Raw genomic sequence first — 59,216 nt, forward strand, 5'->3', positions numbered from 1 at the left:
ACCGACTCCAAGAAGGCCAGATACTCCGAACTGCTGTTTGGTGCATAAGCACAAACCACAGTCAGAGCCTTGCTCCCCGCAACCCGTAGGTGCATGGAGGCGACCCTCTCGCTCTCCCGGGACAACTCCAACACAGCGGCGCTCAGCCGGGGGCTCGTCAGTATCCCCACTCCCGCCCGGCGCCTCTCACCCTGGGCAACTCCGGAAAAGGACAAAGTCCAACCCCTCTCCAGGAGCTTGGTTCCAGAGCCAACGCTGTGTGTGGAGGTGAGTCCAACTATATCTAGCTGGTATCGCTCCACCTCCTGCACCAGCTCCGGCTCTTTCCCCGCTAGCGAGGTGACGTTCCACGTCCCTAGAGCTAGTCTATGCTGCCGGCGATCGGCATGCCCAGGCCTCCCGCCCGACCTGCCGCCCGGTCTGCATAGCAACCGACCCCGATGCATGTCCCTGTGGGTGGTGGGTCCACAGGGTGGCTGCTCCATGGTGTTTATTCGGGCTGAGCCCGACCGGGCCACATGGGCAAAGGCCTGGCCACCAGACGCTCGCCTACGAGCTCCCCTCCTGGGTCTGGCTCCGGGAGGGTGCCCCGGTTTCCCTGGTCCGGGCGAGGTGGCTAAAGTCCGTGGGCTAACTATCATAGGGGTCGTTTTGAATCGCTCTTAGTCTGGGCTCTCCCCTGAAACCTGTTTGCCTTGGTAGACCCTACCAGGGGCTAATGCCCCGGACAACATAGCTCCCAGGATCACTGAGCCACTCAAACTCCTCCACCACGATAAGGTGGCGATTCGCGGAGGAGATTTTTTTTTTTTTTTTTTTTATTTTTTATTATTATTTTTTATTTTTTGTTTGTTTTTTTATTTGTTTGTTTTTTTAGTAGATTATTAGGACATCTGATAACTTCTACTATCACAGTAGAAGTTATCAGATGTGTGTATGTATGTGTGTATATGTATGTGTATATGTGTGTTCAGATTTGTTTGTTTTTTTAGTAGATTATTAGGACATCTGATAACATCTACTATCACAGTAGAAGTTATCAGATGTCCTAATAATAACAATAACATCAACTGTTTGCTTGTTGTTAATATACAAACAGTGTACAGTGTACAGAATATGTGTATATTCACATATATTCAGTGCTAAGAACCACTGTTTGTATATTAACTGTTCACCAAACTCACTTACAAGTAATTAGTGGATGAAAACTTATTCAGATCCTTCACTGCAGTCACTGCAGTAAAAGTACTAACACCATACTGAGAAACAATCCACGACGAGTAAAAGTCCTGCATTCAAAACCTTACTTGAGTATGTTATAATCAGCAAGATAAAGTAGAAGTACCCGTGCAGTAAACCTCAACGCACAACCTCGGATGTGTGTCAATTGTTCCACTTGGCTACTTTTCCAAAGCCTCCTTCTCCAATGAAGTCCAATTCTCTGTAGTGTACAGGATTGTTCCAGAGTATGTCATTCTTTTGTTTCGGAATTCGTTCTTGTGGAGTTGGAGGATAACCATTGTATGCTATGGAGTCTGTGCTCTCATAGCTGGAGCTGTCTGTGTCTGAGAATCCATATCTTGAGTCAGTTGATTCATCTGAATCAAATGGGGGCGAGACAGTCATCAAGTCATAGGCAACATTTGGATAGGAATAGGTCTCGATGTGATCTACCAAGTGAGCCATTGTAACAAAAGAATGGTCCAGGGCTTGATCGGGGGTGATTCGTGTTGCAGCATTTGGATCGAGCAACCGTTTTAGGAGATCTAAAAATGCCATTGTGTCTTCCTGTTCAACACAAGTATTTGCATTTGAGTTGTTAACCACTACTTCATCCAAAGTTCCGACAGTGTCGAAAATCCACTCTGAAATGGTTTGGATACCGGATGCCTCCATGTACTCTTTTGCTGTCTTCAGTCGCCATCTTGAATTGGGAGAGCAGCCATCCCTCTTGAAATACTGGGTGGTGTACGTTCCAGCATTCAGCAGGTGATCTTCTGGCTGGCCGAGTAGATGGCAAACCGTTTTCATGACGTTGTATGGTGATTCGTCAGTGAAGAGGCCCTGGCAAAAAAACAGTTCTGTCAGGAGACAGCCCAGTGCCCACATGTCAATGGCTTCAGATATGGGGAGGCCCAAGGCCACCTCTGGAGCTCTGTATGCATAAGGTTGCATCATCATTCCGTCTCTTGCTTCTGAGGCTGGAATAGCCAAACCAAAGTCAATTAATTTGACCTTGAAGGGCTCATCCTGGTGGTTGACGAGCATGACATTGTCAGGTTTCAGGTCTGTGTGAATGATGCCGATACCCTTCAGGGCTTTAAATGCTACAAGTAGCTGACGTGCAATGGGGCGGATTTCATTCAGGCTCAGTGGTCCCCGTCTCTCATTCAGCAAATCCAAAAGGCTCCTGTCCAGCATCTGGAAAGCGATGCAAGACATGCCTTTGAAGACAAAACTGTCTTCGAATCTTACCAAGTTGTTTTCCTCTGGGTCAAGGGTCTTGAGTTGTTTCAGCATTCTCACTTCTTCGACGTGATCGATCAACTCTTTGTTGATCTTGATGGCGACAACCTCGGATGTATCTAAATTGATACATTTGGCAACTTTGCCAAAACTTCCTTCTCCAATGAAGTCTAAAACACGGTATTGTACAGACTTGTTGGAGAGTATGTCATGCTTCTTTAGCTGGAAGTCGTTGTTCATTTTGTTTTGAGCCATTTTTCCGATCAAGTGTTTCCAAGTAGTATCCAAGTTGAAGTAGGTTCAGAAGAGCTTGTCTTGCTGTGGGAATGTGATGTCTACTAAGTAACAAGAGAAATAGCAGTTGATATAGTCTCTTTGAAAGTTCTAGAACATTCGATGACATCATTTTCACATGTCATGAAAGCCAGATTTAAGTTCTAGAACATCAAAGTCACATAGTGTACTGCAAAGGCAGTGATGTCAGAAAGAATTCTGTGACGTCATAAAGAATGGAGTGGTCTCACCGACGTCACGATCTCCTTAGTTACGAGGTCGGTCGGCCATGTTGGAGTACATACAGATCCTACATGGCGGCGCGTAAACAAGGAAGTGCGGCGAAAATACCATACTTTGAATCACTGGATAGTGCATCAAAAGTTCGCTACCTGGCCAAATTGAAGGTTATTGGTAACTTGGATCCCTATACGATGAGTGCAGATCGTTTCAGTGCCGATCCTACTTATCTTCCATCGGTAAACTACGCCAACATCTACACGTATCTCGTGAACACCCCCAGTCCTTACACAAAAGACGAGCTGGAGTGCTACAAAGGGCTCGACGCTTATAATCAGTTTGTCAGTGGATGGGTCCGAGACGTTAAAAGCAACGGTCGTCGAGAATTCTCATATCGTCATTGGAAGGGTAAATATATACAGATCTCGTCCGATATTTAGCAATATTCTATGTTTACTCAGCGCAAACAGACAAGTGTGTTTGTTTACATTGTACGTGCATGTCATTGTGTGCAGGAATTCACTTTAAACTAACTCCTAACGTCACCCCCCCCACACACACACACACATATATATATATATATATATATATATATATACATATATATATATATATATATGATCCGACGTTAAACTCATATCAAGCAATGCTGAGGCTGCATCTCTGTGTTTCGCCTGTTGTACACGCTCGACACGTCTCTGGCACCGACTGCTGTCACGGGCCGATGAAGCTTCGGTAACCTTCTCATGTAAAAGTTTAATTTATATTTCCTTTATTAAATACTGTTCACAAACGAATTTGCAAATAAAATCACTGACCACTTATAAAGTGATCCGCACATACTCGAGTGTACGCCAAATTCCATTCCGTTATATCTCGAGAGATGCGTGACAGCCATTTCTCGCGACTTCGCTTGGATAGCTCCTTCGTGTCATTTCCTTGATGTGTAATGACCGCTGGCAAACGAAAGAATGATTTCTTGTCTCTATCAGCTCTGCTGCCACAACCAAAGACAGCACAAAAGTTTACCACCGATAGGTTATGCGACTCAGCCGTGCATGCCAGTGGCTTTGTGTGTACTCCAACATGGCCGACAGCTAAACTGTGACGTCACACGAGACCACTCCATTCTGTGATGTCAGAAAGAATGGGATGTCACCAAGGCAACTCTGCATTCTAAAGTCTGGAGTGGAGCTTGAAAAATATTGTGTAATTTTTCAAAACAACTTGCCCGCATGCCCATAATTTGCAGTCTTTATCAACCATTTTAGGTCAAATTGTAGGAAATGCTGTGCTGGTCATAGACATGGGTCAGTGGACTTCAACTAACCCTAACCCAACCAACTGCTCCATTAGACTCAATGTCTTATTGGAATACCCCAGGGTGGTTAAATCAAACGGTCAGTGTATAGCTGGACATTTTATTCATTTCTATTTCAATAATTTCACTTAAAACTGTTATGTTCATTTTGCGCAAAAGATGTCTCCCAGTCCACTGAAAAATCCATTCTCAGTGTATGCGCACTGGAAGATTTCCACAAACATCTTTGAGAGGAAGGGATCTTTTACAACAGAAAATGTAATAGACACTGCGATACGCTCTAGACTGCCAGTGACTCTAGAGGGGAGGCCGTGGTCTGCAGGCTGGAGGCACAGTTCATATGTGCAGGTTAAATATTCTATCACAGTCACAGCACGTCTCATACCGAAGTCTCCCGGCTGCTTCGAGACGCAGAGAACAGGAAGTCAGGGTTCATCACATCATGCTCCCAATGAATCAAAACAATCAAACCATGGTGTAGTACTAGGTTCACTGACATTTTAAAAAGCTGTATTTTCACACATACCTCTCATGAAGATAGTGTTGTATTTTTTCCAGGTTTTAGGATTTCTATTGCAACCCAAATACTCTTATTTTGTAGGGACAGAATTTAAATGATACATGATTTTGAGAAATGATGTCCCCATTTATTGGGGATGTCCTACAGATGTTTTGATTTTCTACTGAAGTGTTTCGTAAAGACAATTAAGGTGTAGGCAGGAATAAAAAATTTAAAAAACCTGGGCCAACAAATCCCAAACTATCTGCACAGATTAATATCGCTCGTAGTGAGAAAATATGTCATTTGTCATTTGGCTGAAGTGAACCTTTCAATTGTAAAATGTCAACCGCCCCAGTGACTTCTCAATGACCAGCGACCCAAGCTTCACTTCAGACTGCATGATCACCTCAGAACCACAACGCACACTCAGACAGCACTACAGTCCCATCGTCACGTGTTGGGGGGGGGGGGGGGTTAAATAAAAGTCCACACTGAAATGTTTGTTGACTTTCAGCAAACTTTCACGTCTCCCAGTGAAAAGTGCTGCGTCTGAGATGCTGTCCAGTCCAACATCCCTTCACTGTGAAAAAAGATAAAATGAAAACACAAAGCTCAGAGAGGACCAGAAGCCTCCATGTTATCCATCTACCCGACTGGAAGAGACGCTCCAATCCTGCAGCGCTTTGACGAAACGGAGATGAAGCTACGACAATCACTGTAAACACTGCCAAGGCATGTGAACAAAAAATATTAATAAACACCTTTCAAATTCTGCAGGGTCTAAATGTTCCCATGTGTACTCAGCGTGTACTCGCTAGAGCAGAGCTAAGATTGATCCTCAACATGTTACCTACATGAGGTTGATGGTCTGCATCATGGTTCAGAACACACTTTATTGTTTCATCATCAATACATTCTACACACTGAACAATTTAAACCCCTAACATTGGCAAAGGGGGCTCTTTCAATTCTGCAAAACAACATTATAAAACAATCATTTGTTATTATTATTATAAAACTTTCTAATTACACATGCCCCGCATATTTAGTTTAAAATACAGTAAGTTTACAATAAGAGAGATATGTGGCTGTTAAACCCACCCACCAGACGCCTTGTCCTGTGTTTGTGTGTGCTAATGTGTGTGTGTGTAACTGCAAACATGCTCCGCTCTGTGTCCACAAGTCTTGTCCGTCTTCCCCTTACGAAAGCGCCGGGAGCTTAAAAACAACGTGTGGCGGGGGGGGGGGAATGTTTTGCCTTAATGTCACTCCAGACAGGGTGGGGTGTGGGGAGAAGCGGGTGGTAACGGGTGACACCGACCCAAAGTCTGATTCACCGGCACTGCAGCAGTTCATCTCCTCCCCCCCCCTCGACGGAGGCGTGTCGGTCGGTCCGGCCGTCCTCCCGTCAGGACCTCCTCAGGCCTCCTCCGGCTCGGGGAAGTCGAGGATCTTGCGGTGGGCTTGCCTCAGATACTGCTGCTGCTTGAAGTACACCTTGAACGCCCCCTTGATGGCTACGAAGGCAATACCTCCCTGTAGGGAAGAAACAGTGTTGAAAGAGGGATTAAAGGCAGATTCAAAGTATATGTGGAAAATCCCTTCAAATCTCAGAGCTGTGTGTGTGGGGGCTGCCATGAACAGGAGTCTAGCTCACCTGAAGCAAAGTCTGAATAATGTGAATGCAGGCAGGCTGCATGAGGACAGGGGACGGGTGAATGTCTCTCCCCAAACACATCAAACAGTCTCCCTCGACCCCACACAGCACACGAGGAAATCTGTCTCCTTGGTGATACTTTAAATTAGGACCAAACATGAACTCGATGAATATTTCCTTCCATTAAAACTGCAGAGGGAGAATTAGGTGCTTTGACTGGACCCGATATATTGTATTTGAAAAGCACTAAAACAGGAACAAAAGGAAGGACGGATATCGTTGGAGCGCTGAGGTCTGTGGGGACGAGGTTGGTAGGATGAGGGTTAAAGCTCAAAAACAACAACATCTATCCAAAAACACAAGTAGCTAATTCACATGTATTTTGATAAATCCATATGAAAACAGAGGTGTAACAACAGAATTTGTGTTTTCCACAGGGCCGTCGTGCCAGACTGTCACTGAGTCACGGTGACTCAGCAGAGACTCCATGAAGTCACCGCACCAACCACGCTGCTTTGTTAGTTTGTTTTAAGAATGATCAGTTGTGTCTTACTCCAAAATGTGCACTTTAATAGTAGTTATATTAAAATATTTGTGACTTCTTTTAAATTTATGATTTGCCGTTTGATATTTGCTGTTGTCGGGTAAAAACCATGCAAAATCAATACAGATGATTCTCATGTTTTATTTATGAACAAAGTAATACATGTTCCTCTATTAGTGTGAACTGTTGAAACTGGTTTGGATGACTTGCTTTAACCAGAACGTCTTCTTCCTCCTTCCTGTAAAAGGTGACGCTTCCTGTCTGTCTCTCAGAGCTCAGCAGAGGACAGAGTGTTCAGTGGGATCACATGACCCGCTCCGACCTCACCACTAGGTGAGTGAGGATGTGGGGTTTCTCTGCTCTTTACAGTTAACACTGGTTGAACAGGAATCATATATAAACTAGCAACGTTGCCGTGTGCACTTCAAATCAGAGGAGACAAAATAAGGGGAGCATGTAGAAAGTACCATTTACCTCACCTCAACACCGACAGAATGATTTATATTCATGAATCATAATCATCTATAAATAAACAGCAGCCGATACAGCTTGATTCAATCACGTGTACTTGTTAAACTTTGACTGGTATTGATGTATTTCCTGTGTTGGGCTGTACCCACCAGGATGGTCCTCTGCAGGTTGGAGTTGACGCTGCTGAACATGAGTTTCCCCACGATGGTGGCGATGGTGGGGAAGACCAGGGCGCCGCACAGGATCCGCGTCGCCGACACATGGTCCGCCAGGGGGCTGGCCTCCGCCGGGATGCGAGGAACTGGGCAGCCGATCCCTGCAGAGACGCACGGGGAGAGCAGCAGGGAGCCAGATGAAACTTGCACCAAAAGTGGGTTTCGTACCCATAGAGCACGGCCCGTCTATGAAGCAGAGGGCCGTCGGTTCAACGAGCCGGAGATCTGGTGCGAGTGTGTATTTGGGTGTCCTGACCTGGGAAGATGCTGTTGAGGATCTGCAGCTTGTTGCAGTACTTCCTCCACAGACGCAGCACGTAGTCCTCCCAGCGGATCATCTTGCCGAGGATCAGCATGACGGGGATGGTGGGCAGGCCGATGAGCAGGAACAGAGGGTCGGCCCGCTCCATGACGTCCAGGCCCTCCTTGTGGCCCACCACCTGGAGAGCAGAGGGGCCAGTCAGAACGGAAACACCACAGCAGAGGAGTCAAACTGGTCGACTTTCAAATAAGGATCAAAGAAGAGCGCAACAGAGGAGCACGGGGGACTGATCAGACCCAACATAAACCCAAAAGCTCTCATTGGTCCCACCTGCATGACAGTGACGGCTCCGTAGGTGACCGCGGTCCAGTAGATGGAGCCCACCATGATGCCGGCAGCAGCGAAGGGGCCGGCCTTAGAGATGAGCCGGTCGGCCAGGTCCAGCACGTAGACAGCACGTATGTCAGATCAGAGCCGGTCCTCAGTGGGTCCAGAGCGCCACGAGCCTGTCCCACATTTTCTCAGCGGGGATGACGAGCTTGCTGATATCAGGAGGGTTTTTAATGAGCAGGTAGGAGCCTCCCAAAACAGCTCCTGTGGCACTGAACAGCAAGCCACGGTTTATCACCTGTGAAAATACTTTGAGCTCATCATTTAGGCTGCCGCTGTGTTAAATGCACCCGGGGAGTCATTCGACAAACATTAGGTCGTGTTTCAACAGTAAACTACAAGCAAACAATTCTCAAAGCTCAGATTTGTTTGCCGTTTATGGTTTTAATATCTACTCATGCCAACGTGTGAGGGTTAGGATATCTGACTTTATTATTTAATAGGAAGCAGATAACCTAAACAGATTCAGATCAGACACCTTCATCACCCCGTGTGGCTACGGAGAGGAACATGAATGATGTTTCAGACCCTAAAGGTCAAAGTTGTATTTAATTGGCATTTAATGACGAAACAGAAACGCAGCACTTTGTCCCAATGAGTCTAAATGAGTCTTCTAATACGAGACTTCCTCAGAAAGAGAAGAGCCTGATTCACTCTAATCTCAGTCTTCATGTGATTGGCTAGACCTCGATGAGATGTGGATGTTAAAAACTGGGCAGCCAGTGTTAAGCTCTATAACGCTAATATGAATCAACATTTCATTTGTGTAGCTCAATATCACAAAGAGGGCAAAGAACAACTCCCCAAAAAAACCTTTAACGAAATAAAGAGGGACGAAAGCTCACAGAGGAGAGAAGTGCAATAGATGTCGTGTACAGGACGACAAAAAACAGTAAAAATACGATAGTCAAACTAGTGACAGCAATGATGAACAGAAATAAAATGATGACTACTGATTCCTGTACTCGACTATCGTCTTGCTTGGCAGAATAATTAATTTATGAATAAATGATTACTTGTTTTGTTTATGTTATGAAACCTTGCCAAGTAGTAACCGTTTTATGAACGCAATAAGCCATAAGAGGCCGTGATTTACCGATATTATACAATACCTAAGGGACGCTCCTCAGCACGATGCAGAGCCTAAACACAGACCTCACGTGCATACACTTTTTTTTTTACACACACACACACACACACACACACACACACACACACACACACACACGCGTATGTGTACATATATATACGTATATGTATGTGTACATACATACATACATACACATACGTACCTGGATATATAGGTACCTGGACCAACAACACAGTATTGGTGAGGCTCTGGTTAAATGTAATACACAGGTTTTCAATGTGAAATGACAATAATGATTTGAACAGACTCCCACTGCTCGCTGTTTCTCAGATGCAGTCCTGGAAAGCGACGTTCTACGACATGATGTTGTTCTACTTACTCTGTAGAAGTGCATAATGTTTTCCTTCGTCAGAGTCTTCAGGTAGGACACTTCAGTGTTATCTGCAACACAACAGGGAAAACCATCCATCACTCAACTGCATTTCTGGTCAAAGTTATTACTGCTGCATAATAATGCTCCTGGAAGCACCAGTGATGTGGTTCATATTAGTGGCTTCATTTCCACCGATATGCTGGACTTGAGCGGCCAGGTATCATTTTCAGTTTCGCTAATCGTTTGTTGATTGGAGAAGTCTTCCCAATTGTCTCTCTGTTGCTGTGAACAGGTTGATGGTAAAGCAAAGCATTCTGGGTAAACAGAATCGAACCATGGTAAAGCATCTTTGTACACAAAATGTAAAAGAAAAATGCTTACAACAACAGCAGCTGTGTGTGTGAGCTCTGACTAATAGCGGATGTTGTATGTTATTTCTGTGCCCTTGGCGTTGGGGCGTGTCAGCTGCACCCCCCCCCCCCCCCAATGCTAGTATCAGTAATCACCACCACTCCCGTGGCAGCCTCAGTGTTGCCATCACTCAGGGCTTTAGGCAGATTACCAGTGAATCGGGCCCATTAAAATCCATTACGGCTCTCAGGAGAGGTGTAACATGATGCAGATTATCTCAGGTTCCGAATTTGTGCAACTCTAAGCAACATCCTGCTCACCTCTGGGACCGTCCAAACAATATGGATAAGTCTTCAAACTTGTATTTGACTTTTCTACGTAACACACAAGCCCCTTGTACACAAACAGCTGGTAGATCAGAGAGGTGCATTCTGGTTGAAACCTAAACACGATTGAGAGTTGGCAGAGAGGCCTCACCTCTGTCAAAGTTGTACTGTTGAGAGATGATCTCTCCCCAGTACTTGGCACACTCAGCAGACAGCTTCTTGGGCTTGTCCAGGCGGCGGATGGCCAGAGCCTGGATGTGCTTCTGGAAGGCTTCGTCGGCCATCTCCTCCACAGACTTCTCCATGGTGCAGAGGAACGCCTCCACGCGGCTCTCCAGGTAGTGCGGCGCCTTCTCCGACTGGATGATGAAGCGCAGGCCCTGCACCCCGTTAGCCCGCCGGGGCCCGCTGAACACAATGTAGCCTGGGGGGGGGGGGTATGATAGAGCTCAGCACAGAGGACAGACTGGGTACGGTGGCTTCAAAGGCCATTTTACTCTGAACTATTAGCATGGCAATCATACACTCATCTCCTTGAGCCTTTGTAGTGGTGTCACTGGAGTGTGTTTATGTCCTCATGTTATTCTTATTACCGTCTCTGTATCTTGATATTGACTTAGGGTCTGGCACTACTTTCAAGAAAACCCAATGCATTAATTCTCCGAGGTATTAAAGATCATCATGGTCGACAGCACGAGAATCTAACGACCAAATGCAGATTAAAGCGGCATAATCCTCAAAGAAAAACGCTTGAAACAATATTCAAAATACACGGCGAGCAGCTAAATTTAAGCACAACTGACAGTGGTTTTTTTTTTTTCCCTTGTCTTTATAAACACTTGCAGTCCACAGAATGTGTCAGACTAAATCTCCTGCTGGCTCACCCAGCTGCTCTTTGGTTCTCAGGGTGTTGAAGCAGGGCTCCGAGACGATCTGGCAGAAGAGCTCCAGCAGCATGTTGTCGTGGGTGGTCTGCATGTCGGTCTGATAGTAGATCTCAATGCCGCAATTGTTGTGCACCTCGTTTCTCTGCTGGTAAACATACCAGCCACCTGAGAGGAACAGAACAAGCTTTATTTGGAGTTTTTCCTGAGACAGAGGGGGAAACACGCACAGGGCTCTCAAGCTGAGCCTGGAGAAAAAATACACTTTCATATTTATTTCAGTTGAAGACTAAAGGCAGCGACTCAACTGAAGGAGCAGACTTGTGTTCTGTATGTCAGAGCGTGTTTGATACAGGCGCTCAATTCATTGATTCAAGACATTTGTATCAAAATATTTAAATAGTTCTATCTCTATAAACAGAATAGATATCTGCATATGAATGCAGAAGATTACGTTTTAAGAACGGGACGGGATTTTGGCGTTCAGGTTTCCGTTTGTTGCGCGGGGGGCATTGACCAATCACGTTTGAGAAATGCAGTGACTGAGCCAAAACCCCCGTGACCAATGAACTCAGATAAGCAGGGAAGTGAATATCACCAGCCTAGCTGTCCAGCTCTATATCATCCTTGTATGGATACAACAATCAACGCTGCCTAACAAGTCAGCTGTTCCTAAAGTAGATATGAAGTCACGCCCAAGCTTTTTGCTCGAGTCGTAAGAGAGTAAAACAGAGACGTTCAGACCAAGGACAGCTGAGACGGACGTTCTGAACGTCAACATCGTGCTTTTTGTTCCAAATCTCCTCTAGCCTTTCACCGGTGCTTTAAAATGTCTTATGAGCTGAAGATGGAGAGGAGCCATCCGCTCCTGCACTGGGGAAACTTGTTCCTTTTACACTCGGCCTCATTTTGTTTGAGTCCATTGTGATCAAGCGCACTTTGAATGGAGGACGAGCTGAGGCCCTCGTGCACATGCTGACTGGCTCTGGAGAGCGTCATGTCCAAGCGTCGTCTCCACATGCATCACTTCCCAACATGTCAAAGGTTTTACTTCCGTGTACTGAGCAGGGAAACGCGTCGATTAACAAAACTGTGGAAATGTCAGGCGGTGTGTCGTCGTGCGTTTTGTATTTGTAGGTATGCCAGTATGTTGTGCCTTTGCTACATGAAGAACGGTTGTTTTCTATTATAATCCTATATGGAGTATTAAAACGCTTGTCAATCACATAAACAGTGATAGCAGGCTCCGAAATTGTGTTTGAAATGTGGGCGTTGGGCTATCTTTCAGATTACATTTAAATCCCATGGTTCCTTTAACAAAGATGAATGTGTAAGCGGACAGATTAATGGGAACTTTCTGCTCTAAAGCTTTCAGCTGTGAGAGTAATAACGTGTTTTCTCAGATAGACTGTCAGCCAGTCTGTCATTTCATAATCCAACGTTATGTTTACATCCTTTACATCCTCCTGCTGCAGTCCTGCTCTGTGTCTGACTGGCAGCCTGGAGCCAAGCCTGGAAAAAAATCCCCCGGTGAGCCACGGGACGTCTCCAGGTGGCCCCGCACGGCTCAGGTTTTCCTCTCCACATAACGAGACTTTCCTAATGTAATCAGAAAGGCAACACAGGTGCTTTGCTTGGCGTGTGTGCGTTCATCTCTGAAGTGAGTGGAAGGTCCGTACCCATTTCGCCCAATGACGTCCATTTCCAGTCAGCGACCAGTTATGTTTCTCTGAACCAAATGAGGGATGTCAAATTCAATCAAGTCGTTACAAACACAGGAGTCCAGAGCGCTGGGTAAGGACTCCTCTGCATGGAGACGGGCCCCGACGCTTAAGAGTGCTCAACCAGGTGTGTGTGTGTGCGTGTGCGGGACGTACCGTCTGGAACCTGCACCTCTCTGTAGCGAGTCAGCTGGCTCGGGAGGAGGGGCTTTGATTGAGCATTTTCAATGAGCGTGTCCTCCAGCATCTGTATCATGCCAAGCGCAGACTAGAGACGAAAAACAGGGAGGGAAAACTAAACGTTTTAAGTCCACAAAAACAGTTTTGTTAAGGAAAATGCTACAACATTTAGCTCTGTCCAAGAAGTTGTAAATGAAGTCTGTTACACACACGTTCCCTTAACCTGGCTTCTATTTCAGGAAGTGATCTTCTGTGTAATGTAGCTTGCAACAAAATAGCTTTTTTAAATTGATGTTTTTTCGGAACATTTCCTGCCTTGTAATAGTCTCCGTTGCTAACATTAATAAATGCAAATTTCCCATCAAAACATGACTACAGGATTTGTCATCCATCATGCAGCCTCATATTACAAGGCTTCTTTGCAAAACGGCTTGGTCATGTTTTGCCTCACCGATGGCTTATCAGATTATGTTCCTAAACGTTCCTCATGTCGTACCCAAAATTACTTTAAAAAAAACCCACGTATGGTGAAGCAGCCTTCTGTTGTTCTGCACTAAAGGTTTGGAACAAACTCCAATCACACAGAAGTCAAGTAACTTCTGTTAAAAACTGAAATAATTATTTTTAAAACGCTCAAAACATATTTTTTACAATCTTAGTTTTTATTAATTCCACCTCTTTCTGACAGCATAGTTATTTTACTATGAGTTATTTCGCATAGTTGTTTTTTTATGATTTTTTTAACATCTTGTTTTGATTCTATTTTTAAGGATCTTATTATTTTTTGTGTCCCCTGTTTTGAAATACCTGCATTATTGATTCCTCTCTCTTGTGAAGTACTTTGAGCTGCAGCTTATGTTATGAAAATGTGCTACATAAAACGTGTATTACTATTGTAGAAGCAGGCCTGCACTGTAGTACCATGATGACAAAAAAAAAGCATCATTCCTCCCGCTGGTGAGACTAATTCTCTCTCCAACAGCCTGACGCTGTCATCATGACGAGGCGTAAAGCAGCTGGGACCTCAGTCACAGTGAAACTTGATCGCAGGATCTCAAGAGAGGTTTTTGACTGTAATCCTTTGTGACGTCATAGGAAGGCAAGATAAAAGGCAGAATGTCTGAAATGTTTGAGAATAAAAAAGTATTCAACATTCACTGAGAAAAAGGCATAAAGTAAAGTTGACAAAACGTTTATAAAAACGAAGCAAAAACACAGCGACAAACCTCCTTGGTGATGTTGCCATGGAGAAGGGCTTCAATATGTAACCGTGACAATAGCTGAGGTATGAAGGCCTTGAGACGTGGGAGAGTCACATCTGGAATACAGATCACAGAAAACAGCAATCAAAGAGCAATTTCCAGAGCTGCTATCAAGCATGAATCAGGGGGAAAAACTGAACTGTGTGTGGGGGCGATTTCGTCGCACAGCATTCCTGTCGCGAACATGACAAAAAGCAGACAATCATGCAAGCCTGGACACACACACACACACACACACACACACACACTGGGGATGGCAGGAGGGTAACAACACTGATAAGGGAACAAGGAGGCCCTGGTGACTGGGCTGCAGGCTTTGGCCCTGCAGGTTAATTGAGTGTCATGTGAATTTGAGGATAGTCTGTGCAAACTCTGTGATACAAAAATATATTTTATCTCTCTCTCGCTCTCTGCCCTTCAGGTTCCAGACAGGCACTGCAGAGAGGAAAAGACTGCAGCTAGAGAGTCGGGGTGTAACTATTCACAAAACTCACGGTTGGGTTCAGTACGATACAGTGGCGCCACGGTTCGGTACGTTTCGGTACAGTAGAAAACTATAAATGCCAGAGAAATGTACTTGATTTTAAAATATATTTATCATTACAACTAACGTCATGAAGTTATTCTTTGACTTTGAACAATGATGGAACTATACCTGAGTGACCCATCTTCTGGGGTGTCTTCTTAGCAACACATAAGCATAAAAAACTAAAACTGCTCCTTAATGTTATGTAGTATTGTTACTTACATCTTGCTTACATCTTGTATTGTTACTTACATCTTGCAAAAGAGATTTTTAATCTCAATGGGACTACCTGGTTAAATAAAGGTTTAAAAAAATTAAAAATAAATTTTTTTTTTTTTTTCTCAAACGTATTCGGTTCGTCATGCGTACCGAACCGTGAGCCTCGTACCGAACGGTTCAATACGAATACGCGTATCGTTACACCCCTACTCGGGAGGCATCTGCTGGAGAACAGCCTCAGCATTCAAATGAGGACGTCAGGAGGGAAACAAAAGAAGTAGCCCTCCAGCGATGGTACGCCACACACTGAAACTTAAACCCATGACATCACGCATATGAAACAAAAAAGAAACTGAACTTTCTTACCAACAGCCAGACAGTGATTCAGCCTCATACTACTATGAATTTCAGTGAACTCAGTTTGGACCGCAGTCGAAAGAAGGGGACTAATGAGCACCCTGAGAGATTAAGAGAATCCATCCTCACCATCTAGAGCCTCTCTGAGCTCGTCTTTGGTCCAAGCAACCTCAGTCATTAGCAGACGGAGGTAGTACATGGCGTGCTGGTGAGGCTGCTCGGCTCTGAAGTTATTCAAAGACCTCATGTACTGCAGGGAAAAGGAGAAGGCAAAGTCAGCTCAACGTCCACACTTTATAAACTGCATTTAAAGTAAAGATGAAAAGAACAAGTCAAATCTACTGCAGCCAATCACAATGGCTGCGATTACTTTACTGCTCATGTGTTGCAACATTCAGGGGCTCAATGGATTGCAAGTCATTCGTTTGATCGATCACGACTCATCACAACTTTGCACAGATGATGGGAGTTGCAGTTGGAGCTTACCGCTTCTTTGATGATGTCGAAGCGCTTCTCGTCTATCTCAAAGCTGGCCATCTTCTCAACGATCTTCTTCAGCAGGATGTGCTGTTTGTCACTGTAGCCTTTGACGGACAGCTGCGGCAGACAGTGAGAGAGGACGGATGGCATGTCATCAACAGACGGAACGACACGGTGAGCCTGAAACTATAGCTTCACTTGTTAACTTGACTTGTTTATTTGGTGTGGAATTACTGGCCGACCAGATGAATGTCAAGGAAAGCTCATCCCTCCGCCGCTTAAGATAAATCACCCCAAGTTACAAACAATACCACAAAACAAAATACCGAACAGCATGCTGGGTACAGCTTGCTCTCAGTTGTTAGTGTGAACTTTCACACCCAAATGACGCATCTCCTCTAGTGTTGCAACTATGCCACGGCAGGTGTGTTGCTCAGGAGGAGCAGCGTCGAGTAGGTCGTGGTTTGGATGAGCGGTTCCCGAGAGCGCTCCAATAATGGAGGCCAAGCAGAAGTTCTGAAGGCACGTTTTCAACGGGCACTGCACGAGTTTAAAAATAAAACAGTCAAGGTTATTTAAAGCCTCTATTCTGCAACGTCACCCGAACCTCGTGGTCCTTCATGATTCAGCAAAACCTCCAGCTACATGGCTCTGCTCTCAAGACTCATCCCATCCGTCCCCACTCCCGGGATCTCTGCGGTGACACCCGTTAAAAGTAATCTCTCCTAACATCATTAACCTTGACAAAACACCCGGTCAGCCACACCAATACTGCTGAATCAAATCACTTACAGCCCATCACGCCACTACACGGCTGGTGTGCTGAGTAGCTGTCTCGAAGGACACACGGCAATCATGAGTTCACCGAGTGAGAGGAAGCTAAAGAATGCAGGTCACCAGGTCGTAGGACACAGGGTGGAGGGCGTTAGTGAGAGAGTTAGAAAGCGTCAGAAGGAAAGAGCAAAACACCACCACCGCAAAACACTTTCATTCAGAGGTAAGCTTGCTACTTTGCCGTGCAGCATTAAATCCCTGAAAGACACAAACAGCTGTATTCATAAATTGGGGGGGGGGAAACAAAGACTTGTCTGATTGGGTGGTAGCTTGTAACTACGTCCATCAAACTTCCTGGATACGGATCTACTTCCAATGTCCTTTGTGCACTCACGTCAGCAGAAATGTGACAAGAAATATGTCAGAGAGTCGGCATCACTTTTCCTCGCGTCTTGCGACAGGCACACTTTTTCATCTACTACCAGTGTGACATTAAAACAACAAAAGCGAGAGAATGCCAGCCAAGCGACCAAAACAATAATTAGAAAGAGTGGGTAAAACCGTGCCATCATCCAGTCTGTTTCTCATTCTCCTGATAAATGAACATGCACCGTCGTTACCCTGAATGAACTCTGTCATATCAGTCACTCATGCGTCCTTGAATGAAGCAGCCAGGGTTCAGTACAGACTTAAAGCCTCAATAGTCAAACTGAACGCAGAAAACAAAGCCATTTCCACACTCTGTCAAAGCCTCAGCCCCCCCCCCCCCCCACTTCAGACGGCTTACTTACGAGGATGGCATTCACCCCCGAGGCTACGCCGTACACCAGCCCTGCCAGGCGGGCTGCATATGTATACTCGTTTAAATCATCCTTCAGTAACCTGAGTGACAAGTACGCCATGTTGCAGTGCAGAGGGTCTGCATATAGGTAGCGACTAATGGAAGGAGGGGGGGGGGGGACAAAAATACATGCGTGTTGGAAATCAGGAGTTGTCAAAATAAATAAAATAAAACACACTAGACAATACAAGTACGAGTAGAATGATAAGAGGAGTATGTATATGCAGCCCTATGACCAGTTTTCTGTCTGGTAAAAACGGTCGCCATCAGATCAACCTTTAAAATCATGAAGCACCGCTGTTGGTGGAAGACATCTCATGGAGAGAAATGACAATCATTCGGTGTGCCCGACAACGTGAGAACATAATTACACGAAGGAGCCGTAAGGGTATCGCGGGAGGTGGATGAACAAAAAGGGATTGATGAAGGAGGAAGAGGAAGATGCAGACAGAACAGAGGCTGGACCAGGCAGGTCTGGGTTTGAAGGTTTGAGCAAATCATTGTATTTTTCTTTTCTTTCTGAGTTCTGTCTCAAATTGTCAGGTAGTTTGACAATATAGCCGATGGTCATATCAGAAGTGTCTAATTGTATCATCCTGTGTGTTATAAGCTTCCATTGTGGCAGCACAGATGTCTTAAAGCTCTCCGTCAACCCAGGCCTGGCTGAGCCACAGCCGCCCCAGTCTGAGGATGATGGAGGCTGGAGACGTGAGGTCTGGGATGCAGCGTGAGGGCGATGGGGAGGGATTGTGAATACTTACATACATCCCATAGACGGTATTTTGGAGGTCGTAGTTCAAGCCGGCTAGCTCGGCTGCATATGCATACTCGTTGAGGGAGTCCTTGAGGAGCTCAAGGTATAAATATGCCATGTTACAATGCAATGGGTCCACATAAGCAAAGGGGCTGTGGAGGAAACAGCAGAGGTCAAACAAAGCAGAGAGATATTTAACTGTACGTCCTACGCTGTCTCACAGTAGGAGCTGAAGGAAGTAGTGTACAGAACATGGAGCTACACATTAACTGTAGTCAGAAGGCGATTTGATGAAGATGCTATGCAAGTAAAATATGAAAAATATTTTTATCATTGGGCGGTTTGCACGAACCAGATCCTCCCCCCGTAAAAATCGACAACTTGCCTACCGACTGTCGTTAAATACGGGTGTGACGGTAAAAAAACATTCCAAATCAGGACGCTTGGTGTCCAACTTGTTGCAGTTTGTTACAACCTATGAACCAGAAGGGTTTGGCTGCGTTTCAGTCGACTGTTGAGAAACCACCATTTTAAAACAGAACATGTTCAGCTTCCAGTAGATTTATAGCTGCAGTGTCATACTCCCTTCAGCTCCTTTGAAAGATGCAAATAGTTTCATATTGTAGAGCAGCTATAGGAATTGTTGACATAACCGCTAAAAATAATTTTTCTACACGTTTGTTTGGCTGATTTCTTTTAATTATTGCTACTGATGGCTTACGTGCATTGCATTAATAACTGTACTCTCTTGTTATTATTATGATGATTAGAACTTGTGAGGAAACCCTTTAGTATTACCAAGTACAGAGTTGATGTGTTGGTGAGGACCTTGTACCTTAAGTTCCAGCTGAACTACAAAGGTTTACAGTTTGTTACGCACCTGAAGAACTCAAAGTTCAGGCAAGCTTTCGGCAGGAAGAACTTGTCGTCCTGCTTGAACCACACCTTGCTCATAGCAGTGTCCTGGAACAAATGAACACCACACAGAGGCAATTAGTATTTTCATATTCATGTCCGTCCTGTGCAAAGATAATCGTTTGCAGTCCCTGGAAATGACAAGTCCCACTTCAGCTGCACACCACAAGTAGAGAGTGAAGCATTCGCTTCATCATGAATTCAACAAAGTTACTTTGATATGAACAGATTACACAAGAGTCGCTGAGCAATAAAAGAAAAAAGGCTTCGTTTTACTTTCCTTAGAGAGTGGAATATGTACGCTGGTGTGAATATCTTAGCTCCTCAGATCTTGACATGATGGCAACAACAGTATTAAATGCTTTATGTCTCAATCACAATACCTCATTCGCATACGAAAGCATACCAGATATGTTCAACAATACGCAGGTAATGAAGCGAGACAACACTTGGAGTACAACACTGTGCGACTAAGACACTTGCCTTGATTAAAGTGGGTACTGATGGAGAGTCTTTCTCCAGAGGGTAGATCTCGAAGTTGGTTGGGATGAACTCGTTTTTCATGGGCAATTTGAACTTGCCGTTGAGGTCTGCACTTGCCCATTTCTGAAACACAGGCAGAGTTTAACACAACTGAAGCAGTAGTCATGCCCTTTTTTCTGCTTTATGATGTGTATTATTTTTGTGATTTGATTAAAGCACGTTCAGAACACCATTGTTTCCTTCCAGTTTACGATACCTCAACTTGTGTACCAACCAATACCAGTGTGTTAAAAACAAAAACAGTTTGACAAGTCATAACTTCCTCTCCAATATCCATTTTATATTGCTGTGAAAACATTTCAAGTTTTCTCCCAATACTCATTATTACTCAACGGTACTTGACCGCATCATGATGGAACTCAATGAAAGCTCAGTCAACTGATGTTAGCTCCGTTATTCAGCCAAGCAGAACTGTGCTGCCAATAGCAGACGTTAACTAGTTCTCCTCCTGCCGACTTCAACACAGACTTGTTCATAATGTAGCATTATCAGAGGAAATACATAGTCACATGTTAACCGCAGGTGTGTATTACTAGGTCCCATATGTGCAGTACGCATCAGGTAGTGAGTGACACGTGTTGTCGTTGTTCCTGTGTAGAGCAAATACCGGTGAGCTGATAAATAATATGATATCGGTGCATACACGATGTAGCATCCCCGGCTGAATAATGGTCTGGAGTCTTTAACTGATGGTCCATAAATCTTTATTGAACACACCGTAAGAACTTGTGCCTATATCGGCCAGGTGCTAAACTAATAAAACCGTAACCATCTTCCTTGTTTTTTAAAATCACTTTTCCACGTCCCTTTAGCGACTTTTCGTTCCGGTTTTGTACCTTCAAAATAAAAGCGCAACCGGAAATGCACCGACTGCAGTGACAAAACGTCCAAAATAAGAGACATGAAAAAGGAACAATCTATTAAAATACTCTACAGTCTCAGAGGTCCTTTACACACGATAATACCCGATCCTGCATGTTATGCTGTATCGGAGGCATTTCTGATTTTAACTGACTGCAGAGACTCACCTCGAGGGACTCCTCAGAGATGGCCTCCTGCTTGTACTGCGTGCCATACCACTCCTCCGTCTTGTCTGTTTGCCCTTCAAACGACTTTGATACCACTGCAACTCTAAAAAAGAGAAAATGAGAGAACCACTTTACACAGACACAAAAACCTCTCCGCCACAGCTGATTGGATACTCTCCAACTGGAACCACAGCACCAGACGAGATGGGAGTGGCATTGCGTTCGGATCATGTCTGAGTTGGTAGAGATTCATTAACAAATTGTCTGCCTCCAACTGATGAGCTAAGTGGCATTATAATGTCTAGCACTTTAATTATGCTACCGGACTTGCTGTAACTTCACTCACAGCTGCTGGAATGAGACATGAGGAAACAGCGTCATGCCCGTAGCGCAGGCAAAATGGCCACTTCAGTAATGGAAGAGACTGGCACGTGAACTGTTGGGGTGAGCCAATGAGGGCATGCAGTCTGCTCCCTGGGAAGCATTAAGGAATGGACTGCTTACAAGTCTGCACTTTGCTTGGATCAAGTAGCATCCCATAAAAATGAATTACAGTTAAAGCGACACCAGGCTAAGGAGACTCAAAGTCGGGCTGCACCAGAGAAGGTTGTCTTTTCCCCACAATAGGAATCTCTTAAACAGTTAGAAAGGGACACTCCACATATCCTATTCAGCATCTTCACAAAAATTAGGTCCAACTGTATGGTTCATCATCTTAGCTATCTTGTTGTTTTTTGGCTCATCACTTGGTGTTTAGGTCTAGACTAGAACAGTTAACCTTGGCTGCCACCAAGCCTACCAGCACTCAGCATCAAGCTGTCTAGCTCTGCTTTAAAAGTAGAATACTTTTTGATAAACCAACACCGCCAAATAAGGTGGGGCAGTTAGTTGGAGAAGATTTGATATTGGCCAAAATGTAAAATCCCAAGAGGATACCAGCATTTCCAATGCAGCGAGCATAAACTTGGTAATGTATTCCTGAGCACACATATCCATCTCCTGAGATATCAAAGCGACCCTTTGAGGCTGCAGAGATAATCAAATCTGTGAAGTTGTCTGGCATTCCTTTTCAAGGCAGCAAATTGAACATACAAAGCTTGTCACAGCTGGCGGGCCCCAAACTTTAATCTTTATCTGAATGTATTATCCTCTATATTGTTATCCTCGTATTATGCATCAGTTATTAAGATACAGTCGACGTTCTGCACAAATACACACACATTACATAAAGCATGCAATCCATCTGTTTATCAATAAGAGCAGTTATTTTCTGTGCATTATACACACAACATTCTACACACTTTCTCGCACTAACCTGACGTGTTCAGGTCTCAGCTTATCCAGCACCATCTCGATCAGGTCTGGCCTGAAGTCCTCCAAGAGGTACTCTGCTGCTAGAATCTCTTCAAGAGGGTAGTACTGAAACACAAAGACAGCGGTTAGCTATGTAGCTTTGAAGGTGGGGAGATTTAACTGTAAAACATACCGGTATGTGGAAAGGGCTTAATTAATTAAATTCCTTCATCCAAATACTTTCACGTCTTTAACTGCCACCGGAGTGGAATGACAGTAAAGCAGATCTGTTGTTAAAGCGCTTATCTTGATGGTGAGTAGATCTTAAATCCAGAGTTCAACGACTGAATCAAATCTTGCAAAGTGTTAAGAGAAGTGTGTGAGAAATTGTTTTTGCACTGCCAAACCTGGCAAGAAGAAGCACGCATACACACACACACACACACAAACACACAAAAGAAAATTCCTGTAACTGGTGCAGCAGTGATGATTACGTCCTGTAGCCAGTGAGCCGTGCAGCGACAGTCACACAGGTATTGTGGTAGATATAAAAGACGAGCCTAACTGACTGCGCCTCTGCAAAATCTAGTCAACAGCAGCACCAGGCAGCCCGATGACGACAGCAGGTAGAGACGCAACAAGCTGCACAGTGTCTCCCTGGAAACAGCCTCAGCAGACGGAGAGGGGACCTACGTGTACTAGACCGGCCACTTTGGACGTGTAGCCACGGGGGCGCTCCTTGTCCTTGAACCTGAAGGCCACTTTGTTTAAATCCTACAGAGAGAGACAGAGAGGTAGAATGTAACAAGTAAAATCACAACACGTACAACAGTTGCATACGATTGACAGGAATTTAGAGGCAGATTCTAGAAATAGGATGAGTCATTCTGATCCTTCAGCAAACAGACTTTTACAGTGTAGCACAGAAAAAGAACACCAGCTTCATTTGACACTGGCTGCATTCAGCAGATAAGATGGATTCAAACCTGCCAGCTATTTCCACCATCAGACTCTGCTGTCAAAAGTCTGTGCCGCTCTATTAGTTTCCCCACTAACCAGAAATAAGTAGGTCAACTTCGTCCTGCCCCTCCGCCTGCCATGTTATCTCTAAACAGACAACATTAATTACCTTGCACTCATCGAACACCCACGCCTGAGGTCCCTCAGTACGCAGTTTCTGGATGTACTGGAACATGTGGAAGATGATGTCCTCAACGTGCACTGCAGTGACACAATATATACTGGATTATACACTGTATACAACATGCCTAAATGAACAGCATCTACATGTCATTTACTCAGCGGAAACCAATCAGACCACAACAGGGAATTATCCTGAACACATGCAAAGCACAGCAGCAAGCGATGAATGGACTATGAGACTGTGCTACTTACAGAGGCCCTCCTCAGTCAAGTCCACGTTGATGATGAAGAACATGAATCCTCGGGCTCCTTCTTTTTGCCCTCCAACAAGTGTGTTCACCCAGCCTTCAAAATAATCATTAGATAAGAATCATTAATATAAGATTTAAGATTAAACACCTTAATAAAACAACTTCATTTTTGTGTTCCGTTTTAAAAATAATAATCATGATGATCATTTTCAGTTAGTCATTAGTAAATATAAGATTTAGGATTGAACATCTTAATAAGTTTAATAGTACAAAAAAAAAAAACTGGTTGAATAATTATCCATAGAATGGTACATATTCAGATTCATATTATTTAGTATTTATATCTGGTCATACTATGTTAAAAAACTTGGTGGGAAACGATGATGCAAACCCTACACAAGAGTTTGAGCTAGTTTTCAACTTGTGTACGGCACCTTAAGTCACAATCCAAACATCTATCCTTACAGTTGGGAAGTTAGGCAAACCAATTGTGCATTTTATGACTTAAGCATGAACGTTTCAGCATAACATTTCATACTCCAAGGTTTGGTTTCAGCTTTGCCTAAATTGCATTTTTGTTATAATAAGGATTGAAGAAGTTCCTGACTCTACCACATATATGGTTTATTTCCAGGTGTAAAAGTAGCTATAGCTTGTTAACAACTTATGCTGTATGGACCTCATTTGAGGATTCCAGTAAGTGCTTCTTGTCAGACTGACAGCTACATTACCAAGAATGTAGAAGTCACAATAACACTAAATATGTGGCAAGCTAGCACATTAGCAAACATGCTAATCAGTAGCTAGCATGCTAGTTTGTTGTTTGAAAAGCAGTAGTGATGGGAGGCCTATACAACCATACACTTTGACACTTCAACCCTCTCCATTGTTAACATTTATTTTCTGTGTCGCCATGTTGAACTCCATATACTGCTAATATACCCAGGTCAGTCTGTCCTCTACCCACATGTTTGATGTGCAATCTATCTGAAATAGGAGCATCAAAATAAAACAATTTGTTTTTGCATAGCGCCTTTATGTCTTCCAAAAAGTGAAAAGGAATGAGCTAACCTCCAAAATGCACAATGCCTTCCTAATACAAGCTTACCCGCTCCACTTGTTGTTGGAGCTGTACGCTACGCCTTACCTTTAGATTTGATCTCAGATAACAAACTGCCGGGTCCCTCGTGACCAATCAAATGTCCCAGATAATGTCCCGGGTTAGACTTGTAGTACTTCTGGAGGTCCGGGATGGGGAAAGTCACATACAGGTTCCTGATGTCTTTAATAGGCACCACTTTGTAGAATTGCTGCAAGAGAAAACAGATTTTGATGTTAACTGGAAAACATTTTCATTATCCTGTGCCTGAATACATGTTCCCCACAAAACATAGACAATGTCTATTCATATAGCAAAGACATATTATATCACATTAAATATTGGGTATGGCCCAGTAAAAGTGTAAAGTGTGAGAAACATTGGTGAGATAAGTAACCGACTCACTTTCAGGTGTTCTTCCTGGAAGGGGTGCTCAGGGAATTCTGGGATCGGTACGTTCTTGTTCTCCACTTCTCCAAACAGCTTGACCACCATGGAGGTCAACTCATCCAATGATTCTGTAGGTAGAGAGGAAAACACATTTATAGTTGAGCTTAAGATTCATTTCAAAGTTAACCCTTTGATACACAACATGCGTCAAAAGTGACCCGAAGGAGTTTTTAATTAAGTGTGATAGGGGCGTGCCCTAAGTGTGTGGCAGGGGCGTGGTCTAAGTGTGTGACAGGGGCGTGGCCTATGTGTGTGACGTGGGCGTGGTCTAGGTGTGTGGCAGGGGCGTGGCCTACGTGTGTGGCAGAGGCGTTGTCTATGTGTGTGGCAGGGGCGTGGCCTACGTGTGGGATGTGACCTACATGTGTGTCGTGGGCGTGACCTACGTGTGTGTTGTGGGCGTGGTCTATGTGTGGATGGGGCGTGGCCTACGTGTGGATGGGGCGTGGCCTACGTGTGTGGCAGGGGCGTTGTCTATGTGTGTGGCAGGGGCGTGGCCTACGTGTGTGGCAGGGGCGTGGCCTACGTGTGTGGCAGGGGCGTGTCCTACGTGTGTGATGTGGGCGTGGTCTAAGTGTGTGGCAGGGGCGTTGTCTATGTGTGTGGCAGGGGCATGGCCTAAGTGTGTGACAGGGGCGTGGCCTAAGTGTGTGAGGGTGTGGTTTAAGTTCAATATCAGTGTTATCGGTTGTATAGTGTATGTCATGTGTGAGTGTGACAAAGTAAATATTTCATATATTAAATGTGTAATTCTTTGGTCCAAATCACTGCTAAAATAATAATAAAATGAAAAAATCACTCTTATAATAATTTTTATGACATTTACACACGGGTCATTTTTGACCCGTGTGTAAACTTGACATAGTAATACAAAAACTATTTTAGTTCATAAATTAAGAAAGGAAAAATTAAAATAAGGATTTGTGGTAATCAAAAACAAGATATTTAATGAATACTTTGAATATTAAATGATGAAATATATTGATTTCCAAAAATATAGCAAAGAAACCCTCAGCCATGCACGAAATAACATTGTAGGTCAATATGGGTCATTTTTGACCCATGTTGTGTCTTAGCTTGTGTATCAAAGGGCTAATAGACAACCAGTAGCTCATACGAGTGCAAATAATACCCAAAGAATCGTATTAGTGGCTTCTAACTTATAATTAAAGGATGACTGCACTCATCAACATGAAACATAAACAGACTATCATACTTCGACTGTCAAAGTATTTCCAGAATGCAAACAACGGTTCCACACCAATGATTTTGACCAATGAACACACAAGGAAGCTCACGAGACATTAAGCAGTTAAGTACCGTACTTTTCGGACTGTAAGCCGCTACTTTTTACCCCACACTTTGAGGCGTCTGCTTATAGTCCGGTGCGACTTATATACGAATTTTTCCGTAGCTTTCCTCCGCCAACACATTTAACATGAATATTGTAACTGACTTATAGTCCGAAAAGTACAGATCTCAGAGCCATCAGTCATGTCAGGATGTTCCTGGAAGCACTTGTCAAACTACGTCTCACTTCAGACGAGGACATTTTGAAAAATGTCAGCTGGCGATGAACACACTGGTGACACCGTTTGTGCCTTCAAATTCAGAGCTAGCTCTTATTAAAGTGAACACTGTACACAAGAGGATTTAAGAAAACCATTTGCTAAGTAGAAATAAAAACAGGTGTTTTGTGGAGCCCTTGTTGCTTTAATTTTTTAATGCGTATTTATTTACTGCAATATCAGCTTTAGTTTATTAAGAAATTAGTTCGACTGTCCTTCAACACAACGACTGAAGATGGCCAAACAGGAAGCAGCTTTACAAAGTTTCTCACAATCACAGAGGATCACAAAGGCTGAAACAAGTAAAAGATCAAAAGGAAGATATTGTTTTAGAAAATAAATAAACCATGCGTTTGCAAATCCTAAGAATACAAACATGCAAAATAAAAAAAGAGGAGATGTTGGGCAGATGGTGTACATGGTGTGCCCATGTACACAACGTCATGCATGACTTGCATTGTTTGTTCCTCTTTGTTGTCTTGACTGATAAGTCGCATGAGGCCAATTGAGGTATTTCGCGGCATTCAAGCATTGGCGAGAGGTTACCGGTAGCTCTTACCTCTTCCCAACACACACAGTCCCATGAGGTTGGAGGAGTAATACGTAGAATGGAATTTCAGGAGCTCCTGACGAATATCAATCCCATCTTTAGACGGCCGGGTCTCAAGGGTCAACTTGTTGCCTAAAGAGAGAAATAATACACAGAGAGAATAATGGGTTTTCAAAATCAATGTCACAGCTTCTCAATGTCAAGGAGTACAAATGCAACAAGATGTTTACCAGTTCATAAAAAATAAAAATCCTTCCGTTTCATTTTCCTACTTCAGAAATATGAGCAGTGTATTGACATTCGACAATGATCACTGCACAGAGAACAAAGACTGTTCCTCTTCTTAAGAACACAAAGGACGCAGACAGAAAAACATCAGCGTGGTCTCATTGAGGACCGCATGAATATTCAGAGAACTGTAATATAATACTTTGAGTCATTTACTCTGAGAACCAATCAGTTTATGAGGACCCAGTGACAGCTTGTAAAGCACACGAACAAGCTGCTCGTCGTCTGTGAATGAACCACTTTTCAAATCTGTTGAGACAGAGACAGAACATCAAAGCAACACTCCTGAGAGGATTATGCTGGTCCGCTAACAGGGAGTGATTTTCAGGCCTGTCTGATCCTCTTCTATTCTTAACTGGATGAAGATATAATTCAAGGCTGCCATCAGGTGGTTATTTGGAGCTCGGAGCTCTGACTCACTCTGACTTCCCTTCGCCCTGAGAGTAAAACCCTTCACGCGTTGAGATGCTTTCCCTCAGTTGAGTGAATCTTCATGGTTATGGTTAGGAGGCATAAATAGAGTTATTAATGTCACAGATCAAAGCTGTAGCGTGTGTGTAAAATAATGATAACTCTGGTTATCGTCTACCTGTTCCAAATTTGCTGAAGGGGTGGTTCAGGTTGCCGGTGGCCTTCTCTAACTGGAACAGCCTCCAGGAATCATTCATCAGGTTCTTCTCGTGCTCCGAGTCCACAGCGTTCACCTCCCGGTCCTTACAGCTCTCATCAAACAGAGGGCACAGGAAGAACTGGGCAAACCTACACAGATGGCAAAACGACAGTAAGGGGAACATTAAACTGCATGGTTCAAAAACTAATGTCGGTATAGCAGTAATTCACTTTCAGGTGCGTAATGAAGTTTCTTAGGGCTGGAACATTTAAAGATTTGCTCTTTCAGTAGCTTAATGCTGTTCTGGGTTAAATGTGTTGGACCACTTGTAGACACAGAAAAGAGCATGAAGCAGGACGTGATGAAAATTAATTTGCATGAGCGCAAGATGAGGGCAAACTGCCAAGCAAATGAGTAAAGCTGAGCACACACACACACACACACACACATTTGAACATTTTCAAAGCACAGTCCAAGGTGAGATTTTGCTATAGATTTATGCAACAGATGGAATATTGTACAAAGTCATGTCATCCGACAAAAAGCAGCTAGTTGTTTAGATGAATTATTAAATGAATAAAATCACACCATAAACTGGAGTACTGACATGTTTGTAGTAGAAGATTCAAACTCAGTCTTTAATAACCCCACAAAAGAATCTTGCTCTTTGATTACAAATGACCAAATGTGCCAGCTGCCTAGAAAGTTTATACATGGGTACGGTTAAAATAACGGGGCCAGTTAATGATGCATATGCTCCTTTCAGACTCAGCGCTCTTCTATTTTCAAAGAGGCAACATCATTAATATTTAAACATACTCTGCACTGTCCTTTCCTACCACTACAGTGCAGATGGCCTTCACAATTCACCGGCACAGGGGAACAATTAGCCCACCACACAAACAGGTGCCTGCTACGCTATCAATTCATTTATAAGTAGGTAAGCTTATCCCGATAGGTTCAATTCTGACACCGCCCGACTGCCCTTTGCAAACCCCCCATGGCCGACACGTGAGCAGAGACCTCTGCAAGGCTGCGGACATCGGTTACACCCGGTGCCTGAGGTTTCCTAGCCTGAGTGGGGGGGGGGGGGGGGGGGGGGGGGTAGGAACTATGCTGATGGTCACACACACAAAAAGGAAAAGAGCTCAACAAAGCAGTCTCTGGTAACCAGAGACGATCAGACAACAACCTGACAGCTCAACTGTAATGGTATGAATAAACAAGCACTAAGGAAGCAATCTGTCTTAATTGGGTTAAGGTATATGGGGCCTTAAAAAAAACAAAAAGACTTAACTCAGGTATGAAAATGTGGGGGACAAAATATTTGAGACTAGTTAGATTCATTTGATTGGACTGACTGTAAAGAGTCAGGTTTCCCAATCGTGACTAACATTTGCAGAGAAAAAGTCGTACCAGGGTGCCAGAGTCGACACAAATGATTACAGCGGCGCAAATAAAAAGTAAAAATTACTTTTGTACGTGGCAAAATGAATCTCATCAAATTAACAGGAAATTACCTGTCTAGAGCACCTTCCAAGTGTTCATGGGACACGTCAAAGTAGTAGTTGGTGTGCTCCCCGCTGGTGAAGGCGTTGGAGCTGCCTGCGTGCTCACTGAGGAACTGGCTGTACTCATTCTCCTTGGGGTACTTCTGTGTCCCCAGGAACAGCATGTGCTCACAGAAGTGCGCCAGGCCCGAGATGTTCCCTGGGTCCGATAATGAACCTGGGAATTCAAGAAGAACGGCCACAGAAAATCAGCTGATCCCGCTGTATATCTAAGCTCATTAAAGTTCAAAGATGCAGCATCTTGATTTTTCATTGTCTGCTAGACTCTAGAGGAAAGAGTGGAAATAAGCCTAGATGTGTAATTGCACCGCGACTATATATTACATTGTGAACTTGTTATTCAAGCAATGATTTAAAATGAACACAGAGACATTATCTTAATAATATGATTTAAAAAAATTTGGTAACATAGGTAGTGTGGAGTATTAGGAATGTCTTCATCATTTCCTAAGCCTGCAGTAAATGAACCCTTGTCACTCTTAGTCTGGAAATGGAACACAAGGTAGGTACACAGCAATATTGTGTTTACAGGTACCGTATATTCATGGTAACAGGAATACTGCATAACCGATGAATTATAGTTCTATACTCACAACCTTTGAAACAATAGCAAGTCATGATCTTGTTAAGCTAGAGCAACCAGCAAAGTGAGTTCACACTCAGGCAATCGCAATATGTGCATGTAAAGGCACATTTAACATTAATGTCAAAATCCATCAAGACAAAATTCTGAGAATTAGTGCAATTCATCTTGACCTAGTGATTGATGTCTGGAATATATTTTTTATAAATTCAAATTCATGAGAAAAAAAATTAAAATGCAAAACTTCAGGTACACAGCCAGCATTGAGGTTACTCTGTGCATGCAACTATGGCAATCTGAGAAGAACACCATTTTTCCATGCATTTTACCAAAATAGTCTATTTTCATATTCTACAGGGCAAATAAAATGTTTAGATATTGTGGATATATTTTCCCTAGTGCTTTCAAAAAGCCCCCCGTAAGGCTTAAAGCCACATGACAATACAGGAGTACCTGGCAGGACAATAGCGATGAAAGACCTTTACCTATTTCAACATCCAAAGCAGCTGAGGATTTGTCTGTTGTCGGGTCACTGATGAGCATTGCCTTCAGGCCATTGGTGAACTCCAAACCCCGGTAAACCCGTTTGTCCTCAGGAGAGCGAATTATGTCACTGACCACCCTGTTCACTGCTGGGTCGGTCATTCTGAGAGGAAAGGATGACACCAGCCTGCAGTGGAGGGAATCAAATGTACGGTCAACATTTGGTGCAGTTAGCCAAGGACTCTGTCATATTCTGATACAACCCACATTGTGGACAAAAATCACAAGTGACATTCTGTGTATGACAAGACTGATTTGTATATAATACGTATAAATAAATACATAGTGTACACTCACACTAAATATAAGCCACAACACTCACTGAGGTCACCTTTTCAGGGGTTTAAGATGCCATAGTTGGGTCAATCGGACAGTCACTCAGACTAACTTACAGCAACAACATGCACCTGGTAACATCACTGTGAAAGCAGCTGCTATTAGCAAACTCATTGTTGATGTAGAGCACATTTGTAGGAATCTGACAATTCATTATTTAGCGTTAACTCACACGGCGTATAGTTGTTATCAGCTCTGAAACAACCAACAAAACTGTTCGGAACTGTATTTAGCGAAGTAACGTTACAGTTATTACTAGCTAGACAAAAAGGAAATATACCAGAATTATTCGCAATGTACTATTAACGCTAAGGTGGTTGTATGAAAACACGAATACAACAGTTTCGCCCAAAGTACAGCAAAAATTAGGCAGCATTACTCGCTAGAGGACATAAAACAAACCCCCTCACAGAAGGCAAACTAGCGTTAACGTTAGCTTGCTAAATTAGCAACATGAGCTCCAGGAATATGATCAAGGATACAAGTGGTGTTAGTTTGTCTAATTAACGTTATGTGGTTAGCGTGTATTCCCTGCCGATATAAAATGTATTATAATTGTGCATTATACGGTACGTTAGCTCCGCACACAAATCCGTCTTCGCTAGCTAACAGTGCCACCCTACGTAGCATCATAGCTAACGGCTTCAGTCTTACGTTAGCTTGGGTCTTAACATAGCTCAGCAAACCGGCTTTAGTTCTGCAGCCAGCTAGCCTACCTTTGGTGTGAAAATAACTCAATTGTTTTTCACAAAAAGTTAAGACATTTGACTTGACAACACTTACCTAAAATCTTGGTTAATACAGAAACCGTTGCCTGCTGACTGGAGGTATCTCGTAAACTGGGCCGTTCGGTTAATGCACTTAAACATACTTTGCACCCATAAAAAACAAACCTTGGCTTTTACAGCGCCATATTTAAATAGACAAAAGCAATCACACACCGAACAGACCGTAATTCAACATAGTACGTTATCAATTCTGCGATGATATCAGCGGCTGGTCCATGTAATAACGACAATAGATATTGATTAGGCAGTCGAAGTTTAAATTACCTGCATGCGGCAAAATATCTAGCACATTTCTGAAATTGTGTTGTGTCATTGGTTCTGATATCGATTAGGAGCCCTGCGCGTGGATTCTTGTTCAGCGTATCGTATTGGTTTAAGAGCCCCGTCATACGCATTTCAACTGTAGTTACACATCATTGAGAAATGAACACAACTGATGCAAAATTGTCAAATAAATACAATAAAATACTGCATGAAATTCATCGCCTCTCCTTGTGGAAAACTAAATGGCCATAAGATGCAGTTAACTGGTGATGCAGAAATTGTATCAATAGTAAAGTCAGAGATGCCTGAAAATAATTAACTTGAAATCTGCAAAGAGACTGTAACATCCAGTTAACCTTTGCAAATTACTCCACTACAAATGTCAAAATGTAAATGAATAGTGAGCCAATAATACAACTACATTACACAATACATGTTTTTCTTTGTTTTGAAGGCATTGCGATCGACAAATATTTAGCTTTATTTGTACCGTGGGAATGGGTACATTACACATGCAATAAAATGAAATTGATTAACTTTGGACATTCAAGCCAAGACCATTTGTACATCGCACCACAATTAGATATGAAGAAAATAAATCGGCTACTTTTACTATATTTTTGACAAATAAAATAACTGCAGGCTATTTTGATTTCTTTCTAAATACTCTATGCTTAATTGTATGCACGCAATATGTAACTTACTTTCCCTTTAACATTAACACTGACAACATGAACTAAAAATGTTCTGCAGATGTACTCTTTGAATTTACGTGCGTGTGCTGTGGGTTGTAGTTATACCCACTGAAATTGCTGACATCACACAGCCACTAGATGGCGACCTTCACTTGTTCAACAAAATTCACAACTAGAACCTAATCACGCCACTCACCTCACTGTTGTAATGGTCTCGTGCCTCTTTTTATTAATGGACCTTATGACTACACACAGGTTATCATTATATTAACTTTTAAGAAAAGACAGTGTGGGCCTATACAGCAGGACGGTTCAGCCTGGTTGGCAAAATCCCAATGAATTTCCACCTCAGCAGGTTGTTTGGAGAGTCCTCGGGCGACCTGTCGCTTGTGATTGCCATGCGTATGAAGGTAGATTTGTGTCTTTATTTTCAAAAGCAAAAGAAAGTTTCAAAAGCAAAAATAAAAGTTTTAAAAGCAAAAACAAATCCTATGAGCTTGGTTCTCTCTGACCGATGTAGGTACAGATGACGAGGTTACAACCATGTTACTGTCTTGTATTAAACTTGATGAAGATTAGCTAAAGTGTGGCCTCAGATAATCATAGGCCTTGTGTGTTTTATTTTTTCTTTGAGAAATTTAAGGCTAATGATAATTGGTTCTTGTTTCTAGGGTGCTCTTTGGCTTCAGTGTGAAACATTTATTTTGATTAAAGAGAAATGAGCTAGAGGCCAATGCACTCCAATTACAATGCTCAAAATGTATTTTACTGACATGTCCATGTCGGGTTAAAAGGAAATGTATATCGTTGTCTACATGTAGTAGCAAAGCCTTGTTCAAGGCCATTTTCCTCAGCCTGCTGCCCTAAAGTCTTAACTACTACACCTGGACAGCTTGACTTGGAGATTATTTCCCTTTCCTTAAAATAATTTTTTCTGTATTCAGGGCGATTCGACTTCATGTGAAGACTAAGCGCATGCCCATGCTTCAGCAACTGCGTGAGGGCCTGAAAGTGTGTGACCTCATCAAAGTGATGCAGACAAAGCCAGAAGAGTGTCGCAGTCTCTTCATCTTCAGAGACGACGACTCAGTTTGCACGAGTGTTGCTTAGAGTGTTGTACTAGTTGTACTACATAGTATTTCCATAACTTCCTTTCTGCTTCTTAACTAGCTAAGTTTTGAGAAATCTCATTGTGTATCACTATGTTTGAAATGTAGGTGGACTCACATTACATCATGTCCCATCTGGCCCCGGAGTTGAGTGTAAGTGGTTCAAGTAAGCAAGTGAAGGAATCAAAAATCTTGGAGCACTTCCAATATTTCCTCCTAGAACTTGACGGTATGTCCAACCATTCATTTAAAATAATTATTTGTGATTGAAAGTTTAGATTTCCACCCTAATTCTATACCATAGAACTGTCTTAATGAGCATCATATTTAACTGTTTGCATATAAAATGACTGGAGAGATTTATTCTGGTCTACACTTTGTATTTCTCTTCAAGATGCACAAACTGATGGCGACACCGCAGGAGAGGCTTTGACTGTATCCTCAGTCATGCAGTGGATGACTGGTCAAGCTCACAGACATCTGCTTTTGGAAGATCGGCAAACATTCAAACTCACAGTGAAATTTGATCATTGGTGTCTGAACGCCATGCCTAACCACGCTGTGTGTTACCCAAGTGTCAGTGCTCGCACAGACACCATCACATTCCCAGTAGCCCACATTAAAGATTATGAATCTTTTAAAACACTCCTGCAAACTGCCATTAAGTATGGTGCAGGATTTGATAGAGTGTGATAAATGTGTTAAATAGTTGTTGGCAAGAGCATGGTTCTGTGTTTCACTTGTGCTTATTCTTTATGTTTTCTATTCTTTAGTGAAACAAACAAAACGTTCCAGAATCATTTTATACTGCAGCTATTTATGCCACCTTGTTATAATGTGAGTGAGCAAAATAAACACATAAGTATCTATTTACTGTGCTTTATTTGTGATCAGTTAAAAGTGCATACTTGTTTTAGAATAAGCACATGAGATGTGCATCAAGTATATCAATCAAACTTCATCCAAAAAATGAGGCCAGTTGAAGGACATGCATATAGATGTCCCGTCCAAAAGAAGAGGAATCGACGGTGGGGTTTACTTGCTGCACTGCAGCAAGACCTTCAGCTGACAAGGGGCACGGCATCTCTGCTACAGTGACCCCATGCTCTGGATCAGGTTCCTCATCATGCAAGTGTTCTGCTTGCAGGATCTGAGATGGACCAAACACATACATTAATTATGAATATAGCCATTGCCATAGCCAGTAGAGACCCTTTTACAAGCCGATATCCTGCATCAGGCATTCTGGCTTTGATAGATCTCACCTTTTGGTCAAGTACAATGTCTGATATATCAGAGTAGGTGTTTCTGACTGAGAGATTATGCTCCCTCATCCTCCTGTAAAGTGTGGATCTTGAAATGCCATGGGCAGTAGCCAGAGTGGTCATTGGTAGGTTCATGCTTAGAAGATTTTCAAGGACTAGGGTATTAATGCTAAATTTTGGTCGACCCACAGTACCATTCCATTCAACTACAGCTACACTGTCAAGTAATGGAGCAACAGTGCTGTTTGAAATGTGAGACTTGATCACTTCACTTAGATTTTGTAAACCATCTACTACACACTGAGGAATATCCATATAGACTGCCCCTGCTCGAAGAAACTGCAATTCCTGAGAGATAACCATGTGCAGGTAATCAAAATCAATTGGCTCCCTTGTGATTACTGCAGAAAGCCGATCCCTGACCCTGCATAAAAGCCGCCTGCTAATGGATTCCTGTAAGAGGGAATTTAGCAAAATAGAAATTTATTAGAGCAGTGGTATCAAAACATGTTTAGATGTGTATATACAGATCAATTACATTTTGAGGAGAGAGGTCAACATACCTGAACAAAAGCTCTTTGTGGAAGAGGTTCCATTCTCTAGAAAAGGGAATTATGACCACACTGGATTATTATAAATACACAGACCATATAGTCATATCGTATAACAAGAAAAGCCAGTCATTGCCAACAAACTAAACAATGGAATGATTTAACAAATATACAGAACCCCTCCATAATACACAGACATGTTTAAATGTAAGTTGAATGAGTTTTGTGTCACTATTTTACTCTCTGGAGCTTATTATAAAGGCACAAGTGGTACAATTTTGTTAATTATCAAGTATAAAATGATACAAGCCTTTGTATGGGGTCAACTGATAATGTTTTGGGTTCCTTTTACTGTTACATGATTCGTACTTGTTAGCAGGAACCCAACACTTAATATGTTTGTGTTAATCAATTCAACTAATGTAATAGGTTTATTTACAATTGCACACAATAATCTATGAATGAAAATAATAGAGTTGTAGCACATGCATGTTAATTTCCATGCGAGGCATATATGTGATCTAAAATACACTGATTTAAAGTATTTTCCCAGAGCCTGCGTTCATAATTGCCAATTTATCGACTATCATGTATGTGTGTGTACTGCACAGCTTCCGCGACAAGGTGGTGCGTTTGAACACTTAAGGGACGTTTCAAGCAGAGGTGGCAGAAGTAGTAAAAGTTTTCTTCGGTGTCTGACCAGTGTAGTCATAAGACGCATGTCGTTTTTAGATACAGTGTCGTCATCTGTACCTACCTCGGTCAGAGAGAACCAAGCTCATAGGATTTGTTTTAAATTGTGTCATACATGTGTAGCTAACCTTAGCTAACATAGATGCCTCAGGTGCATGTAACCTGTCATGTCAACACAGCAGCCCTCCATGTCGTTCTTAAAAAGAGACTCCACGACACGAACAACATGAGAACAAAGTGAAGTGCTGCTATATTTACAATAATTTTGACAAAACAGAGCAGTCAACTTACCTCCATGTCACGTAACCTCCCGTTTGTGTAGGTAATGCAGATACGAGACGCAAGTCAAACGGACCAATAGAAACTCCTGATACATTCAGCAGCGTATGCCCCGCCCACTACACCCAACTCAGCTTTTGGCTTCAAAACATTTGGTTTCACAACTTTTGGTTCCAAAGCTTTTGCCTTCAAAACTTTTAGTTTCAAAACTTTTAGTTTCAAAACTTTTGGATTCAAAACCAAAGCTTTTATTTTTTTAACAAATAAATTATTCTCAGTTTATATATTTGCTTTTAAAACTTTTTTTTTTGCTTTTAAAACTTTTATTTTTGCTTTTGAAACTTTCTTTTGCTTTTGAAACTTTTTTTTGCTTTTGAAAAATAAAGACACAAATCTACCTTCACAGGTAGAGGTGTGTTCAGCGTCACAGACAGCTTGCGCACAGCTGGGAAGGATTTCACTAATGCTGCGCTCTCGCGGCTCCTGTCAATCCGTGTATATAGCTACAACACTTCCTCAGCTCACTAACTCGCTAGTGATCCACGGGTGTTGGTCTTCGTCACCACCGTCGTTTGTTGCGGGAGTAGCAGGTGCCTCCATTTCTGCTTCCATCATGAAATCAGTCATCGTAGAGTGGAATGCTACTCAGGGAGTCGCCCGCTAGCTTATAGCATGTAGCATCCTGGGAATCAAAACACCGCGGCTTTGAGAGCACTTGTTTGCAATTGCGCATTAACGTGATTAACCAATGATTTAACTTGCTGCTAGGACCACTGATTCACCAAACCTGCTTGCTTGCAGTCTGTGTTCCACCACAGTCCCCGACGCTGCTCTCATGATTCATTTTTTTCTCAAGATAGATTTGATTTTGTAGCGAGTAACGAAGGTTTCAGGGGAAATGTATCGGAGTAAAAGTATCAGTTTTCTTTGCAAAATGTAGTGAAGTAAAAGTAAAAGTCAACAGAAATATAAGTAGTAAAGTACAGATACCCAAAAAAACTACTTAAGTACAGTAACGAAGTATTTCTACTTCGTTACTATACACCACTGCATTACATGAGACTCTCTCTGCTCCGCCTCTTTTTAATCATTACCCACCACCTCAGTCAATCACTCTAAACTGGACAGTGAGAGGGTTCAGATCACCAGAGAACCTGAAGCACAATGGAGGAATCAACAGGCAGGCCACCCAAGAAAAAAGTAGTGGTGGTGGGCGGTGGTCTGGTAAGAAAAGAAAATTAAAGTTAATTATGAATTGTATGTCTTGCCTTTTGATCTGTTGTATTGACCCATACTCTTTAGCCTTTAGTTTAGCCTTTAATCTTGTTTATTAAGAGATCATTTGTTTTGTGTGAAAGTGTGAAGCACTGATGTTCAAAGAAATGTCCTTACTCCCCTTCACCATTTAGGTTGGGGCACTCAATGCCTGCTTCTTTGCCAAAAGAGGCTTCGATGTGGAAGTCTTTGAAACCCGGGAAGGTAGTATTCAAAGCTCTATTTTTAAGAAATTAACATTGTTCCATCATGCCCCTCTCTGAGGAACAGACCCCTTGCATAAAATGTACGATAATCCTGAACAATGTACAAACACAGGTTAAAAAGACTCATCACTTTTTCAACAGATCATCAAAATTTCCCAAAAGGTCAAATGAACACTTTGTGTCTGATTTTGGCCAGATATCCGGCAAGCCAAAGTAGTGAAGGGAAGAAGCATCAACCTGGCTTTGTCTCACAGGGGCCGGCAAGCACTGAAGCAGGTTGGGATGGAGGACAAGGTACGCTGATCAAACAGATTCAATGTTTGACAATAAATTGGAAATGAGGACATGACCCTCGCCTGCTTGTTTATTGATCTAAAAGATATCACATTAGTTGCATAAACATGTGCGGCATGTCCACTATTCCCACCCCTACGAGGTGGAGGCAAGCTGGTGGAACACCCCCCCCCCCCCCCCGTTTAAATTTTTTTTTCGTGCTTGGCAACGATTAAAATATTTAATCTCGATTAATCGCATTGTTATGGCAAAGTTCAATCATGAATTGTAAAGTAGTGTATTGCGCACTTTTATTTTAAAAGTACTGCTATATGAACAAAAGGGCAATAACATTTGGTTCACGAGATGCAGGTAGCATGTTTCATACTTAATGTGAATATAATTCATACTTTGTTGGCATCTTATTCTGAAAACCGGATGTTCGTCTGAAGAAACCGGATGTTGTCTCACGTTAATCTTTCCTCTAACTGTCAAAGTCCTTCGCTCGCTCCCGATCTGTGCCGTTTAAATGCGTTTACCGTGAATTTGAGCATATATGTGCACTAACATGTAAGTGTCTGCTGAGTTGACCACGGAGATCTGAGTGTCTGCTGACTTTCCCGCAGCGATGTCCACTAGTCCCCAGGGAGAGCAGCGGAAGTTGCCTTTTCTCTACGGCAACCCTGAAGGGACATCATATCTCTAATACAAAACGATAAACATGAGACAGTCTGACTATAGGATGTTTGATGGCTTTCATCCCACTGTTCTTGTCATCCTCTTGTTGTTATGTCTCTTGTCTTTCAGTTTAAAAAAATAAATAATTTTTTTTTAATACGTTAACACGCGATAAAATAATTGTCGGCGTCAATGAATGAATGCGTTAACGCGAAATGAACGCGTTAACTTGCCCAGCACTAGTTTTTTTACCTGTCTGCGTTCTTTGCTCGCAGTCCCCTCCAGATGTTTCATTCTGGCATCTGACGTCAGCGGTCGTCTTTGTTGGTCCACATTTGCTGCACCAAGCATGTTATGCACGCATGAGACACCTGCATCAGACCCTTTTACACTTTTCGGCATGATAAAACGAGCCCTGCTTTACAAGGCTTTCACATGAACTCTCAAGGTCAGAAGCTGGGCGACCACATGTTGGACAGTCCATGGCACAACACCCTGTTTCCACTTGGACCACTGAGACTGAAAACATAGATTTTGCCAATGCAAAGTGTAACACTTTGCAGAATTGTTCATAAATGTCTTTTGTTTTTCTATATTAACGATTTTGCCACAGATTGTCTCTCAGGGGATCCCCATGAATTCAAGAATGATCCATTCCCCGAGTGGGAAACAGTCCGCGATCCCTTATGGCAAGAAAGGCCAGGTGAGCTGACCGCTGTCATAATGTCATAATAAACATATATCATGACTAAACCAAAATATGATCCCATTATTGCCAATCGTAGGACTACATTCACAAAAAGAACTGCACTATTTTTTTATTTCTTTGATGCAAGAACTATGCCAATTATTTCTATACAATAAGACATTCAAACAACATGCGTGCGCAGAAAGAGGTACGTTTACTGTAATGACTTGAGAATGTGCCAAATGTTAAACAGTACAAGTGACAACTGGTGCAGTCTGACTGAAATAATGTCACAAAGAAATAGAGCGTAGTAAGTGAGTCTGAAAATGGCTTTTAATTACACCGCTGGCAGTTTGGTGCTCAATTCCACGGGGACTTGCTCGGTTAAATAAAACTAAAGCTGTAGTTTACTTGTACAATTGCACTTTAACACAGATTATTTCCCTTTCAGTTCATCCTGTCTGTGGACCGAGCCAATCTGAACAAAGAGCTGCTAACGGGTAAGACCATTACTCCTCAACACAACGTCACAGGATGTGCGCTGGATCAACCACATTATAGCCAATTTGAAGTGATGATTTCACAATCAAATGGTGCACATTTTCTACAAGAAAACGCTGCGAAATGTGTTCTAGTGTTAGTCCTTTTCAGACACGCAGCCCATTGCATAAATCTGGCGGCTATTTCAGATGTCTGTCTCGTGCGAAGGCCGTTTCTGTGCACATACAATTCAGCCTGAATTGAATGCCATCAGTGTTAACATAAAGGCAGCAGCACAAAGTGAAACGCTCAGCCTACAAAGAAGGAGAGAAAGAGACAGAAAAGGAAGAAATGAAATGCATCTTGTAATGATTCTGCCTTCTAACAACTCTGTAATATTGAGCAGATTCTTCTCATTTTAGATCCGGTTGTAAAAGACATTTCCCCTTCATGTGTGAGCATGACGAAAGAGGTTAAAGAAAAAAACTCAACCACCCACAGTTATAATCTAACCGGCAGTCTCTCCATATATTTATGATGTTGAGTCATGCGTGGACAAATCAATTAATGTCTATCAAAACACTTTTAATATTTATTTATACATAGCAAGCTATCAGGAGTCCCGACCTCTCTGGTATTATAGAAGAGGCGGCAGAGTTTGCTCTCTATTAGCATTAGAGTGATGAAATTCATGCAGAACCTCCATCGCTGACTTCTAAAAGGGAGATCAGATAACTTTTGCTGAACTTTGCTGCTGCAGCCACAAGTAACAGCCACGGGGTGAATGTAGCTGAATGCTAAAATGTAGCAGTAGCTCACGAGAAGAGTCACGGCCTGCGTCCGACATCACTCCCCATTTAGTCCACCTTCTCTTGTCACTGTCTGCCATTTCATACGAGGGTCCAAATACTGAGTGTGTACTTTATACACTAAACCCTAAAATATTCCCTCAATGGAACCAAATAGCAGTGTCCACGGCACGCAAACCACGCCTTGAAGTGATGACGCAAAATGTGTCCCGAAATCTCACGATAGAGTCGTCGTGAATTAGGTACTGGTTTGCTAATGTTAGCTGTCATTAGCTGCCTATCAAAGACCAAGTCAGGATGTAGTAGCTCAACGCCTTCGTGTGCTGACTTGAACAACCGTGCCTTTTATTATAGTGAATTCAACTTCTTATTTCTAAGAGCACGAAGGTGTTCATTATTCTGTCATAGATTTCAGACTGTATCGTATCACTTTAAAGGATCACTGATCCACTTTTACAAACAGCATATAATACAGTCTTGTATTACGTTGGATTCTATGAAAAGCCAATCAAGTTACTCTCAATACATTCTTCATTCAAGCACCATGCGTGGACCTCCAAGTTCAACGAAGAACTATTTCCTCCCAACAATTCTCCTAAATTAGGTGGTTTTCCAGCGAGCCCAGCCAGATTGACAGATGCTCCCAGTGCGTTAGCTTCTTCGAACCGTTTGATTACACCAGGGCACGTCTGGGGGATGTGTTGGTCTTTTCAGGCTAAAAGGAGTTTGCCTAATATTTAATGAAGTGCCTCAGTGCACAATCAGAGATAATGTGTGACAGCATGGGTCTGTCTTTAATCATGTGTGCTGAAAGAGGGGCCGATTGTAAAGCCGTCGCTCTTATCAGACTCCTGGGGTGAACATTGTGATAAAGAGATTTTGGGGAGTGTGACAACCTAAACATCGCTTTCCCCTAAAACCAAAAAGACTGACTGCTGTGATAGTGCTGTTCACGAGAGCCGTGCTAATCAGCAGAAAAGGTCGTTCCCCTTCAGCGGGGGATTGATCGAACTGTTTGCTGGCACCTTGTGTCCTTGCGGCATTTTATTGGAATCGTGAAAGGCTCAGTGTGCATGTTAACAAGATATTACCTGTTGCATGAACCTGCTGGTGTTGACATCATGCTTGCATCTGTGATATAAGCTCATTTTGTGACATGTTACTCCCACAGAGGCAGAGACGTATCCAAACACAAAGTTGAACTTTGACCACAAACTGCAGGACTGGAGTGCTGAAACGGGCCGAATGACCTTTGCCAGGTAAATAGTTACCCATGTTACACTCGTGCACGTCTGTATTCACAGCACGCGCTCTTTCTCTCTCACACACATTCATACCTTCATTTCCTGGAGACTTACCCCAATCGTTACCCCAATAGCTCCTTGCTTAAATGTAAACCTCAACCTAAACCTAACTTTTCCAAAACCCTAACCTAACATAACCTTACCCTAACCTAACATAACCTTACCCTAACCTAACATAACCTTACCCTAACCTAACCTAACATAACCTAGCATAACCTTACCCTAACCTCACCTAACCTAGCATAACCTTACCCTAACCTAACATAACCTTACCCTAACCTAACATAACCTAACATAACCTAGCATAACCTTACCCTAACCTAACATAACCTTACCCTAACCTAACCTAGCATAACCTTACCCTAACCTAACATAACCTTACCCTAACCTAACCTAACATAACCTAGCATAACCTTACCCTAACCTAGCATAACCTTACCCTAACCTAGCATAACCTTACCCTAACCTAACCTAACATAACCTAGCATAACCTTACCTTAACCTCACCTAACATAACCTTACCCTAACCTCACCTAACCTAACATAACCTTACCCTAACCTAACCTAACATAACCTTACCCTAACCTAACCTAACATAACCTTACCCTAACCTAACATAACCTAGCATAACCTTACCCTAACCTAACCTAACATAACCTAGCATAACCTTACCCTAACCTCACCTAACCTAGCATAACCTTACCCTAACCTAACCTAACATAACCTTACCCTAACCTAACCTAACATAACCTTACCCTAACATAACCTTACCCTAACCTAACCTAACATAACCTAGCATAACCTTACCCTAACCTCACCTAACATAACCTTACCCTAACCCAGGGATTCCCAAAGTGGGGTGCGCGCACCCCTGGGGGTGCGCGAGCTGCCTCTAGGGGGTGCGCGAGAGGAAAAGTGTAATGGCGGTCTGATGGTGTAATAATATTAAATATAAAAAAAAAAATGTAATTTTAATTTAAAAACTGTCAGGTGGGACATCTGAAGCTATCAGTCGTAAAAGAGGAGAGGGACAGAGAGAGAGAGAGGAATCGGAGGCGAGGGGAACGGAGAGGTGCGTTGGGGGGAGACCGGGAGAAGAAATCGAGCCAGAGTCAGAGGAAGATGAGACGGCGCAGACTGGGAAAAAAAGAGGAAATATGATGAAAAGTATCTGTGTCTGGGCTTCACTTGGATTGGCAACGCAGATTGCCCAAAGCCACAGTGCGTGGTGTGCAGCGAGGTTCTGGCTAACAGTCTGAAGCTCTTATTTACGTTGCCACCTGAACACCAAGCATGCCAGTGCAAGTCAAAAGCCCCTTACATTGTTTATATCGAAATTGGAGGAGTTACAAAACAGCCAAAAACAACTGCAGTCTCATTCATGTGTTGGTCTATAAATGACGCACTACGGGCTTCATATCTGGTTACAGAATAGCGAGAAAGGGGCTACCGCACACAATCGCCGAAGACGTGAGCTTGCCAGCTGCCAGAGAGATGGTGGAATGTATGATTGGTGAGAAAGAAGCAAAAAAGTTGGACATGATCCCGGTGTCCAACAACACTGTGTCGCGCCGCATCGATGCTTTGTCCGAAGACATCCTGGCTACATTAGTCGCTCATTAATTGTAAATGAAATGTGATAATCTGCCTCTGAGCCTGTGCGTGTGTGCTCACATCCGTGTTGCTCTTTAAAAGTGATGCCTTGTGTAACTGAAAGTTATTGAAACTTTGTTGCAGTGTTTCAGGGCGTTTTCACACCTTCAGTTCGTTTGCTTTGTTGCAGTTGCTCCTTTGTTCGGTTTGTGTTCACACTGCAACATTTAACAGCGGACTAAATCTTGTAAACAAATGCCACGCGCGAGCAAACTCTCATTGGTCCGATTATTATGCGGCTTAAAAGGCTCTGTTGCTTCTCTTTTTTTTTTTTTATTAAGGGGGGGGGGGGGGGTGCGCGAACCCGGTCGGGATGTAGAAGGGGGTGCGCGGCCTAAAAAGTTTGGGAACCGCTGCCCTAACCTAACCTAACATAACCTTACCCTAACCTAACCTAACATAACCTTACCCTCACCTAACCTAACCTAACATAACCTTATCCTAACCTAACCCATATCCTAACCTTATATGTATATATTTTTGTGCTACTTATTCCAATTAGCCTGATGAACAATTATTTTATGAATTCATATTTTCTTTTTAAAATCTCATGGTATTATGTTATTAGGGTTATTTAAGTCATAGACATTACATCGTCATTTTACCATACCTCACTCAGCTTATTCACCTGCAGCTGTGTCTGTGATCTTCTAAACCTTAAATACTTTGATATAGGATTTTATCCATCCATAATGGTTCACGATTTCTTTAAATGTAAGGTCCCTGTGTGCCCGGGTTGGAGGATGTGCTCATTGTGATTCTTTGTCAGAACATGTTGACACACGTGGCCTTGTACATGTTATCTGCCAGAGGTCTGGGATGGCGATAAACATGTTGACTTTGAAGACTCTGTGCTTGACTTTTTATTGGCTTTTTCAAAATTGGCTGTCCTCGAGCTAAACGAGACACACAGTTTACAACCTAATTAACACCAAAGCACCTCCGGGTCTTCTTAGTTGTGGGAATCAGCGTATAACCATGCAGTGAATTATTAACACAGTATGCAGGGGCAGGGTTTTAATTTAATCGATGAGTTTTTAAATTGACTTCAGCCTTATCTAAAACGTGTACAAATCAGTTTGATGTGTGTGTTGTCATTGCTGTTATTTTATTTTCATGCCTGGCGGTGCGACGTGTACCCTGTTGAAACTGTGGAGCAGGATGACTCACTGTGCAGTTATTGTCACAGTGATTAAATATTTGAATGCGCTTCTATTTGATCAAGTTTTACATAAATCCCAAAAGTCCCCCTGGCGTGCACTTATTAACACGGCACACATCCTTTCCTCTACCTTGTTTGAACTGTGAAAGCCCATATTTTCTGTCTCCAGCTACCAGTCAATATAATCAAACAATAATCTACCTTATTGCTGTAAAGCTAATAACATGTTAATAAGGTTACACACGGTCGCTGAACAATAATCAACAATCTGATAATTGTTTTGAGGTCTTAAGGTGGAGGCACATGCATGCAAGTTAATTGTCACCAAGCCTCACAACACTGCAAATGGGGTCAAGAATAATTGAATTTGTTGCACATAAAAACATCATTATGTCCTCTGCAAAGGATCATAAAATGGGATGATAGAGTGCCAACATTATATTCACATGTCGGTAACGGATGCACCTGCATTTTTCCCTTGGGTCATAAGTGAGAGTCAGATCTCAGAACCAACATTTAACTCCTAGGTTCCAGGAGGAGCTATGGCAGGAAGCGCCCTCCATGTGGCATATTGCACTGTGTTCAGGGATGTGGGGAATACTGACTCCTGCTGTTTGGAGCAGCTTTTAGGGTCAATGAGCAGATGGACCAAACAGTATGCTGGGTGTGTTTTAAAGTGGCCATGAGATGCCATCATCTGTGACCACCATGGCTTTGAGTGAAATAACTTTGAATCAGAAAAAGCCAGATACCGTCATGACCGTCGTTTAAATTTAAAGTGTCAATGAAATATGTAGCTGTTATGATATTAATGTTACGTTTGACATTAAAATGAATCCTCAAATTTTTGTTTTAAGTTGCATAATTATAAAGGCAGAGTGTGAAAAAGAAAAGCTCAAACGCACAGCTCTGTGACCGAATCAAAGCCGAAGCACACATAGCCTGAGTGCCCCACACATGTTCTCATGCTAAACATCCACGAAGACAGCAGGACATTGCATCTAGGACCCTCAGAGTGTGTATACATAATATATCTATCATTTTCTCATGTTACTGGTATGTTTCTCAGGTCAGACGGGTCCGAAGAGCAGATCAATGCCGACCTGATTGTGGGCTGCGACGGAGCTTTCTCTGCCATCCGCAAGCAATTCCTCCGCCGCAGCCGCTTCAACTACAGCCAGACCTACATTCCCCACGGCTACATGGAGCTCACCATGCCCCCCATCAACGGAGAGGTCAGTCCCCTGCGCAGCACCGTCCTTTTATTGTGAAGTGGGTGTAGATGCTGCCAATGTTAGCCTCACAACTGTTGGGCACCATCGTAGATGTCCTGTTGTTCATTTGTCCTCAGTTTGCCATGATGCCGAATTATCTGCATATCTGGCCCCGAAACACCTTCATGATGATCGCCCTGCCCAACTTGGTGAGTGTGCATTTTTTATTTTTTGCTTTTTAGTGTTTAAAGCTGCACCGATTCTCAAACTACGGTTGTAAAATGAGCAATGTGAGCTGTATGATTCTGAGGGTATTACCTCACATTTCTTGGCAACCAGAAAGACAAATTCATGATCACTTCAGACAATGTCAGGACGTGATTGACCTCTGGGATGTCCTCATTATAATTAGTTGATTAGCCTCATTTACAGATCTTCATAACCAGCAGGGACTTACTCAGTGCAAATCAGAGACTGCAAAACGTCTGCTGGACCTAATTTTCACACCGCAGTCGTGTCCTCCTTTTTCCATCAGCGTCTCCGTCTGTTATTGTCAGACTTCTCTCTCTGACTCAGCACAATCGTTTCGCTCCATTCAGTGAGACCAGGTTAAGGCAGGCAGCAGACGTCTGGAGTGCATTCACACCGCCACTGTCCTAGTTCCCAGGAGCGCAATAGGGTTCAAAAGAAGGAGAAGAAGAAAAAACAACAAACACATCCTTGCTCCTGTGGATACCATGGTAACAGAGACCGTGCTAAAAGGTCCTCATGGAGGACTTTGCGATGTTGATAGATGGCCCCTGCTAAGTTGGGCAGATAATGACACGCCCACGACCCCGCTGCACTTTCATCCATCAGTTGCATGGGTGGAGTTTGGCTGTTGCATTTGCTTCGAGGGTGGGAGATTCTATGATGAGTTTTAAGACCCTTGGAAGGAATGGAAGACATGTGAAATGTCCCGTGTCTGCAATATACCACAGGATATACACCACATAATGCAGCATTCATGAGTGCAAGGGTTCATTCTTGACTTTGGATACACATCTGCGATAAATGGCTCACTTACTTAACTATTCGTAAAACGTATGCCCACGTCTCATGGCCTTCCTCAGTAGATACGCCTGAAAGCTTTGGGAATTTCGGCGTGCTGACGTTGGAACAGTGTTGGGCATGTTATTTTAAGCTGTAATCGATTGCTTAATCGTTAGTCATGGCAAACGTAATTATGCAGAAAAAGCAAAACGTTGCATTACTCGTTGCTTTACTTTCAGTTCTCGGCACGCTGTGTTGAAGGTGCCTCAGAACAACTCTGCATCCACACGCAGTGTGTAGGATTTGCCAGCAGCTAGTGGTGAGGTCGCACATGGCAACATGTGGAACTATCTGCGGTGGCCGAATGTCCCCATCTAGAGCCAGTTTGGTTTGTCCAGTCTGGGCTAATGTTGAAGCATGGCAGCCGGCTCCTTGAAGAGGACACGGCTCATTCCAAAAGTAACGAAAACTAAATTCTTATTCCTAGGACATGATACACTAAAGGAAAACATACTTAATAATATTAAATTCCATTTCTGTGTCACAATAGATTCTTGAGCTACCAACACTGTGCACTGTTTGTTTTCTAATTCCAGGACAAGACCTTTACCTGTACCCTCTTCATGCCCTTTGATGAGTTCGACAAGATCACCACGGGCGACGAAGTCATCGACTTTTTCCAGAAATACTTCCCCGACGCCATACCACTGATGGGAGTGTGAGTGACTTCCTCACCTCAGCCCTCTCTGCCAAGCCGACCTCAAAAAAAAAAAACACTCTCATTCCCCATCATCCAACATCAGCAACGTGCACAGCCGCGCGCTGTGAAGTGTGAAATTGCAGCCTCACAGTTACATGGGTTTGTTTTAATTTGAGCTGAACCGTATGTTGCGGGTTGTCGGTGCGACGCGGGAGGCATGAGCTGCGGAGACGCCCGAGGCCGTCACCCCCTCACCTCTTCTCTGGGGTGACTTTATCTGCAGCGCTCGGGCACAAACATCTGTTTGGCTGTTTTAACTTTACCCAGGCAGACGGAGCGGGGTTGTTTTTAGGTTATTCAGACGTGACGGATGCTTTTGTAGCAGGCAAAAAAAAACAGAGTCGGTTGTTGTAAAAATGAATAACCCGACACAAGTTTGCGATTGTTTGACTTCTGTCTGTTTGTGCTTCGCAGCGATGCTCTCAAGGAGGATTACTTCCGATTGCCTGGGCAGGCCATGGTGTCCATCAAGTGCTCCCCGTATCACATTGGAGACAAATGCGTCCTAATGGGCGACGCAGCCCACGCAGTGGTGCCTTTCTACGGGCAGGGGATGAACGCTGTAAGTAACACTCAAAGGAGGGGAAGAATAACAGCACATTGTAATTAAAGGGAGACTCATTCGTCCATTCATGCTTCACAGGGCTTCGAGGACTGCATTGTCTTTGGAGAAGTACTGGATCAGCTCAATGAGGATTTCAGTGAGTGCGTTTTAAGGGAACAAGATGAGACAGAGAATGAATAAGAAAGCTGTTTTCGCCTTGTGTGTCCGCCCAGGTGCTGTGCTGCCAGAGTACAGCAGAGTACGAGTTCCAGACGACCACGCGATAGCAGACCTGGCCATGTACAACTACATTGAAGTAATTTAACTATACTTTAAATTGCATAGCTTCGTACAACATCGTAGTGGGGTTCAGGTATCTTTTGGAAATTGATTGATCCTACTGTTGGAGAGGTAGTGACTTCAACACAAAACATGGCCGCAGTAAAAGAAATAAGATCTGTTGTTTTAAATTGTAAGGTCAATGCATGGTGAGCATACGATGGGATAAATTCAATTGACGTTTAAGAGAAATCCGTAATTATAATCAAGATGACGGTCCGTTTCAGCGTTGTGGTTATCTGTCAGAAGTTGCCATTAATTGACCTTTTTTTTTACAATACACTCTTTAGAATTTGGTCGGTAAAACTATGTATTTTAGCCGGATGAAGGATTTTAGTCATCGGATGTTTGGATCTTAAGTTATCTCAAAAACAAGTTAAGCAAACGAACAGTGTCGAAGAAGAGCTGTTTGTTATCACCGGTTAGTTAGTTTTGGAGAGGAGACCTCTGCGGGTAATTTGGCTACTCGTAAAACTGCAATGACGGCGATGGAGGTGAAGACAACAACTCCCATGATCCCACGCAACTTCACAACGTCGCCAACCTCCGTCTCTTGTTGTTGTTGCGATTGAGAGACTCCAAGTGGCAGAAAGGGACATGTTGTGCTTTTAACACTAGTTGTTGGTAGAGTGATGATAATGATAAGTAACCTTTAAAGTTTGTATATGCGATGCATGGAAAGGCCATTCACAATCGGAAGAAAGTCCGCTCCGGTTCTGGGTGTGCTTCTTCTAAATATATGCAGAAATCACGCTCTCCATCACATCTGACTGGTGGACAGCTCCACTAACCATCTGTAAATATAGGGCTAGGGCTATAGAGGTTAAAATCCATGCACTCGTCGTTATTCTGACAGATCTTAAAATTGCCGCACTTTGTTTTAGCTTAACTGCAGATTCTGATGCTGCTGTAAGATTTATTTTAGGACTTTGCAATATGGAGGATAGATGGTTCACTTCACGAACGTGTCTACTTTTCTTTTTCTGTTTTGTAGATGCGAGCCCACGTCAACTCCAAATGGTTCATTTTCCGAAAACATGTTGATAACCTCCTCCACGTCCTCATGCCAAAGACAATAATTCCTCTTTACACAATGGTAAGAGTCCCGATGAACTAAATTAGCACGGTCACGATGCTCTGTTGACCGCAAAGTCTGTATCATCTGCTGCCCGTCACTGTCTCCAGGTCACTTTCACCAGGACAAGGTACCATGAGGCTGTGGACCGCTGGCATTGGCAAGACAAAGTAAGACACTTTGAGGAAAATGCATCTTCTTTAAACTCTTTCATTTCATTTTCTCTGCATACAATTGAGGTTTTTGAGAGATATAAACTTTGTACAGTTTAGTATTGTAATTCGAGCCTCTTTTAAAGTCGCATTTTTATCAGCACCGAGCGTGAAAGGTGTTGGTAACTACCGGTACTTCCTTTTTTTAGAATCATGTCCTCTAACACAAACGCATAGCGGTGCAGCACAAAGAGCTGTTTCTCAACTCTCACATTTGGCTGTTATGAGTCGATTAGCCCTCCGGCGCTGTGTTGGACTGTCTGGCTGCATTCTGCACTAATGGTCAGAAGCACAGCGGGGATTTCACAGCCTCCTTTGTAAATTATTAAAACCCGTCGGGATGTCCGGGCAAAAGGACAAAATGACCTCTGTGTGGTGTGAAGAAAATAATTGGTGCGATATTGAGTCTGTTGCAGGATGGTCTGTGTCCTAGCTGAGCGTTAGCAGGATGTAGTGATGATAGGGTGAAACAACAGATCCCCCAAACAGCAGCTGTATGTATTATAGGACAAAGCACAAGGCTTATTTTACTTATGTATAAGCAAAGTAAGAGAAGATGTAAAAATGTTACATCACTCCACATTATCATATATTAATTATGTTAAATGTTCTGAAACCAGATTTTTTAGCCACACTACTGGTGTGGGTCTGCAGATGGTCACATTCAACAACTTCAGGACAGATAGCATTGACATCTTCTACGGGCGTTCATGGTCCCCAGAGGACGACGCCTAGAGACTGTGGCGATCCCCTGACTCTGCCCCTATAGCGCCACCATGAGGTTGACTTTTGTTGTTTTGATTGAAATGTCTCAACAACTAGCCGACTGGACGCATTGCCAAGAAATTTGGATCAGACGTCCATGTTGGGATGAATTGTAATCACCTTTCATCTATCTGGCCAGTTAAAGTCAATTGTGAGTGAATTGTCCACACGTTGTCTCGTCAATTTAACTTAAAAAAACTAACTGGGGAAGATAGACTTCATGTTCAGTGAGTTATTTGAGAATAATTGAATTCCTTTGAAAGAACTGCTAAAATCTTGAACAAATAAATAAATAAACATCCATTAAACCCAAGTAAATATTTGTGTATTGTTGGAAACGTTATTCTCATCTTTTGTTGCTTTGTATTTTTGGTTTTTGTATTTTAACGAATTTCCCCCTGGGGATGAATAAAGTTTATATCTATCCATCTATTGTATTGACTGTAGGATTTGTAGACAGATTTTTACATGTTCAGCTGACGTCACTGCATAAAACATTGCATAGGTTACACCAGCATCTATTTGAGATTAATTTACTGGAAGTGTACAAATATATAACACCTCAGTTTCCCTACAATTAGTACCAGATTACAATTAGTCCTTTCAGGAACCCTCATGATTATACAGCAACATGTCAGTTCCTTTCACCGAAATGATCTAAAATCTATGGGACCTATGAAATGAAACAAAAACCCGAAAGCAAAGCATGACGGGGCGTTTTCTTTGCAGTTGTGATGTGAGAGTGTTGCTCCTGTAAATGAATCCACAATGTGAAGGTTGAAGGAATTAAAAAAAGAAATTGCATGCATATCGCTTCTTTTCCTTTTCTTTTTAAATGTATGTTTTGTTTTGTATTTTCACAGGTGTTTCAAATTTGGATGCGGATGTACGTAGGCGACGAATTAGACGTGTTATGTTAGAAGTTTTTACCTCATAACAAAGAGGAGGCCGGAGCCATGTGGCCGGCTTCCTTGTGCCGTCGACACACGCTGCAATAATAACGCTACCAAAACTGGTTTACAATTATAAGGAATTTAATTCCACTGATGTAAGCACGATTACAGTTATACATTGGAGTATATACTCCCATGACATATTAAATCAATAAAACCCCATTTGCAAAAACCTCAACTCAGCTCCTCAGGTGAAAAACGCGTCCGTCGTCCGAGGGCCATGACACAGAGAGAGGAAAAAAGACTTGAAATTAAACCTCCCACCTCTGTTCGAAACACCTCCTCTTCCATTCATCCCGATTCCTATTGGCTAACTTCCAGGAGTGTATTCGGCTGTCTGCCCCTGAGTCTACTAACACATTCAATGACTGTCAGTTACGTTTTAACCCCTTCTATAATAATCCTTCAGTATGAAAGTTAAACTTCTGCAACTTGGCAGAAGCTTCATGTCTTTTAGCTACTATTCCTACATCACTTTATGTTTATCTTAATTATGCATTCCCAAAACCCTTATGATTATGACTAATTATGAATTATTAATTATGAATTATTAAACACTTTTATCATATCTACTAACTACAGTTTTTTGCTCAAATTTCTTACAGATGACCGTACCTAGAACGGTGCACTGGCTTCAGATCTTTATCATCCTTCAGCGCTGGACATCAGTTAATACAGTTCTAAATACACTGTCGGGTTCCTTGGTCCGGGGCCAATATAAGTTATACTGCACCCAGTTCTGATCCGACATGCGAGTCCAACATTTCCTCTGAGATCTGGGACTCCTGTGACGCTTTTCTTGCGAAGACAAGATTTTTAACTAATTATTTCTCACGGTTTTCATGTAGAAGTCGGTTTTTTTCTCTGCCTCTTTCTAATTTATTACTAACATCATTGGTGCTATTGTCGTTATTTCAGCGTATAATCTGGCTAGCTGTGATTCATCTAGTCCTGTCCCCTATGATTTAGTACGAATGTCTACTTGCACTCAAGGTTGAAATGATTCGAATATGTCCGTCCCCCCAAAACATGTTTCAAGAATTCATATGTTAATCGTGACGATTTCAAACAGCTGTCTAAAAGTTTAAAATGATGACATTTTTATACGTAAACTGCAACATGATTGGTTTGAGAGGCGAGATTTTAATTACCCATTTCAAGCATTAATTGAGCTGTTCCAATTCAATCCCTCGATAATGGGTTAGCTGGTTAGAACCACCACAGTTTTGTTAAAAGAGCAGTGTTTGCGCAATATACAGCATGATCACACCACCTCGTGTGTGTGTGTGTGTGGACCGTCTGCCCTCCCAGCTTTCATCTCCCCCTGCCTCCCGCTTCTATTCATAGCCACAGAGGTGACACTGACACGGGACGCTCGCAGCATATCAGCGGCCATAACGACAGCCAGCCAGTGTTGTTTCAGGGGGATAAAGGGCTGACGTCACACAGCCGCTATCTCAGCCCCGCAGAAACTATTCCAGGCCTCATGCAGAATAAACCTCATGCATTTCTAATGTCGTATCGGCTGTGATCGCAGAACAATTCTCTCTCTTTCTTTCTTTCTTTTTTGGCAGCCAGAGTTGGTGCTGTCTGGCTGCAGATGAACAAAATCGTCAGTCTAATAAATAATCCTCCATCCAGACTGAATCATCCCCATGACATTTCCATTTGTGTTCATAGTAATTATGCCCCCCCCCCCCCACTCTCTGTTCTGTGTCCCCGCAGGAACGACTGACCGTCGAAGCCCCGAAGAGACACAAGGTGTCCGTGCACGTCCTGTCCAGAGAGATGGACTCCTGTGAGTACCTGCAGTCACATGGCGCTTTCATGGGATTCGTTTAGAAGCTCAGTGTGTTCGCTCAGTGTCAGGTTGACCTGTGTGTGTGTGTGTGTGTGTGTGTGTGTGTGTGTGTGTGTACCAGGTCCAATAGTGGGAGAGTTCCCCGCTCAGAATGATGTCAACCTGGCCCCCGCTCCTTCCCTGCCACAGGTAACGGTCATGTTCTGTGTTTACGCTTCTATATGAGTCATATTCAGTTCATTCTGATTGTGATGTTATATTTGTGACTTTAAGTCCTAAACAATGAGAAATGTTTAATTGTATAAAATGATGATGACATTTTGGACCCACGACGTTTGGTTGGATGAGACATAATCGCGGGGCAGTAATTCTAGTTTAAACATGAACATATATATGTATGTTTGGTCCGTCACAGACATTACAGGATAATGATGGGAGAGACTGTCTTACTCATTTTTGGTCTCTGTCCTTTTCATGGGATTTGTTGAGAAATATAGAATAGCATTGGACAGGTAGGAAACATCTGTGTCCTTTTAATATTTATTTATATTTATATATATATATATATATATATATATATATATATATATATATATATATATATATATATATATATATATATATATATATATATTTTAACTCATTAGAATTTTTTAACCCATCTGTTTTCACAGATAAAGAAAAAAAAAGTAACTTAGAAAGATTATCCTGGCAAAACAAGCGCACTAACGGTGGCGGTTTCTTTACCATAGAAACATGGTGCATGTAGCACAAAGGGGAGTTTAACAGACGAAGCAGAGTAATGTGAAGACATCACGATGTTGTGTTGTTTCCCTCGTAGCCCACGCTGGTTCAGGACATGACTGAGTTCAAGAGGAGCCTTCCTCTCTTCCCGTTGGTCAAGCCTCACATCAACTTCATGGCCGCCAAACTGTGAGAGGCCGGCAGGTCGACGTGCAGCAAGGAGGCGCTGGGGAGGGTCCCCCACCTCAACCCCCCTCTCTGCTTCCTGTCAGGAAGACGTGTGTGTGTGTGTGTGTGTGTGTGTGTGTATGTGTGTGTGTGTGTGTGTGTGGTGCATGTGAATGCACGAGTGGCCGGCTGGAGCCGCTAGAAGAGCTGCTTGAGGGAGAAAGAAATGCGTGCATTTGACTCCCACAGTTAGCCGTGGTTGTGGACAGAGCTGCGATAGTCACTCCAGACCCACCTCCATGTTGTTCGTCTCACACGCATCACAACACTGTGCAGGCTGTTGTAGAGGAACTAGAACCAACCGTAACAATAATAAAAGAGACGAGGGGCCCGATCCCTTTTAATCAAGTCCAAGTGTACTGCAGAGGCTTCACAGTAGGAGGCGTTTTTATTTGAACTGCTCAGACGTGCTGCTTTGAGAATGATGGCTGGTTTATCGTGTCCGCTCCATGAAGGTCTTCTCTTTTTATTTGTTGTCTCCTGACAACCTAAAAGACGCTCGGTCACACGGAGCATTTTATTCAAGTTGTTGCATTTCTGAAGAACGTCTGCTGAATAATTGTGGTTTTAACCCTCGCAGGTGTTTGTTGCTGGTGAACTGGTGGAGTGTCGGGACCCTTTGAGGAGCTGTTTGCTAAACACGGAGAGCCGTGCCCTGGAAGATAGTTTTTATTTTAATTCTATTGCATTTTTACAGTAGTATGTAATCATACACCTCAGGGGTACCTCTATGCTGTTTTTTTTAGCATTTTACTAGTGATTGATTGTTAAAAAAATACTTTTTATCAGTCTGTCATGAGGCTACTTTGTTCACATCACTGAATGTGATCAAATCCGCCGAGTTATTTTTGTAAAACTGAAGAAATGACAGCGACGGTATTTGTTTCTTTTAGTTTGGAAAGCTCCAGGGAGACTGTCATGATTCTCTCACTCTGTGTCTGCATGTGAGACTTTCTGCAGCGTGTGCCTTTCTGGGATGGGGGGGGGGGGGTCAGTATTTAGTTTCTGGTTGCACTGGACTGGTCTGATCCGGGGCAAAACCCTGGAGACTCGAACCCTCCTAAATTGCTGGTCTGTGCTCTAGATAGCTTTTTTCTTTGAATGTAAAAGGGGGTTAAAAAAACAACAATATATGCACTTCTCTCACTAAGCAATAAACTGGACGACGTGGACAGGGAACCGTGCGAGGCAGAGTGAGATGTGGCTTCACACTGCTGAGTAGCTCCGACCTGAACCAGGTCCAGGACTCTGTCCTCTCCGAGTGGCTGCCGATTGTGACGTCAGTGCCACCCGGGCATGACCCGCTCTCTCGGGCACTAACCGGCTCTGCTGAGTCAAACCACTCTGTTCAAACAGCCAGAAAGTTGCGACTTGAATCTTTCCCCCTCCTTACCTGCTCTCAGGCCGAGTTCATTCGCTCAAATGATGATGCGGCAGTTTTAAAAAAGTGATTTTGGGGAGGAGAATGTTTGTAAGGGAGTACTTGTATGATTGTGCTGTATCAAAAGCTTCTTCAATGTTTTCTAGCGTTTTGCTGTTTCAACCTGATCAAAATCATTTCAATTATTTTAAAGTAACAAAGAAAAAGTCACTATGATCTTTTAGTAGTGCAAGCCCAAAGAGGAGCAGCAGCTCAGTTAGAGGCCGTAGCTGGACAGCACCTGTGGATGGAGACGAGCCGTTTTCATGCAGTGTTCAGAAGGAATCAGCAACAGAGCCGTGCACTGTTTATCTCGTGAAGTACCTGTGATTGGGTTACATTTAAGGAGTCGGAAGCATATTTTAATTTCTGAATGTCTTTCACGACCCTAGAGACTGATTGTCCGGTGACATTTTGACTTTATTCTTTTTATTGTCTCCTGTGTGTTTCTGATTAATAAACTACTGAATGGAACAGTGTGTGTGTGTGTTTAAATGCAACATCTCTTTCCCCACACACACACGCTCTCAACACATGCACACTTCAACACTGGAGAAAATACTTTTTTTACGGAACCAATACTGTGGATCGCTAAACTAATGTCTGTACAACACAGACTTCAAACGTCTCTCGAGTGGAGACTGCGGTGGACGTACGGAAGCTGGTTTGCAGCTCATTCCAGTTGGTCAGCAGTCCGTCACACTTCCTGGCTCCTCTGAGAGGCGCAACACTCGACTGATGTCTTCAGATAATATATATTAAACATACTCTTCAATGGCTTTCTATTAATATCTGACATACTTGATCACGACTCTGATCATATACAAAATTTCTACTTTTTTCACGATATACAATGTTGTAAAAAAAGGTTCGTATGCTGGAAAAAAAACAAAAGCCAAAGCAGTCTATGGCCTTTTTACCACTTTTTGACTTGCTATACTTAAAAAATATAACTATCTGAGAAGTAATATGTTGTACTTTTTAGTCCACTACATTTAGTAGACTGGTTTAGTTGCTAGTTACTTTGAAGATTCAGATTAATAACAATCAACAAATGAATGATTTTGTGTTATTATAGTTTAAACTACATCGACTAATTCAAATGATCCCCACATACCAGCTGCAACATGTTGACACACATTAAGTAGAAATACTTTAAAAAAGAAATATTTTATGTCTAAGGCAAAATCAGGCTTGACTTAAACTAATACTCTATCATCGTTGGCGCTCTGCGCAGCAGCGTGGGCGCGGCTTCAGGTCTCTTCGGACAGTTGATGTCGTCAGCGGGCCTTTACAGCCCTCTGCTCACTTCTGCTGCTGGATGCTGGATATATTAACCTTTCTCATGCATTTGCTTGCCATAAAACCTTGAATTGCAGCTGTGTTTGAAAGGTGCTGTGACATTAAATGAACCTTCTTGCCTTAAGTTCTCAAACCACTTTAGACTCGTACTAAACCAGCAAAATGTTGCAGAAAGTAATGTTCAGGTGTTTTTAATTGAATTATTCTCTTTAGATGACCAACAGACTATAGACACTATATTTGGGCCAACATGTCAAATCAGTTGAGCCAACTTACTGTATACTTTCAGGCTGTTGGGTGCAAATGAGAACTCATCAGTGATTGTCCCTGAATTTATACATCAAAATGTATTTTTACACATTACAATATTAAACATGACCGTAGTACAACTTAGAATTTTCAACAACAATTTATAAGCATGACATAATTAAAACACACATTCATCCATCCATCCATTTTCCACCGCTTATCCGGGGTCGGGTCGCGGTGGCAGCAGGCCGACCCAGACCACATCATCCGCAAACAGCAGAGAGGCAATCCCGAGACCCCCGAACCTGACGTACTCCGCCCCCAGGCTGCGCCTAGATATCCTGTCCATGAAAGTCACGAACAGGACCGGTGACAAAGGCCAGCCCTGGCAAGGGCCAACACCCACCGGGAACATGTCTGACTTATTGCCGAGAATGCGGACGCAGCTCCTACTGCAGTCGTAGAGAGACCGGATCGCCCGTTGTAACGGGTCCGGCACCCCATACTCCCCGCAGCACCCCCCACAAGACCCCCCGAGGGACCCGGTCAAAAGCCTTCTCCAAGTCCACAAAGCACATGTAGACTGGTTGGGCAAACTCCCAGAGCCCCTCCATTAGTCTTGCAAGGGTAAAGACCCCCATGAGACATTGAAGAGGTGTGTCAGCGAGAACAGCCCAACCGTGTCCAGCGCTTTCAGCATCTCAGGGCGGATCTCATCCACCCCCGGCGCCTTGCCACCAAGGGGCTTTTTAACTACCTCAGCGACCTCTGCCAGGGATATGGGTGAGCCTCCCCCTAAGTCCTCAGGCGTTGCCTCCTCTGTAGAGGACATGTTCGGGTTTAGGAGTTCCTCAAAGTGCTCTTTCCACCGACCGACGATGTCCCCCGTCCGGGTTAGCAGTCTTGATCTCCGGCCTAAGGTGTTCTGGTACCAGGTACACTTATGAGCCACCTTATGTTCAAACATAGTGTTCGCTGTGGCCAAACCGTGGCAAGCACAGAAGTTCAATAACGAAGCACCATTCGGGTTCAGATCGGGCAAGCCGTTCCTCCCAATCACCCCCCGCCAGGTTTCTCCGTCATTGCCCACGTGAGCGTTGAATTCTTCGAGGAGAACTATGAGTCGGTAGGCGGCGCCCTTTCCAGGACCCCTCCC

The 59,216-nt window shown here is 43.0% G+C and overlaps 3 protein-coding genes and 1 long non-coding RNA gene across 9 annotated transcripts; 1 reads left to right on the forward strand and 3 right to left on the reverse strand.

The window, feature by feature from the left end:
* Window positions 1-4,422: 4,422 nt before the first annotated feature.
* On the reverse strand, window positions 4,423-8,414 carry LOC306797542 (E3 ubiquitin-protein ligase MARCHF5-like). Its single transcript, XM_079297464.1, has 4 exons — window positions 8,282-8,414; window positions 7,946-8,129; window positions 7,624-7,790; window positions 4,423-6,338 (listed from the first exon to the last, which is right to left on the reverse strand). The coding sequence occupies exons 1-4, from the start codon at window positions 8,336-8,338 to the stop codon at window positions 6,222-6,224; spliced, it is 525 nt and encodes a 174-aa protein (XP_079153590.1). The 5' UTR covers window positions 8,339-8,414; the 3' UTR covers window positions 4,423-6,221.
* Window positions 8,415-8,432: 18 nt separating this feature from the next.
* On the reverse strand, window positions 8,433-32,147 carry LOC306797540 (insulin-degrading enzyme-like; the record flags this gene model as incomplete). 4 transcript variants are annotated; one of them, XM_079297462.1, is made up of 23 exons in its annotated part: window positions 32,034-32,147; window positions 30,857-31,041; window positions 29,738-29,945; window positions 28,197-28,366; window positions 27,329-27,451; window positions 25,157-25,269; window positions 24,800-24,962; window positions 23,654-23,746; window positions 23,388-23,479; window positions 22,952-23,032; window positions 22,281-22,384; window positions 20,966-21,068; window positions 19,878-20,000; window positions 19,360-19,442; window positions 18,487-18,631; window positions 16,117-16,227; window positions 15,760-15,880; window positions 14,493-14,584; window positions 13,243-13,354; window positions 11,366-11,533; window positions 10,633-10,905; window positions 9,811-9,872; window positions 8,433-8,579 (listed from the first exon to the last, which is right to left on the reverse strand). In XM_079297462.1, the coding sequence occupies exons 1-23, from the start codon at window positions 32,117-32,119 to the stop codon at window positions 8,433-8,435; spliced, it is 2,958 nt and encodes a 985-aa protein (XP_079153588.1). In that variant the 5' UTR covers window positions 32,120-32,147. The 4 variants fall into 4 exon arrangements, with proteins under 4 accessions (XP_079153588.1, XP_079153589.1, XP_079153587.1 ...); XM_079297463.1 differs by having other exon boundaries at window positions 8,436-8,590; XM_079297461.1 differs by lacking the exon at window positions 8,433-8,579 and adding an exon at window positions 9,478-9,679.
* Window positions 32,148-34,990: 2,843 nt separating this feature from the next.
* On the reverse strand, window positions 34,991-36,942 carry LOC306797539. The gene is made up of 3 exons (XR_013773132.1): window positions 36,907-36,942; window positions 35,935-35,970; window positions 34,991-35,256 (listed from the first exon to the last, which is right to left on the reverse strand). It is a non-coding gene; the product is annotated as an uncharacterized lncRNA (long non-coding RNA).
* Window positions 36,943-37,653: 711 nt separating this feature from the next.
* Window positions 37,654-56,983, forward strand: LOC306797543 (kynurenine 3-monooxygenase-like). 3 transcript variants are annotated; one of them, XR_013773133.1, is made up of 18 exons: window positions 37,654-38,118; window positions 38,304-38,373; window positions 38,572-38,669; window positions 39,940-40,029; window positions 40,466-40,514; window positions 42,475-42,562; window positions 46,492-46,657; window positions 46,774-46,845; window positions 48,265-48,386; window positions 48,843-48,990; window positions 49,072-49,129; window positions 49,206-49,288; window positions 50,306-50,407; window positions 50,497-50,556; window positions 54,042-54,114; window positions 54,239-54,306; window positions 54,959-55,145; window positions 55,670-56,983. XR_013773133.1 is itself a non-coding variant. In XM_079297465.1 (18 exons), exons 1-18 carry the CDS (start codon window positions 38,059-38,061, stop codon window positions 55,710-55,712), a joined length of 1,542 nt encoding a protein of 513 aa, XP_079153591.1. In that variant the 5' UTR covers window positions 37,654-38,058; the 3' UTR covers window positions 55,713-56,983. The 3 variants fall into 3 exon arrangements, 2 of the variants coding, with proteins under 2 accessions (XP_079153591.1, XP_079153592.1); XM_079297465.1 differs by having other exon boundaries at window positions 54,959-55,050; XM_079297466.1 differs by having other exon boundaries at window positions 38,073-38,118; window positions 38,517-38,669; window positions 54,959-55,050.
* The last annotated feature ends 2,233 nt before the right edge of the window (window positions 56,984-59,216 follow it).

Source organism: Melanostigma gelatinosum (assembly GCF_949748355.1).
Source record: "Melanostigma gelatinosum genome assembly, contig: scaffold_204, whole genome shotgun sequence".
Lineage (NCBI taxonomy): Eukaryota > Metazoa > Chordata > Actinopteri > Perciformes > Zoarcidae > Melanostigma > Melanostigma gelatinosum.

Excerpts from the sequence above, each read along its gene's own strand:
- LOC306797542 (XM_079297464.1), bottom strand. The coding sequence starts at position 8,338 with ATGGTGGGCTCCATCTACTGGACCGCGGTCACCTACGGAGCCGTCACT. Across the intron at positions 8,130-8,281 it reads GAGCCGTCACTGTCATGCAG|GTGGTGGGCCACAAGGAGGG; the intron begins GTGGGACCAATG and ends TCTGCTCTCCAG. Across the intron at positions 6,339-7,623 it reads ACCTGCAGAGGACCATCCTG|GGAGGTATTGCCTTCGTAGC; the intron begins GTGGGTACAGCC and ends TCTTCCCTACAG.
- LOC306797543 (XM_079297465.1), top strand. The coding sequence starts at position 38,059 with ATGGAGGAATCAACAGGCAGGCCACCCAAGAAAAAAGTAGTGGTGGTG. Across the intron at positions 49,130-49,205 it reads TCAGCTCAATGAGGATTTCA|GTGCTGTGCTGCCAGAGTAC; the intron begins GTGAGTGCGTTT and ends GTGTCCGCCCAG. Across the intron at positions 50,408-50,496 it reads TAATTCCTCTTTACACAATG|GTCACTTTCACCAGGACAAG; the intron begins GTAAGAGTCCCG and ends CACTGTCTCCAG.